Source organism: Phocoena sinus, chromosome 21, assembly GCF_008692025.1.
Source record: "Phocoena sinus isolate mPhoSin1 chromosome 21, mPhoSin1.pri, whole genome shotgun sequence".
NCBI classification, from domain to species: Eukaryota; Metazoa; Chordata; class Mammalia; order Artiodactyla; family Phocoenidae; genus Phocoena; species Phocoena sinus.
The window spans coordinates 6,356,013-6,415,258 of NC_045783.1; the positions used below are offsets into that span (position 1 = coordinate 6,356,013).

The window sequence follows — 59,246 nt, forward strand, 5'->3', positions numbered from 1 at the left end:
AGGGAGAACTGGAAGGCAGTGAGGTTCCAGCGGGCTGCCAGGGGTGTTGGAGGACCACTGTGGGTGCATAAGGGAAGAGAATGATCTGGGGATTTCCAGTGTTTCCTACAGGAGGAAACCAAACTCTACTCCGGCATGAGTCAGGGTTCCCGAGGGTTTGAATCAAGGAGGACATTGAACGCTTCTGGATGCCCTAGGCTGCGGAACACACAAAGTCAATGCTTAGCACATTCTTATTTGCAAGCTCTCTGAACTTTGACTTCCTGTCTTAGCAACCACAGCTCTAGCTTCTTCCATGGGATCTGGGAGAGGAGAGACTGCACCTGTTCTTAGGAGGCACCACTGGTTTCCGTTTGCTGGGCTGGGGTCACAGCCAGGTGGAGGTGGGGGGCTCCATTTCAGGTGGGTCTGGAAGTTGTGCACAGGACTGGAGTCTCATGGCTTCTTCTCCATCCTCAGATTTGCGTGCTCAGTGCTTGGATTGGCTGTGAGTGAAATCCCGAGAAAGACTCCTGGCGACTGAGTTGTTGACAATGGAGCCTCTGGTGAGTAGCGACGCCTCCTTCTCCTGAAGCTACACCCCGAGTGCCATTAGCAATCGTTCCCTCATTCACACCTTCCACCTCTTAGTAATTAAACTTTTATTCATATTCGATAACTGGGAGGAATGTGTAGGGAGGAGTATTTTCTTAACTGTGCTGCACAGAAAGGAGAAACAGTACAGTAGGTAGAATAAAATTAGGTTCTCTCTCCAATTTTTGAAAAATTGGAGAAAACAAAACCAATCACTAGGCTTCTTTCATCCCTCAGCATGGAGATGAGATTAAATTACAAGATAAACAGTGATAACTAAGGTCAAGGTCCCTGAAAATCTTGAGTGGGAGTCCTCACGCCACAGCGATGGTCAGGCTAGGTCTGTCCTTCACTCCAGCCACCCGAGTCCCCGGCTTATTCTGCTGAACCATCTGACCTCAAAGTTTGTTATGAACACCTGAGTCCTGTAGTGTTAAGAGAGAGAACACCTCCTGGTACCAAGTTCTGTATGAACCTTGCTCAGTTCTGAGGAATGTTAGGCATTTCTTCATGATCCTCTGACAATTGCGTGATTAGTAGAATAGTGTTTTGTATTTAGCGTAGGTTTGCTAGAACGTAAACACTTCATACAATTATATATTTGATGATTTCAACACTCATAACAAGTAATGAAAGCAGTTTCTTTTTGGAGAATCGAAGATTCTTCTATGGACATAATTTAAGCCAATAGTCATGTTTTCAAAGTAGCCCATCATGGTTATTGTTTGTCTTGTCACGAATCTGTAGAATTCCTTGAAATTAATAAGGAAGGGAGATTGAGTTATGAATATACAAGTGAATCTTTTATTATCAACTGTCTGGAAGTCCTAATTTCCAGGTTATTGAAAAACTTCTACAATGTATTATAACACACTTCAAGTGATATTTCCGTAAAATAAAGCTTCATGACGTCAGAGTGTGTAGGTGTCCGTGAATGTACCTGAAAGGCAGACACCAGCTCAGTGCTGGCAGAGAACCGAGGGGAACCCCACACAGAGCGTGATCCTTTATCCACCCAGATCCCATCACCTCCTCATCTCAACCCTCCCACCCTGGACAGTGGTAGGGACTGCTCTGTCTAAACCAGAACATCCCTGATGTTTTAGGAATCAGTGACGTTGGAAGATGTAGCGATCAACTTCACCCAGGAAGAGTGGGCCCTGCTGGACACATCCCAGAAAACCCTGTTCAGAAACGTGATGCTGGAAAATATCACCCACCTGGTCTCCGTAGGTGAGTCTGTCAACACGGATGTACGTGCACGTGTGTTCACGGCATTCATTCACTCACCGAACAGGCATTTAGATCAGCTTCCCCGTGTCCCACTCCAAGTCCTTCCTGCTTCTTTGATAGTCCTCATAACTACTTAAAACGAAGACGTTTATTTTCATGGCACTTTTCATTACCACACCAGAAGGTAATCTTCGCCACATTTCATATCTCTGTGGCTACTCAGTGTTTACACTCAGAACAGAACTGGGGATTCAATGGACATTTTAATGCATAAGTAAATGGATCAAATATTTTAAAAATGATTCTTCTGTTCTAGTCACTCCATGAAGGCTTGAGACCAGAGTCGTGTATATGACATAATTTTGATGATTCCTGTAAGGCGTATCCTTACTGGCTCCTGTTTGAAAGTGATATTCAGCCTACTGTAGAGTCTTTTAATCTTTCCCATTTGGAAAACACTGAGGATTCTGTAATCTCTCTTTGAACTTGTGCACAGGCATCAGCCGCTAGAGGGTCTCACTGTGTTTGCTGCTGCTCTGGATTTCCTCCTGGTCTGCTGAAGGACCTTCACTGTTTTGTCTGTTGAAGATGTTGTTGCCGGCACTGACCTTCAATTATCTTTGTATTTTCCTCTTTCCCTTACCCTGGACTTGAGCACAGCAAAGGGTAATTAGCCCAGACTCAAAATCCAACACTTTTTTTCTTTTTCATATCAAACAGGGAATCAGATCAGCAAATCAGATGTGATTTCCCAGCTCGAACAAGGAAAAGAGCTGTGGAGTGAAGCAACAGGATGCCTCCAAGGCCAGAGTCCAGGTAAGAATCAGGGGCCTGTGCTTCACTGCAAGAAAGTTTCAGTGAGTGTGTTAAGTCCTTGGAAACACCAAATGAGTTTTATGAAGTGAGCGATATGTTCTAAACTGGAAGTGAGGACATTGGGCTGAAATTCTTCATGCTGTTATCACTCTTTGCATCTAGCAATGAAAATTCATATTACTTCTTGCCATTTCTATTCTTTAAGGAAAAGGGTGCTTGTGGACTCACTGCAGTTGAACTTTCACATAGTGATTCTTGTCCTGATCGCCCCATTTAATGTGTTTTCCATCATTTGCTGACCCAATGTCTCTCCACCATATTACATTTTAATATTTTAATCCTGTTTTTATCTAATAGACAATGACTTTTTAAAATATTTCTACTACTTTGAGTATTTCTTTATTATACACGCTCTCCATCAGAGTGCCAATTTTTGAAAGATACTCACATGGACCTTGGTGTTTGTTTACATTTTTATTTCCCTAATTTCATTTTAAAATTTATATTTTTTCCATTTCTTTAGGCAGTGAAAGTCCGCTTATACAACAAGAAATGATATTCATGCAACAAGTGTACAGGAAGCACATATCTCACACCATGCCAATGGTAAGTTTCATGGGTGGAACACCAGTCATCCCAATGTGAAAGACCTGGCAGTGAGATAAGTTGGTAATTGAGCAAAATTGCCTGTATGTAATTAAGTGGAGATTGAGCTCTTTCTGGAAATATTTTTGGATAGGCTGAAATCAGTTGAAAAATTAATATGAGCACAAAACCACAACATGAGACCTAAGAAAAAGTCAGTTGCACAAACATTGCTCATCTCCTAGTCTTTAGAACAAACTGAAGTCTTCAAAATTAATCTGATATCTGGGTTGGGAAACTGTAAAAGAGAATGTTTGTGCCTGTAGAGGAGTAACACAACATGTGTATGCAACTGACACAGGAAACATTTTAACAAGAGACTATAACTGGCTGATCCTATAGGGTGTAAATGTAGAGGAATGAGTGTCTGCGTAGACGTGGGCAACCAGAAACAGCCTCCTATCTTTTTCCCAATGCAGGTTTCTCACACACAAGGGGATCCGGTTGGATGGACTGATTTGAGTGATGAATTTACTCCTAGATCTTCACCTCAACATTCACCAATTCCCTTAAGAAGGAAAAGTAATGTCAGCAAACAGCATGGAAAATCACTTAGTCAAGGGTCATTCCTTGACAAACAAGATCACATTCACACTAGAGCTAAATCGTATGAATGTCCTCTATGTGGGAAAGTCTTTAGTAGATGCTCTACACTCATAAGACACAAGATGATTCACACTGGAGAGAAACCATTCAAATGCAATCTGTGTGGGAAAGTCTTCAATCAAAGTTCCTCCTTGAAACAACATGAGAAAACTCACACAGGAGAGAAGTGCTATGAATGTCATCAGTGTGGTAAAGCCTTTCTTCAAAGCTCTGGCCTTAGTTCGCACAAGAAAATCCACACTGGAGAGAAACCACACGTATGTCTTGAGTGTGGGAAGGCCTTCAGTCACAGTTCAGGGCTTAGTTCGCACAAGAGAATCCACACTGGAGAGAAACCACATGTATGCCTCCTGTGTGGGAAGGCCTTCAGTGAACATGCTAAACTGAGAGAACATGAGAGAACCCACACTGGAGAGAGGCCCTATGAATGTCAGTGGTGTGGGAAATGCTTCAGTCGAGGCTGTTCCCTGAGACGACATGAGGGAACTCAGCACTGGAGAGAAAGTCAGGAGGGCCCTCAGTAGACGTTCTGACCTGAGATGACATGGCGTCATACATGTGAGGAATGTGGATGAAACACCAGCATAGCTTTAGCATTTAACCACACCAAGGTTCACACCCAGTAAAGACACTCTGTCTGTAATCAATATGGACACTTGTTCAGGCATCACCCTCCTCAGTCCAGAAAGGCATCACCTGTGGACGTGGATCCATATGTGCCCTGTCTCTGTGGCAAAGCCTTTAGTCATTGGCCTGACCTCAGGTAACTTAGCAGAACTCACTCTGTAAATACAATATGGGTATTTTTAGCAACAGCTCCCAACTCTAAAGACCCTAGAGGACTTGAGCAGAGGATAACCAACCCCTAGTTCTTCTTTGATAATTATTGTTCAACACAGGCCATCTTCAGGTAGAGAACCACTAAGACTGTAATGACTGTTAACAAACATTCAGCTGATCACCAGGCTTGATGTGTACGAGAAACTCAGCGAAAAAAATAAACACTAAAACAAGAACAAAGATGTGAACTCTTGAGAAATACCCAATTATGTTGAGCAACACCAAAGCATACTTATAAATAATTCATCCTGGAGAAGTGAATCAATGTAAAGTCATGAGAAATTCATCATAGAGCAACCTCTCTGGAACACATGTGCTCAGACTGTACAACACACCCTCGGTGTCGTGAAGGTAGGGAAGTCTTCAGTGATCACTTATTTCTTAGTCAACATTAAGTTCTCACACTGAGGATGTAGCAATCCTAAAAATCAAAGTGGAGCTACAGCTAGATTTCATATCAGAAAAAACTGACCCTCTGAGTGGGAGGCAGAGCCTCTAAAAGAATCCTTTAACACGCATTCAGGCAAGTTGTGATTTACGGAAATACCTCTTCATGAAAATGTAGCATAAAATGGAGCGTGAAGTGATCTAGCAATACAGAATGTAGAGTTTGGAAGAAATTAAAATTTGTGCATAGAATAATAGTTGCTAATATCCAAACAATAAAGTCTGTGGCTAAAGGAGCCAAGTATTGGTGTCTGGTTTTCTTTGTGCCCCTGTAAGCACAGGGATTCAGGTCTGCACCCTCGGAAAGTGGGCGGAGACTCAGCCCCACTCTCTGAGTGTCCCCTTTCTCCATAGCTCTTTCCACACAACTCAGCTCCACACATTCCAACGTCCCCCTAACCCCATCTACCCTTTCAGGCCCTGGTGGTGACACAGCTCTGATAATCAGCTCCACTGGTCATGTTTCCCAGAATGTCACGACCCTGGTCAGGCAAGGTTATGGGGAAGTCTCAAAGACACCTAGTCCTACACTTTTTGAGTTCCCTCAACCTATTTCTGCAGATGGAAACCACTGGAGGCTAAAGAGACAGGCAACTCTGCCCTCCCAGACCTCAGAAATCTCTTGTTATTTTGTCCCAAAACCTCTGAATTGAGCTAAGTGGATGAAGAGTTCCTTCCAGGATCGTACTCTCTATCTTATTCAGCTGAATTATGCACCCAGCACTCTCACTAAAGAGGAACACATACCCCTGCATAAGCTCATGGAATAAATCTCCAGGAGTGAAACTATCAACGATAACACATTCCAGTTTTTAAAATAATTAGTGCAATATACTTTTTGCTAAGAAAAAATGAATGTTCTCACAAAGCGGATCTCCCTACTTTGTCTGCAGGGCTTGGAGTGTTATCCTTTGACACACATCAATATTGAACCTAAATCTCGAGGGAAATTCTTCCAGGATATCCCCTGGGATGACTTGTGTTCTCGTAGCACAAAGTAGCACAATTCCCAAACCACAGGCCTGAGTCCCCTTACAGGAACACATACAAGGATGATATTGATCCATCATTACTTTTGAAATTCCCCACAAGGGATGCTGGGGGGCAGTCAGGGTGGAAAAACACATCCTGTGTGAAGAGGATACGCAACCAATTCTATCGTCGGCCTAAGAAAAAACGTGTTTTACCCACAAGCTGTGTTTGAATTTAGCCGTAATTATGGGCAACCGCCTTACCTGAGACCTATGTGGTACCTTAGCCAGGAATGCCCTCTTCTGCCCAATGTGTCTCCAGGAGGGAAGGGCCCAGTGCTGCTGGGGGCAAGGCCTGTGCAGGTGCTGGGACCCCCAGGAATGGTGATGTGCACACTCCCTTCCCAGAGGAGTGCACGTCCCGCTGGGATTTATCTACGCTGACCTATACATGTGCCTGTGCTCGGCATTCCTAGCTAGACAAGGGATTTCAGAGCTGTTCCCCTACAATGGTGACCACAGGGGGGCAGCATCTCACAAGGAGGTGTGTTTGGGGGCACCTTGGCAGCTTGTCTGAGTGGCGGAGGGGCCTGGAGTCGAGAAGAAACCTCTCTGAAGCTTAGTCACTGGGGGGAACTCAGGGCTCTCTTGGTCGGGCTGACCCAGGCTTCTTCACAGGCTCGGGTGCTGAGAGTGACAGGCCCACAGAGACAAAGTGAGAGGCAGAGGCAGAGAAACTCCCAGAGAGAGAGACAGAGACAGAGACAGAGACAGAGAAGCAGTTGCAGGGCCACTGGGCTCGGCTTAGAACTCCTACCACATAACTTCTCCCACATTCTGTTGCTCAGAGCAAATGGCAGGCTGGCCAAATTCTGGGGGTGAAGAGAAAGGTCCAGCCCTTAATGAGAGAAGTGGCAAAGTCACACGGCAGAGCCGTGGGCCTGAGAAGGTGGAAGGAATCTGTGGGGATTTGTTTCAATCGAACTCAAAGGCTTAGATATGGGGTCAGGTGTTTACACTTTAGTGATACATGCTTCTCTAGTTTCCAAGATTTCTGCAGATTCCTCCCCCTCACACCACATCACGATCTCTTTCATCCCATGGCTCTGATGCAGAGTGGGAACCACTATTTTTTGAGCTGAGGCTATTCTCCTGGGACAGTATAAACCCCTTTCTCCATGAAGTTTTCTATTTTCTACCTTTCCTTCCAAAAACCCTCCCATAGGTTCGAGGCAGAAGACATCGACTGTAGCTCCTATTCAAACTGCTGCTGTCCCAGGAGAAAGACCCTCCTCCTAACCTTTAAATCACTGGGTTCTTTTTTAACATATGAAAATGGGATACATGTTTATTCTTCAAAGATACCTAGGGGGCTTCCCTGGTGGCGCAGTGGTTGAGAGTCCGCCTGCCGATGCAGGGGACACGGGTTCGTGCCCCAGTCCGGGAAGATCCCACATGCCGCAGAGCGGCTGGGCCCGTGAGCCATGGCCGCTGAGCCTGCGCGTCCGGAGCCTGTGCTCCGCAACGAGAGAGGCCACAACAGTGAGAGGCCTGCGTACCAAAAAAAAAAAAAAAAAAAACCCCAAAAACCTAGGAATTCAGGAAACATTTTTTTCTAAAACTTGAAACTTTGAGCAAAGTATGGAATACCACAACGATTCCCCCTTTACTCTCAATCGCAATTTCTGTACGTGACATCAATTTTCTATTCCTTTACTAGTGGAGGAGGGTCCTTCTCCCAGTGGGTCCACATTATGACGTACTCCCTTTGCAGGACAACCAGAAGAGGGTCTGGGGACTGGAAGTCAGTAAAAATGGAGGCTGTAGTACACCAGAGGGAGTGGGCCTCTTAACAATGAGGTATGAAACTGAAGGTATGGAAACCCAGACCTTAAACCTGCTTCCTGGTATTGATGTAGAGGGAAGAGACTCAAAAGGTTTACAGGGGGTTTGATCATCTGTATCACAGAACTGAGACTCTGAAATGGGGAGAGATGTAGAAGATCAGAATTCAAAGTTCTGACCAGAAAACCAGAAATGCATTGAAAAGTGAGTGGAAAATTGGTCGTGGGGAAGGGAGGGAAGGAAGCCTCTTAGGATAAATCAACATTACCTTCAATGAAATAAAGCATTTTGTAAGAATCACATCGAAAATGCAGGGAAGAGCCAAAGATGTCTGACTTTGAGGTTTTACTTTGGTAAATGGAAAATAATCATGAGATTTGTAGCTTCACTTGATTTATAGGGTCACCCAACTCTATATATTTTCCTTCAAGATGTAAGTTCTTCAACTGTGGCTCTTTCTCCTGCAGGGCTTTTGTAGGGAAGGAGGGGGTACTCCATCTCATTAAACTAGTGGGATCAGCGCAGCAAGATGGTTTGGACGTGGCAAATCCTTGGTGGAGGTGGAAAACTCCCCCCAAATCAAAAGGAGGAATAGTTTGGATAATTGTCTGCTTTAAAAATTAAAGATCCCAACTTCATCTCAGCATCACCATGACTAAATACCACCTCTCCTTTACACCATAGTTAGATAGATGGATGGATAGATAGATAGATAGATGTATGTTCTGGAAGAAGGTTTTCCAGTGGGCAGGTTTACTTCTTGTGCATGGGAATCTTGATTAACCCTGAAGCCCAGGTGGAAAAAAACCTTTTGTGAGGACAGAGATTGGGATGGAGTTGAGAGTGAGATACAGGAGAAGATATCAGTTTACATGCTCTCCAAGATTTTGAAAAGACTAATGAACGGTTCTAACTCAACTCCTTCCATAGACCTCTCTGCCTAGTGGTTGACCAGACTGCCTTTCAGCGGCTCCGGAGGCGGTGGCCAATTTAACTTCCTGCTGACCACCGACCTGCGGTCCTGAGGTTCACGTAGTACTTTTCCAGGGCCCGTTATAAGGTTGGGGGACGGCAGAGGAACTGCTTTTGCACACATCTAGAGGCCGGGTGTAATCGGTACTTTCCCTGCTTAGGAAGCAGACAACTCTGCCCCCCTCCCTGCCTCCCTCCGACCCGTCTAGCTACTCGGGAAAACCCAGGACGAGACGCTCTGCGCCTAAAGGCTCAGCCGAAATGCATCCTGCAGTCGGGTCTCCGGCCGGAACCCTCCCCGACTCGGGGCGGCCGGAGGGGAAGGGGCGGGGGCCCGGCAGGCAGGCCAGCGGCGCGGCAGGCGCAGAGGATGCACGCGGGGGTCCTGGGCCTCTCCGCCCTGCTGCTGGCGGCCGAGCAGAGCGCGCGTGAGTGCCGGGCAGGCCACGCTCACCCCTCCGACCCATCCTGACGCCCGGGGACCCACACGCCACCCCGGCCACGGCGGCGGCCTCTCCCCGCCTGCGCCCAGCACTGCGCGCCAGTGCACGCACGGTGGCACCCCACCCGCCCAGTCCCTGGTAGATCCCCGCGAATGCACGACCCTCCCGGGGATGCGTGATTGCCCCCGAGGATGAATGCCGCACCCCCTCCGCCCCCTCCCCCTTGCATGCGTGGTCCCCTTGTATCTGAGGCCCCTCCGCGGCGGGTGCACGATCCATCCCCCTCCCCCTCCAGCGGGTGCTTGATCCTCTGCAGGAGTCGCGGCACACGTGGCCCCCCGCTTCCCTCCAGAGAGGCCTCCAGGACTCGGCAAAGTGCCGCAGGTGCCCGAGGCGCTGCACGCGGGCCTGGGGGCGCCCTGCTCTCCCCGCTATCCGGCCGGCCTGGGGGTCTGGGCGGCGGGGGAAGCCGCTTGGGGCCAGGTTGTGGTGGGACTGGGCTCCGCTTCCGCGGAGCTCTGGAGGGAGGGCCGTCTACAGCTGGACCGGAGGCGGCGGGCGCGGGACGCGATGGTCGCGTAAGGAGCGCTGTCCGCCGGCAGAGGCGGGGCCAGAGGGCGGAGCGGTTCAGCGCCTTTCCAGTTTGAACTTGTAACTCCTTCGGTGCCGGAGCGGAGGCCTCCGCCCGCTGCAGCCCGGCTCCCTGCAGCCGCTTCTTCCTCGCGGGGCCCCCGCAGATGGGGGGAGGGGTGGGGGAGTGGAATTAACGGGGCTTCAGCATCCAGACCCCCCAGCGTTCCTCGCCACTCCCCAGCTCGCAGGCACTTGGGGACCCCGGCGGGCTCTGGCCCTGCACTTTTTCCTGGGAGGGAGTTGCCCCCGCGCCGCGTCGGCGGGTCCCTTGTTTGAACCGCGGTCCACGAAGGCCCCCCGGGGTCGTCCCTGCCATGAGGTTTCAGAGGCGCCCAGAGGAGGTCCCACGTTGAGATCGGCTCCAGAGCTCCGGGGTCCAGCGCCGCCACTGAGCAGGGCTAAGATGAGACAGGACTCCGGGTCTCGGCACCCACCCCAGGTGGCCCCGCGGACGTGGGTTCCTCCTTCCCTCCCGTCTAGGAACGCCTGGGCCTCAGCGTTCCTCAGACTGGGCAGGGCGGTGACTGCCCCAGAGGCTTCTGGTGCCTGGGGCTCCCGGTTTGCCTTGTGTGCCGGGTGATTAGAGCAAGAGACAGAGCCTGGGCACCAAGGAATGGCTGCCCAAGCCCTGGCTTCTCGGGGAACCTGCAGGGTTCCCGTCTGTACCTGGGGCAGCGCTCTCTTACCGCTGCAGTTCACAGCTTTACGTGTCCATAAATCCATGTTAAACTCTAACAGTGGGGAACCCAAGCAATAGTCCTGTAAGACAATTACTGTGAGTCCCGAGCACCTGCTAGTACTGGGCAGATGTAAGCACCCACGTCTGTGGCCATTCATCAGGGAGGGCAGACCCTAACCTAGATTTATCAAGCTCTTTCCATTCCCTGACCCTATCCTACAACCCTCAAAAATAAAATAAATGAAGCCGCCCCCAGAGAGGAGGTTTTACATTTTTGAGCCCATACTAAGTGCCAGGTGTTTGTGGGTTTTTTTGCACGCTGTCCTATGAGATCCAACAGTCCCTTTGTACAGCCATGGTGTCTGGGCCTTTGGGATCCTTTGGGAAGCTCTGGCCCTTTCATTCAACCTCATTCTGGTCCAGACTGCACGCGGGCTCTGCCCACTCCAGGCTAGGTGTAGCAGGCAGCACTGCTGGCTGTAGGGACACAGCGTTTGCTGGTCCCTCCCTCCTGCCTTCCACTAACCCTCTGGTCCTTCCTCTGGTCCCCAGGCCTCTGCACCGTGGTTTACTACTTCACCACAGGCCAGCTCCTCTGGGGGTGGCTGGCCCTCTCTGTGCTACTACCTGGCTTCTTGGTCCAGGGCCTGAGCTACCTTTGGTTCCGAGAAGATGGACATCAAAGTCACTGCTCGTTGGTGGTGCTACACCTCCTCCAGCTTGGCGTGTGGAAGCGGTAAGGCAGCCCCTTTCAACCCTGAAGCGTGATTTCACACGTGCGAAAGGAGGGTTCTCCTGTGCATACGTATTCCATCCTTAGGGTCACAAAAGTGCAGTCTTGGGAGAACGTTGGAAGCCACCTCTTTGAACATTTGCTCTGATATTGGTCACCTCACCGAGCCTGAACTTCCTTGAGCATCCTCAAGGAGCATCCAGAAGGAGCCGTGACCCTTCAAAAGCTTTTTCTTGACTTGGGCCAAATCCTATGTGCTCGTGTTTAATTCAGTTGGTCTCGCCTTTAGAGCCATGGAAAGTGACTCAGTTAGGGCCGGTCCATGTAAACACCTACTCCCTCACTCCAGGAGGGTGACACAGATTTAAGCAGAAGCAGCAGTGGGGTCGGCCTGGTAACATTTGCATTAAGCTTTTATTGCAAGAAGAAGCCATTTGGGTGCCAGGGCCACATTTTTCCATAAAAAGGCATCCTGGGCAGGCCTAGTGTTCAGCAGGCTCGGCTTTGGCCCACCAGTGCAGCAGGTAAGGTGTTGTTTTCCCTGGGATACCTGGATTCCTGGAGGGTCAGGGGAGATGCGGCAGTGAGCTTACACTGGGGCAGATTTCAGCTCTCAGCTGCCTCATAATCCCATAGAGTTGCCAGGAATTTTAAAAGGGAGAAAATTGGGAGATCAGATCGGTGATGGCCTCCGGCTCAAGAGCACATGAACTTGTAGACGCTGAGGATAGAAAGGCTCTCAGGAGTCACGGCCAAGTCTCAGATCTCAGGCTGCGCTGCTGGCTGTCCTGGGTGGTTTATGCCTTCAAGCCATGCCCAAGGCTTTCTTTGGAGACGCTGAAGTGAGTTTTCTGATTTCCCAGCTGCGTCCGAGACAGAGGGCTTGGAGACAGAGGGTACTTCTGATAAAGACATCACCCAACCACCCGAATTTCTCCGGGCCCCTCGGAGCTGGAACCCTACATCTCTAAAGGCACCAGAAGCGTTTTCAGCTACAGCAGTTTTGCCTAAAGCTGAGCCTTTGTGTTCAAGCCATGTGGTTCCTCTGAAACGATAGGACTCTGACCAGTGGGAAGAGAGCAGAGCTGGCTTTCCTGTTGGACTCGGAGGATCGGAGCCTGTACTGGGCGCTACCCACATGCGCTGACCCTTCTGTCTGCCCAACTTGGTATGAAAACCATTAAGGGCTCCGATCCTTCCAGGGACCACGTGGTACGTTATAGTCATCAAGTTTGCGACCTCAGGGACAGAGCACCTATTGAAAAAAAATGAATCAACTCTCCCCTAAGCGAACATGTCATAGCTCAAAAGAAGATTAAAGTCAGGGCCAGTCACTTGAGAGAAGCCTCCTGAATAACTGTCAGATAGATCTGTCTTCTGGAGCTCCGGGGGGACCCTTGGTCCCATTTGATCCAGTGCCTTCTTCAGAGATGGGGCAGCGTCAGGCTCACATGTGTCCGCTTTCATGCTGGTGTCCAACACTGACCCCCACTCATCTTCCCCAAGTTTCTCAGATGATGCCATGAATACTAAATATATATTTCTTAAAAACTAAAATGGGTAAATGAAGAGAGACAGGAAAATTAGAAATTAGGAAAAACAACTAGTCATCTATATCTCTTCTTATTTAAAAAAAGAAGTTAGTGGGACTTCCCTGGCAGTCCAGTGTTTAAGACTGCGCTCACACTGCAGGGGACACAGGTTCGAACCCTGGTCGGGGAACTAAGATTCCATATGCTGCTCTGTGCGGCCAAAAAAAAAAAAAAAAGTTAAGGTGACTAAAAATATATATGTATAATTTAAAAGGACAAAAAAAAAAAAAGCATGAAAAAAGAAAAGAAGTGAGAAGAGTCAGGAAACGGAAGGGAATGTCAGAAAAGAAGGTAACGCCAGAATGCACTCTTGCTTACGGTGAACCACAGATTTGTCTCTCAGTTTTGTAACAAGCATAAGAAGCTACATGGTTTTGCAATGCTTCTGCGATAGAAAATAAACCAAACAAATGGAAATCTGCTTCCTTAGAAGAAAACTTTGAAAGTTAAAGTAGAAAACAAGAACTCTATTCCCTATCCTGCAACCAGCTTATTGGGCTTTCACAAGGAAGACACCGGGTAATGGAGTGTCTTGTTAAAGTAGAAAACAAGAACTCTATTCCCTATCCTGCAACCAGCTTATTGGGCTTTCACAAAGAAGACACCGGGTAATGGAGTGTCTTTCAGCACATCCACACAGAGCTTCGCAAGACTGATGCCCAGTCAGGGCCAGCAAAGAAGCCGCTCAGAAAACTGCAGTTCAGCGAAAGCACCTGTAGGAGGAGCCAAAACAGTTCTGTTTGCACAGCCCTAGACAAACAGCATTTAGACAGGGGTCATAACGCAATGCAGAAGAATCTACTGACAACAAAAAACCAATTAAACGCAAACCTCATGAAGTGGCTTGTAAAAAAGGCAAGGACTTAAAACATAAACGTAGGGCTTCCCTGGTGGCACAGTGGTTGAGAATCCGCCTGCCAATGCAGGGGACAGGGGTTTGAGCCCTGGTCTGGGAAGATCCCACATGCTGTGGTGCAACTAAGCCCGTGCGCCACAACTACTGAGCCTGCGCTCTCGAGACCGCGAGCCACAACTACTGAGCCCACGATCCGCGACTACTGAGCCCACACGCCTAGAGCCCGTGCTCCACAACAAGAGAAGCCACTGCAATGAGAAACCCGTGCACCGCAAGGAAGAGCAGCCCCCGCTCGCAGCAACTAGAGAAAGCCCCTGGGCAGCAACGAAGACCCAACACAGCCAAAAATAAATAAATTAAAACAAAAAAAACCCACAGGGCTTCACTGGTGGCGCAGTGGTTGAGAATCTGCCTGCTAATGCAGGAGACACGGGATCGAGCCCTGGTCTGGGAGGATCCCACGTGCCGCGGAGCAACTAGGCCACAACTGCTGAGCCTGCGCGTCTGGAGCCTGTGCTCCGCAACAGGAGAGGCCACGATGGTGAGAGGCCCGCGCACCGCGATGAGGAGTGGCCCCCCGCTTGCCACAACTGGAGAAAGACCTCGCGCAGAAACGAAGACCCAACACAGCAAAAATAAATTAATTAATTAAATAGGTACTGGAATGATTGCATAATCTAAGTTCCAGATAACAACAACAACAAAAGAAGTTCTATTCAACATCAATCTGTTTTAAAAAAAAACCCCAGGAAACAAGTGTTGGCAAGGATGTGGAGAAATTGGAACCCTTGCACACTGACGGTGGAAATGTAAAGTGGTGCAGCCACTGTGGAAAACAGAATGGCAGTTCCTCACAAAATTAAACATAGAAGTACCATATAATCCAGCAATTCCACTTCTGGGTATATATCCAAACAAGTTGAAAGCAGGGTCTGGAAGAGGTCTTTGTACACCCATGTTCCTGGCAGCATTACTTACAGTAGCCAAAACATGAAACAAACCAAGTGTCTAAACAGATGATGGATAAGCAAAATGTGGTCTGTACATACAATGGAAAAAAGGAATGAAATTCTGTAATATGCTACAACGTGGATGACTCTGGAGGACATGATGCAGTAAGCCATGCAATAAGACAAATACATAATTCCACTTACATGCGGCACCTAGAGCAGTCAAGTTCATAGAGTCAGAAAGTAGGATGGGGGGTGCCAGGGGCCGGGGGAGGAGGGAACGGGGACTTATTGTTTAATGGGGACAGAGTTTCAGTTTTACAAGATGAAAAGAGTTACAGAGGACGATGGTGGTGATGGTTGCACACCGTTATGAATTATTGCAAATTGTCAATAATCTATTCAATTATGAAATTTAAATTATTAACGTCACTGAACTGTACTTATAAAACGGTAAAGATGGTACGTTTTATGTTATGTGCATTTTACCGCAATTTTAAAAAGTTGAAAAAAATGTACAGTCCTAGCGGAAACCTCCACCGTTCACTGTCTCAGCTTTCACGTCACCATAAAGTGTTAAGATGGAGAGAAGCATCACTAATTCTTCACCTTGTGGGGCTACGATAGACTATTCCGGGGGAAGCGGATACGTTTGGTTTTTTATTTAAGCTGTTCAGTGGAGCTTGCTGAGAGACATCATTCCAAAGACCGAGTTAGTTTAATTAAACGTGTTAACAAACGTCAATTTTTAGTGCATGTTGTCCTTAGTGCAACGGGAAATCTTAGACCGTCATCAACACAGCTCAATATGCTCGGTATTTATTCGTTCATGTTTACTAACCTTGTGTGACCAAAGGGACTGGAGACACGTGATTAAGGCACAGTCTGAGGCCAAATTGTGAACAAAGCTGGAACAGTGAATTAGAAGAAGAGAGATGTTCACAGGATGCTGGGAGCCCCAGGGCTTGCCACGGTGCATCTCTGGACCAGAGACGTCTTCATCACCCGAAACTCGTTAAAAATGCAAATTCTCGAGCTTCACCGGGACCCACATGGCATCACGGCAAACTCCTCATAATTCTCCAAACGCGTCGGTTTAATCAGAAATTCTAGGCCTGGGGCCGGGCAACCTGTCTTTCAACAGCCCACCTGGTGACTCTGATGGTGCTCACGTCTGGAACCGCCGTCCGGACACAGGAGCCGTCGTGGGAGGGCTGAAGAATGAGGTGGACTTGGAAGCACGTGGGAAGGGGAGGCACTTCGGACCCAGGCAACAGCAAAGCTGCTGCAGAAGGAACTGCTGGAAGTGGTGGTTTTGGAAAACTAGAAGTCTGTTTTGCTGTGAGTGTGGGGTAAGGATTTTCTGGACAAAAGCAATGTGGACGGAGACAGACTGGGCTGGACCATGAAGGAGCTTATCCACCAGGTAAGGGGTTTGAGAGCCACTGGAAAGGTTTAAGTAAAGGAGTAACCTGGTCAGATAAGGCCCTTAGAGACGGCACAGGAAAGGAACTGAGAAGGGAGAGTCCAAGGGCCAGGCAGGCGGCCAGAAATCCGGGCAGGAGCTGGTGAGTACCTGGAAGGAGAGCATCCATTCCCACCTCCGCCCTCCTCCTCCCACTCACCGCCCCGTACCTCCGCTTTCACCTGGGCCCCCCGAAGCCCCCTAACCAGTGATCTCAGCCTGAGACCCTCCCCCTGCAGCAGGTTCCAGAAACGCGATTCGAAAACCAGGTGGATCGCATTCCCACTGGTTCTCCATTTCCCACTGGTCCAAGAGGGACACCCAACTCCTCAGCTGGGCTAGAAGAGGCTTCTGCTGCCCCAGGATGGACCGCCGTTTCAGTGGCCCTTCTCCTGCCCCGCTGGTGCCACCGTGCTCCCGCAGGCTTTGTCCCTGTCCTGAGTATGCCCGTCCCTCCTTTCCCTGAATATGTTTTCCTCTCTCCCCGGGACCCCTTCTGCCGCTCTCGTTTTCACACGTCTTTCTTCCTGCTTAAAACTTTTCACGTGTGTATGGCTTGCTTTCCACAACTGAATCTTGGGCTTCTGGAGAAGGTCTTCAATTTCGTTTGCACCCTCTGCAGTCTCCAGCAGGTGGGAGCAGCCCAATAAGGATGCACATGGAATGAATGGAGGCGGCTGGGAGGGTAGGAAGGGAGATTGGCACGTCCCCAGAATGGAGGATTCAGGACTGAAAGGGAAGCTACCGTATTCAGCTTCATATGCTTTTTTTTTTTTAAATAAATGTATTTATTTTTGGCTGCGTTGGGTCTTCGTTGCTGCACGCAGGCTTTCTCTAGTTGCGGCGAGCGGGGGCTACTCTTCGTTGCGGTGCGCGGTCTTCTCATTGCGGTGGCTTCTCTTGTTGCAGAGCACGGGCTCTAGGCGCGCCGGCTCAGTAGTTGTGGCTCGCGGGCTCTAGAGCTCAGGCTCAGTAGTTGTGGCGCACGGGCTCAGTAGTTGTGGCTCGTGGGCTCTAGAGCTCAGGCTCAGTAGTTGTGACACATGGGCTTAGCTGCTCCTCGGCATATGGCATCCTCTGGGACCAGGGCTTGAACCCGTGTCCCCTGCCTTGGCAGGTGGATTCTTAACCACTGCGCCACCAGGGAAGCCCCATATGCTTTTTCTTAACATTATACTTGGGTCAGAGATCACGGCTTCAAAGACTCAGTAAGAAATCAGTTCACTCCAGGATCCAAATCATGAAAGAGGAAAGCTGTCTTTCTTAAGTGTCTTTCCTGGGCCCTGTGTACCCTGAACAAAGCCATTTCAAAGAGGACCCCCTTCTGCTCTGGCCGTAGAAATGTTGGCCGGAGATCAGAGGTGGGGGCGTTCGGGGTAACTTGAAAGGCGCACTCAGCTCTCTTTCAGGAGTCGGTAAATTAAAACGATTCCTAGTTTCTCTGAACTTGGACAGGACAGAAGTTCGCAATTGCACATGGACTTGGCAGGCATGGCAGCCCCTGCTGCAGGCAGGTGTAGGGATCACTGGGTTCCTGCTTCTGGGCGCGTGAGTGGGAAACTGCTGTGAAAACCCGAAGTCCCCAGAGCCCACACGTGCCTGGGGAACAGTGTCCTTTTTATACGTGCATGACCCTCCTGGGGGCGCAGGACAGCGACCCATGGCACCTCCAGGTGGCTTTCATAAGATGGAAGCATCAGAAAGGTTTCTAGGGTGGGTTTTGGGGGAAGTAGAATGAAACAGGCACATTTCCTCCTTTTTCTTCTCTTGCACTGACTCCCTTTCCTGGATGTGTGTCCCTGCAGCCAGGGCAGCCCGTCCTTGCACACCCCACGATGGTGCCCTGCCCTTCCCGCTGTCTAGCAGATGTGGATTAATTCCCATCCCAAGAGGCCCTGGGGCCAGGGAGGTAGTTCAGGGTTAGCTCTAAACTATGAAGGGCTCAGAGAGAGCCCACAGCAAACCTGTGTGATCCAGGCTCCCGGCCTAGCACCCCTTCCACGTGTGGCCAGAGTGTGTTCCGCTGGCCGGGCCTTGCTGGGCAAGGTCACCTGCTGCAGCACTTGGGTCAGACGTGCCACCTTCACTCTGGAGTCAGAGCTCAGGGCCTTGGGGTGTAGATGCGATCAGTTAACCCCTGGAAAGCTATCGATCTCTATGCGATAAGCCAGAGAAGGGGGTTCCTGTTTAAGCTATCACGGTGTGGTTCTGAGTCCTGGGCTCTCCTGTTCCTTAGGCACTGGGACGCCGTGGCCCCTGTTCTCCGGAAGGAAGGGGAGGCCTCCGCCTGGGGCCAGCTGCGGATGCAGGAGGCCGACCTGTCGGCCCTGCGCCTCCTGGAAGCCCTGCTGCAGGTCGGGCCCCACCTGCTGCTTCAAACATACGTCTTTCTCACCTCGGACTTCACTGGTATCGTGCCGGGTGAGTGTCTCCTACCACTGACCTCAGACCGTCCGACTTCTCAAGGCGGACAGAAGGAAACCCCTTATTTAGCAAAACCCGGCAACCTAAGACTTCCTGTTTGGGAGAATTAGGGCAGCCCAAGGGAATGGTTAATACTGGCTTTTGTTTGGGGCGATGAGTTCCCGGGGGTCTGCTTCCTTCATGGGGCTCAGTCCATGGGACAGAAATAGTCAGATGACCCTGAAAGCACCTTGGGAAGGTACCGTGTGCTGCCTCTTGCGAAATCAGTGTGTCTGTTTCTCCCGGGGCTAACTGTGCAGTCTGAGCCTCGTACCTCGAGAGCCATGGGAACAGAGCAACTTGGGCCCCAGCAAACGTGCGTCTTCTGCTGGCTCTCCCTCCAGGGTGCAGGCTCTCTCCTATGGGCTGGAACCATTGCATGTCCTGGTCTCATTTCTCTGATTAAACCTCCTTTATGTGGATTGAACGGCAAAGCAGGCTCTCTCCTATGGGCTGGAACCATTGCATGTCCTGGTATCATTTCTCTGATTAAACCTCCTTTATGTGGATTGAATGGCAAAGCAGGCTCTCTCCTATGGGCTGGAACCATTGCATGTCCTGGTCTCATTTCTCTGATTAAACCTTCTTTATGTGAATTGAACGGCAAAACAGGCTCTCTCCTATGGGCTGGAACCATTGCATGTCCTGGTCTCATTTCTCTGATTAAACCTCCTTTATGTGGATCGAACGGCAAAGTGCGTTTGGGATGAAATAGCATGTTCAGAGCCGTTAGGAGCTGCTTCGTCATAAACCAGAGGTGCTGGAGGAGCAGTGACTGGGATGCTTTTCTTAAAGGGTGAACACGGAGAGCCCAGCCCACCTGAGGGGACAAGCACCCATGTGTTAAGCAGAGGAAAGCTCTCCTTCACGCCCTCACTTCTTCAGAGCGGAGAAAGACGTGCGTGTTTGCACGGAGGTGACGATGCCCTCTGAGAAGTCAGATTTTGTTAAGGGTTAACGTCCTGTAAATACTAGGTTGTCCTGTGCACTTCGCTTCCAGGGATGAGTGCGCTGTGCTCCTGGTCTGTGCTGTCCTGGGCCCTGGTGTGCTATGCTCGTGCCATGGGCGCCATGAAGCCGGGTCACCTCTCCATGCCGTGGACGGCCCTCGGCTGCCAGCTGCTCTGGAGGATGGGCATGGTGGGAGCCCGCGTTCTGAGTCTGGTTCTGTTCTTCCAAGTTTACCGCGTCTGGGTTCTGGTTGTTGCAGGTGAGCTGAGCGTACGTTCCGACTATCTATTGGGGCCTGACAAACCACCCCGAACTTAATGCCTTACAAGAACCATTAATGGGGCTTCCCTGGTGGTGCAGTGGTTGAGAGTCCGCCTGCCGATGCAGGGGACGCGGGTTCGTGCCCCGGTCTGGGAAGATCCCACGTGCCGCGGAGCAGCTGGGCCCGTGAGCCGTGGCCTCTGAGCCTGCGCGTCCGAAGCCTGTGCTCCGCAATGGAAGAGGCCACAACAGTGAGAGGCCCGCGAACCGCAAAAAAAAAAAAAAAAAAAAAAAAAAAAATATATATATATATATATATAACCATCACGTTTGTTTTAGAAATTGTTGTGCATTTTTTGTTACCAGAGTCTAAAGATGGGTTTTTGGGTTTTCTAACATAAGAATGTGATAGTTCCTTCTATTTATTGAGCGCTTATATTGAGCACAATATAACTCATTTATTATAATTATTAAATGTTTTTAAATTATAAAATATTTGCTAAAATTACAGATGATAATGTAGCAGACCACGATGTAGTTTTCACCTAAAACCGACGTAGACTTAACTTTCTTATTCAATCTTTTACTTAATCGTACTTTGCATGTGTCTATAAAAACGAATCAATAGGGCTTCCCTGGTGGCGCAGTGGGTGAGAGTCCGCCTGCCGATGCAGGGGACACGGGTTCATTCCCCGGTCCGGGAAGATCCCACATGCTGTGGAGCGGCTGGGCCCGTGAGCCATGGCCGCTGCGCCTGCGCGTCTGGAGCCTGTGCTCCACAACGGGAGAAGCCACAACAGTGAGAGGCCCAAGTACCACAAAAAAAAAAAAAAAAAAAAAAGAACCATTCATGATCAACAGCCCCGGTTCTGAGGGCTGACTGGACTCCGCTGGGGGTTTCTTGCCTGGGGCAGGGCGTCCTCGCACCATCGCAGTAGGTTAGCAGGTGTCTGGATTCATAGGGAGGCTCCACTGGGCTGGCTGTACAGACGTCTGGCACCCAGGGCTCCTCCGCCCTTTCTCTTCGGCAAAGTCATCTGGATTCGGACATGTCAGCTGAGCATTCCAAGAGAAAGGGGGTGGAATGGCCCGGAACTGGATCAGCATGGCTTCTGCTGCATTCTGCCTGGCAAAGCGGTCTCGGCCAGCCCAAGTTCAAGAATGTGGAGGAACAGATTCAGCCCACGAGTGTCCAGGGAGAGGAGGAATGCATGCAGGGTCTCTTTGGAGAAACGCGCCCGCAGCTCAGACAGCCCAGCGCTCACAGGACCAGCCAGCCCCAGAGCGCAGCTTTAGCTGCTGTGAGGGCTCCACATTCTGTGTCATGGGCTGAAAATCCTTAGTAAAACTGACACTTAGACAGGAGGGAGGCACAGGGTCCCACGTGCCCTGACGCAAGTCAGAAACGTGCAGTACATACTGTGCTGTTACTCATAGCCTCCCAAAGCCCTCCATGTTATTCAAATGCTGAGTTTTAGCCGTCTTCTCTGTTTCAAACAGGACATCTCCACTGAATCCAAAGCCCCCCTCAGCCCTCAGTCTAGCCGCACCTGGTTTGACCAGTGATGACAGGGAGTCTGCCTGATAATGCAGGATGCCTGCAGGGGGCCTGTGTGGCCCTGCCCAGAGAGGAATCTCTTCCGGTCATCAGGGAACAGCCTCTACAAGAAGGAACAAGAAGCGCTGAGAGATATTTAGACTTGAGCCTAGAACAAGCACGGATACATTTATTGGCAGAAAGCAGAAATCTATGAAAGAAATTGTGTTCCTAAAGAGACATTAGCTTTTTTTAAATTCGTTTTTTAAAAAAATTTCTGTTCAAATGCCAGTATGACATTATTCCTCCTAAACTATAGGAACAAATATCACAGCTGGACTGCATACAGATCTTGCCTTTGGATGTGGAGGGTTTTAGCCCTTCGAGCAGGGATTAAAAAACAGTGAGCAATCAGTTTTGTCACTGCCTCTTTAAACACTTTCTGGAACTAAAAAGGCCTAAGTACGCAATATTTAGTGAGTGTTACTGAAGCTAGTTTTTGTTTGCTTATCCCCAAATTAGGTCAGCTACCCTTTATGAGGATCAAGTGAGATAATACTTGCAAAAATAAAAAGTGTGGGTTTTCTGTGACCCTTGAATCTCTTCTGGGTTTTCGTTTGTTCTCTTGGGTGCCGAGTCAGATGCAGTCAGAACAGAGAGGAGGGCTACAAGCCCTGGTTTCCGAGTTCCTGCCCTACCCCCTCCCCACCCCCTCCCTCAGCCCCCCCCACCCCGAGGACCCTGACTTCCGAGGCCGCTCTCTGCAGGTGCCCACTGGCTGGTGATGACGTTCTGGCTCGTGGCTCAGCAGAGTGACATCGTGGACAGCACCTGCCGCTGGAGGCTGTTCAACCTGCTCATGGGTGCCGTGTACATCCTCTGCTACCTCGACTTCTGGGACAGCCCTTCCCGAAGCCGGATGGCCACGTTCTACACGGCAAGTGGTGATGACGGTTTTGTTTAATCCCAGCTTTTACTGTATACGTAGAATGTGTGCGTGCATGCGTGTGTGTGTGTGTGTGCACTTGTGAACACATATCTATTAAGAAGGAATAGCTTAATTTTAGGAAAAAATCTAAAGGGCATTATAGTCTTGAACAGAGATGATGGGCTCTGAAAATAGCAACCTGACGTCCAGTCGTTTCCACGTAGTTACTGTGGCAAGGATCGTGGCGCCTTTGGCAATGTTTTTCAGCCATTCTCTACGTCAGCCCATCTGATAAATACGATCACAGTTCTATTCTGTGTCATATACGCGATGCCCTTGTTAATCAGCTCAGTCACTGAGTTACAGCTGCGGTCCTAGATAGTGTGAAACACACAAAGATGACGTAATGCCTGTCTGCAGGCCGCTTCTGGTCCCATGGAGGAGATAAGCTTCCACCCAAACAAGTTTTAAAAAGAGGCAGAAGGTGGACAAATGCTGGCAGAGAAAGCAGCGTCTGAATTCCACAGAAGTGTCACTTCCCACTGGGATGAGCGGGGACACTTCTGATGAGAAGGGGGAAGTTGAACTGCATTGCAAACGGCAAAGGAGAGAGGACCAGCCGGGGCTTCGGAGCACAGGCTCTGGAATCAGACGGGCTTACGTGGGACCCTGGCTATGCCATTAACTGCCACCAAATGATGTGGCCAAGAATTTAAACTCTCCGGACCTATTTTTTCATCAGCACATCAGGACATAGCCATCCACCTCTCGGTGTCCCTGTGACAGTGATGTAAGACCTACCTGCTTTTCAGGGTCCCTGGGAAGATTAAATAATAAACAACTTGGGCTGAAATAACCAGCAAATAGTGGCTGTTACTAATACAAAAAGTTGAAGAGACTTTCAGGGGTGCAGGCGCTCCAGGATGGAGGGGGTAACAAAGAGAAGAGCCCGGAGGTGCAGCTCCTGTCTAGCAGCAGGTGGGCGGCGTTGGTCACCTCCTGGTTTTAGGAGAGCGCCGTAGAGCTTGGTGACCCCATAGGCCACGGGGCCCACAGACCAAAGAGGACCTGTGATGCTGAACGAGTCACAGAGCCCCACCAAGCCTCAGTTTCCACATCTGGAAACCGGTAGTAACAAGGCCCATCTCACTGCGGGGGGGGGTGAGGGCTGAGTGTGTGGCGGGGCCCCGCCCGCATGCGCCGTGAATAAACCTGAGGGTCACTTCTCCATCGTCCGTTCGCCGGAGCAATGTGTTCACGTGTCGATGCCCATGGGCGCCCTGAGAAGCAGTACTACGTAAGGAGACGTTTCACAGTTGCTGCTTTTCTTTCTTTGTTTTTGTCACGTTCACACCCCTTGTGCCAGGAGTTCTGGGGGCTGTTACATAAGGAAGGGAAACAAATGCTTAATTCTTTGCAGCTGTCCTAGTCACCGGACCACTGAGTTCAGAGTGATTGAAGAGGAAAAGACAGAACTTCGACGCTACGGAAGTTTCAAGTGTGGAGTGGCAAAGACGCAGAAGCACACTGAAGGCCACGGGGTGCGGGGAGGCCATAGGAGAGCCAGTGTGGACGGTACCGAGTTAAACACACCCGGACGCCAGTCGACGGCGATGAAAACAGACTCTATTAAGTCAGTCGCAACAAGGAAAGGGGTCCAGCGTGGACTGACCCCGACCTCATTTTGTGCAGAGGCGACTGTATATTTTAAAGGGAGAATGGTGTGGGACAGCGTGGGCTCCAGCGGAGTCGGGGAGTGAAGGGGTGTGGTCAGTGCGACCTCACCATCTGGGGTGTTAGTTGGCGCTTTCGGGATGAGAAACACACTTCCCGTCTCTGTCGTGAAGAGTGTTCACACACCTTAGAGCAAGGAGCTCACAGGCTGGGAGAGTCGTCTCCTGGGATGTGTGGGTTTCAGAGAGATGGTCCTCAGGTCCTGGAGAAGACAGCTCTGGGTGGTAAAAGATGTACATTTCAAAGGGACAGAGAAAGGATTTATAATCACAGACTTTCTGAGGTAACGCCCCCTAAGAGGAGGTTCAGGGCCTATCTGCCTGTGACCAGATGTTGGCTGGAATGAACGGTAAGTTCTCCTGGCAGCCCTGAGCTTTCTTAAGCAGGGACTTAACTGCAGCTGGGGTCATCGTGCTAGGGGTGCAGCCTTGAGCTGTTAGAAACTATGGTAGTGTTGCTTCGGGTCTCTTAATGTGCAGAGGTGGGCAAAATTGTTTCCGCTACGAGTCTGCAGTTTTTATAGGCCAAGGCTGAGGCCTCGTCCAGAAGAGGGCTTAGGGGAGCCTGTCTGAGTCGTTTGGTCAAGAAGAGGGTCTTAGTCAGTGGAAAGTCATTGCATTTGTCAGCGTTCTCCAGACAAACAGAACCAATGGGATGTGTATGGATGCATAAGAGCAGATTTGTTATAGGAATTCGCTCATGCAATTATGGAAGCTGAGAAGTCCCACGGTCTGCCAGCCACAAGCTGGAGAACCAGGGAAGCCCGTGGTAATTTAGTCCAAGTCCAGAAGACCAAGAACCAGGAGGTCGGTGTCCAAGGACAGGAGAAGATGGATGTCTCAGCTCAAGAAGAGAAGGAGAATTCCCTCTTCCTCTCTTTTGTTCTATTCGGACCCTCAACAGATTGGACGGAGCCCACCTGCACGGGTGAAGGTGATCTTTACTCAGACTACTGATTCAAATGCTAATCTCTTCCCGACCTCATGGACACACCCAGAAGGAATGTGTTACCAGCATCTGAGCATCCCTTGACCCCGTCAAGTAGACACATAACATCAACAGTCACAGCCCTTTAGGGGGCAGCCTGTAGGAAGGTGACCCTGGACCGGAGAGTCAGGACACACTGTCAAGAGGACCGCTGCGTTGTCAAGGAGTGGACACTCGACGCTGGGTGGAGGTGGGGCTGTTTCCAGGTGTGTTAGGGAAGATGACAAGGCCTGATGTGCAGGTGAAACGGGTCACCCCGACAATGATGGGGAAGAGAGACTGCAGTGGAACCCTGACAGGAAGTAGCAAGTTAAGAACTGTGAAATGGCAGTAAGGACGGGAAAAAGGAGACGGATTTTTTTTTTTCCACAGTCTGCACCACCAGTTTTTTTGTTTTGTTTTGTTTAGACATAAACAAACTTAAGAGTTTGTATATGTCAAGAGGGCCAGACAGCTGATGAGATGTGGTTGATTTAAGGAGAGAGAGTACCTCTAAGTTTTGCAGGCTGGGCTGCTGGGCAGTGCCGTTTAGAACCGAAATAACACCTGCTGGACCCTTGAAACACAGCTACCCAGAGCCTAAGGCACGGGGAGGTGGGTATTCTTAGGATTTTTAAGCAGCCCCTAATATCATTTTTTATTCTCTCCTTATTTGACCTTTCTAGAGTTAAAATGATGCCGGTGAACGGCTGTGGCAAACCTTGGAAGACTTTTAGCATAATAGTATGACAATTCAGGGTTTTAAAAAAATGTCTCCTACACAGTGTTTAAATACATCATCTTTGAATTACATTCCGTTTATTTACTTATTTTAAGAAATATACTTTGTATTATATTGATATGTTTTATATTAAAATATTTTTATATTAATTTATATTTAAAATTATTAGCTTTGGAAACCTTAGCTAATAAGCCCGCCTGGACGGGAGGTACGGAGAGCCTTCTGTAAGAGCTGCCCTTATTTCAGGCCCGGGAGGAAGGCTCCCTGTTCGGCCAGCAAGAGTACCTTCCCTGCTGCCACCTGGTGGCCAGGGGCCAGATTTACCTTTAAAGAGGTAAATATTCGAAAAAAAGATTCTGAAGTTGTTACGAAAGTGTGTTGAGTGTGGCTTACTGGAATTCAGTGTCACTGTGAGCTCTGCAGATACTTTTAATTATTGCACGGTAAAGCCAACAGGTGCATACAGTTAATTTAACATGAGAATGTGAGCATATAAAGTAGGAAATAAAAGTCGCTCTCAGCCCCACCTGACTCACCGAAGGGAATCCCCCAAGCCTCGTGAGCTGTGCCCTTACATGTCCTGTGCGTTTATGATTCTGCAGACATTTTAATGAGCTGCACTGAGAACAGGGAGAACACCCCGTTGCTAGAGAGGCTCACTCGACCCTGACCCTGCTTCCAGGAGGGCCCCGTGGGCCCGAGGACAGAGCCCCCAGCCCTGAAGGGAGCTGCGGCAGATCGCAGGACGGGAGCGTCCCGAGGCCGCCTGCACCCGACCAAGTGTGCTGACTCTCCTTCTGGTGCCCTAGGTCATGCTGCTTGAGAATACCGTCCTCGTGCTGCTGGCCACGGATTTTCTCCAGGGAGTGTCGCGGACCAGCCTGTGGACGGTAGCCGGAGTCTTGTCTGGATTTCTGATCGGTAAGACCCCACATCTCCTTCCTAGCCCCTCCCTCCCTACCCCAACTTGCTTCTTTACAATAAGCGCCCTCCAAGGGTAGGAAACGGTGCTCAGAAGCAGCTGGATGGAGACCAGGGAAGCTCCCTGCCCTGCGGGCGGCAAGGCCGCTCCCATAGGGGCACAAGAAACAGGATCAGCCTCCGTCTGCCTTGCTTGGCTGTGCTCAGAGGAACTGCTGGTGGGGCAGGGGCTGCCTCGGGGGTGGGACCCTCTCTGGTGCGCTGGCAGGGGTCAAGGACGTAAGCTCCCGCTCTTTTCCCAGCATCGAGGCACTGGGTGCGGAGAGGGCAGAGCAGGGGCCTTCCTGGCTCTACACACGTGCGGTGTCTCGACGTGAACCCTAGGAGAGGGGCTGAGCTCCCCCCAGCCTGGGGTGAGGCAAAGGCGAGGTTAAGCGATGCCGCGAGGTCAGGTCGTCTGGGAGTGGCAGAGCCACGGGGCCTGGCGGTTTAAGATGATCGGTTACGTCTCGTGATGAGGGAACGGCTCCAAGGTCCACGCTGTGCCCACCACGCTAACCCGGCTTAGCAGATCGGGTGTGAGCTCCTCTCCTGCACTTGGAAAATAACAGAAGACGCACCCCTGCTGTCGGCCTCCTCCCCGCACTCCTGCCCCTGCACGCGCTGGCCCGGCGATGGCGGCGCCCTCATTCTGCAGCATTTGCCAGAGCTTCCAGGACAACACCTGAATGTTCCACGCGGGTCCTTGCGCTTCTGAAACACGGTCCAGGGCAGAGGCTTCTCCTGCTGTTCGCAACAACTCGGGGCCCGAGCTCCCGTGCACCCCAAGGCCTTGCCTCTGGCCACCCACGTCCCGGGGGGAGCGCGTGGGGGTCGGGGCACCACCGGGCAGCCCTGACCCCTGACGCAGGAGGATGGGTGGCGGGGAGTAGGGTCCTTTTACTGGCCAGCAGCCAGGGCTTGGACTGGCCCGTCGGGGTAGCACTGACCAGGGAGAGGAAACGCCCCGGAGCTTCCAGCGTTTGGAGACGTGACTCTTCCAGGGACGGAGCAGATTCATAAACGTGGCCGTAAAACAAGTATTTGAGGGCCACGAACCAGAGGTGGCTTTTAAGCTCGACCCCCTCCGTTGTCAGGAACCAAGGCTCGTTAGAGATGCCGGTGGCCAAGTCAGCCCTTCTTTTTCAAATTAAACTTTTACCTTTGAGATGATTGAAGTTTTCAGAAATAATACAGAGATCTCCACATCAATAACTGTTTTTTAAAAAACATTTTAAAGAGTGTAAAGTGAGAATTGATGCAAGGACGGCTAATGTGGCTGGAGATGCATGAAAATAATTCACCGAGAAGATAACTTGAGAGTCGGATCTAGGAGGATGGATGGAAGGTATTATAGTAAAGAACAGGGGAAATTTTCAAAACTGTGCATGAAAGAGAGAGTAAAGAATAGAAGGAAGGAAGGAAAGAAGGAAGAAAGGACGGGTAGCAGGGAGGGAGGGAGGGGAAAGAAAGAACGCAGAGAGATCCCTGTATCCCTCCCCAGTCCCCCCAGTGGTGGCTTCCCGCAAAACTACAAGAACATCAGAACCAGGATGTTGACGTGACACATTCAACATGCAGAGAGAACTCTTCCGTGGCCATAAGGACCCTTCTGTTACTCTTTTAAAAGCATATCCACTTCCTCTTATCTCCACCTCCTCTGTAAGCCCCGGTGACGGCTAACCTGTCCTCCATTTCTATGATTTGGTCACTGCAACGATGTCATGCAACTGGAATTGTACAATGTGTGGCTTTGGGCATTGGTTTGGTTCACTGAGCGCCATTCCCCGGCAGTTCTTCTGAGCCCTCGTGTGTATCAATATCCCTTCCTTTGTTGCTGAGGACTGGTCCGTGGTGTGGATGAAGCTCATTGTGCCAACCATTTGCCTATCGTAGGACAGCTGGTTGGTCCTTTTTAAAATAATAATATCTATGCCAGGCGCCAGGGTGCAGGAAAGTGCCCGGGGTGCCCAGGCATGAAGCGGCCGGGCTCTCTCACATGGCAGCTCCCAGCACTGCTCGAGCCATCCTTCCTGGGGGCGTGGGCACTGTGACACCTGGGATGAAGGGACGGTGAAGCTGGGCAACCCAACCACTCATTCGGATTTTCCGGTTCTCACTGAGTCCTGTGAGCACAGCGGGGGTGGACGTAAAAAGGTCCCCCCCCGGCCAATCTGCTTCACGCTCCAGTTGGAAAAGAGATGTCGGACACCATTCCTAAAATGTGTGGGGCTCCTGGGGCAGCCTGAACTGATTCCCCTGTGGTGCTGCAGGGAGTCCTCAGTGGGAACATGGGGCGTGAATTATAGTCAGCAGAGCACAGGCTATACAGCAGCAACTCTGGCTGCCGTCTTGAGCTCCCTTGATAAGCATTTATTGAGTACCTACTGCATGCCAGCCTGGGGCTGCAACCAGGAACCAGGTGAAACACGCTGCCTCAAGGAAAGTCTACCTTCGCTGAACACATGTACCTGGGACTTGCAGGATGGGGGGGAAGGGGGTCAGCTCCCATTTCTTGGCCTCGGGTGGCTCACTGTAGAAGGAGAGTGACAATACCTCCCTCACGCTGGCTGTGAGAACTTGGAACAACGTATAGAAACGGCCGGAGCCGTGCCCCCTGCAGAAACAACACTCGGTCACATCCCATAGGAATTCTGTCTCCATTCCCCCGAAGGTACCCTGAGAGGATGCGAGGGGACGTCTGTTAGGCTCCTTCTAGCTCCATCCTTGCTGCGATTTACTGGCCGCTCTGATGCTCTCCCCCCTCCTTCCCCGCCTATGTCAGGTTTCATGCTGTTTATACCCAGCGCCCTGAAACCAGGCGCTTGGTCCGGTACAACAGGAAGCTGGAAATAACGTGGGAGGATTACTGGAAAGCTCTGTTAAATGAATTATTGCCGTAGCCAACACTTCTGATCAAAATAAATGAACCTGGCAACAATGTGATTGAGATGTTTATGCACGAAGGAAGTATTGTTGCTGCTCATGGAAATTCCTTGATACGAGGTTTTTGATGGTATGTTTAACCTCTGCTTGGGTCTTGTTTTCGAAATGATTCCTTACCTCCCCCTCCCCTCGCTTTGGAATCCATCAACCGGTGAGTAGATGGTTGGATTCTGAGTATCTGACCCAGTCTTCTGAGAGTAAAATGATCATTTCTACCGAACCTCTCTGTCTCTCTCTCTCTCACACACATCTAGAGGACTCAGTTAGAGCATCCCTCAAGGAAGAAGCCATAGAATCCACAGGACTTAGACTTTGTTCTTAGATTTTCAAATGTAGACACAGTTGCAGCTTATGGGAGCTGGAGAAGACTTAAATTCCCCCCAGATATCCGGTTCTGATGCTCCAACGAGTCCTGTTTTGGATCCCAAGTTGTACGACTCCACTCAGAATTCCAGAACCTGGAGTTCTGCAAACCACAGCAAGGACGCAGGACTTCAAGGAAGATAACCTTGTACTCTTGTTCTTCTTTTTCAGGCAGCGTCTCGCTGGTCATTTATTACAGCCTGCTACACCCTAAATCCACAGACATCTGGCAGGGCTTTGTAAGGAAGTCCTGTGGCATTGCAGGGGGTGATAAAGCAGAGGGAGACTCTCCTCCCCGGGCCTCGGGGCCAGCTGGTGAGGGGCCGGAGAGCCTGGGGACCTGCCAAGAGGAAAGTGATGTGCTAACAAGCCTGGGGAAGCCCCCCAGCCCACAGTGGGGTCCCCCACAGGCTGGGATGGAAAGCCAGATGGCTGGGGAGGCCTCTTTCCTCAGCCATCACCACTGGCTGTTGGTGAAACTTGCCCTGAAAACGGGAAATGTGTCAAAGATCAACGCACTCCTTGGAGAAGACAATCCTGGCTTCTTTTGTTCCCTTCCATGGGGGTTGAGCCAACACTGCAACCAGGAGAGGAAGCCCCCGTCCTCCCAGCAAGAGCCCCCATCGTCACCCCGCAAACCCCTAACCTCAGAGGAAGGCTCTGAGCTTCGAGTTGTCCCCAGAGCAGAGGCTGACGAAACTTCAAATTACGTCTCTTTTGCCAGCGATAGTCGTGACAAAACTCCTGCCCAGAAGCCGTCAGCTATGCAGCAGGAGGGCAGCCCGAAGGAGGGAGACGGGGCTGCTTCTGGGGTGCAGGGGAGGGGTGCAGGTTGGTGGCTGGGTGGAGGGGAAGGACAGGAGAGCTCCACACTCTACTTCAGTGCCACCACTGAAGGGGCCATGTCCTCACACCAAGACGGTGGGAGGGCAACTCTGACGACGTCCCTCTCTGGGAGGAGATTGGGGGAGGGCAGCCTTGCCCGGCCTGCCTCACCTCTGCCGGCCACCAAGCCTTTTCCCGCCACCATGGCCAACATCAGCCCGATCTTAGGCACCGGCCCAGGTAGAAGCTTCCATCCTAGTGGCAGAGCCCTGGGTGGCTCAGGGCATGGGGGTCAGCAGGAATCCACGAGGGACCAGAACCATTCTGCCACTGATGGCACACAGATGCCATGGCCGAAGGTGAGCCCGAGGCCCTCTGTGGAGCCCTGCCTCACGTCCACCCCCAAGTCTGAGTCCACCCACAGGGACAGCAGCTGGAGGGAAAGGCTGAAGACCGAGACAAGTTTCTTCATCTGACCACAGTCACTGTGAGATAAAGCAACAGACCAGCTAATCAAGCTGGTCATTGGCGTCGGGATAGGAGGAATCCCGCTTCTGACACCTACACCCTTGCGTACATCACATCCCCTCTGGACTTCTGTCCACACAGCTAGAGAATGAGAGAACCAGATTAGATTAGATAAGATCCCCTGCAAACACCACATGCCACACATATACACAGGAGTCATTCTCTAACACAGTGTAGAAGGTGGTAGGGATAAAGCTTCCAATCAAAATTGACTGCTGGGCTTCCCTGGTGGCACAGTGGTTGAGAGTCCACCTGCCGATGCAGGGGACACAGGTTCGTGCCCCGGTCCGGGAAGATCCCACATGCTGCGGAGCGGCTGAGCCCGTGAGCCATGGCCGCTGGGCCTGCGCATCCGGAGCCTGTGCTCCGCAACGGGAGAGGCCACAGCAGTGAGAGGCCCGCGTACGGCAAAAAAAAAAAACAGAAAACAAAATGTGACTGCTTCCATTTACAAACTCTATGATCCTTTTGTGTCTTCCACTGTGGTTCCTAGGAAACTCAAATGTAAAACCCAGAGTCCTATTTTGTTCTGGGTTTTCATGATACACCAAGCTCCTGACACTGGTTATTAATCCAGTTTTTTTAAATGTATTTTAACTGCATTATTTTATGAAATTCCTTGGTAAACTTCAGGACATCTCAGGCCTCTGCCCAGTGGAAGGAGAGCCAGAGAAAAACCAGAGCTGGACAGAGTTAAAGTGGTGAAAACAGATTTCATTCAGGAGCTATTGCAATAGAGAAAGAGACCTCAGTATAAAACCAGCACAACTCTGAACTCATCGTGGACAAGTAGGGGTTTATAGCCAAGGAGCAGGTGGATCTTAGTGGATGGAAATTACTAAGAAGAAGCATCGGGGTAAAGGGGGATTCTGGCTAAACTGACCTAACAGATTCTCTCTGAAGGCAGGCCAGGAAGGTCAGACATCACCTGTGGGCTGGAAAGGGGTGAGGAACCTGATCAGATATGGAAGGTAATCAGATACGGAGGGTGAGGGTTTCTGGTTAAACTTGACTTAACAGAATTCCTGCTAAAGTTGGACAATGCAGGGAGGAACGTGGAAGTAAACTTGGTTGAAAAGTTCAAGGGAGCCTGAGCAGGGCTTGGTCAAGGAGAGACTCTGTCAGGAGGACGTGGAGAATGGCATCGGTGGCTCTGACCAGGGCAGGAGAAGAGCCTTGTCTGACAAGGACTTCTGGCCTTTCCCTTCCACGCCAAAGGGTCACCAGGAACTGCAGGCTCACTGCAACCTTGAGAAAATGGTTATGGGATGAAGCATCTACATTACTCCTTGTCTGAATCTCCATGGCCGGGACCCTCGGAGCACAAGGGTGACATCTGGAGATGACAGTGCCAGTGACCACTGGGAACCCACTGAACTTGAACCAGTTGGGTTTATGACATCACAGCGAGGGAGAATGCACCCACGGGGCGTCTCAGGACGAGGCTGTGAGGGAGGACGGAGGATGGGGACAGTGGGGGGTGAAATTGGAGAGGACCTCAGGCAGCCGGGGCTCGCTCTGGATTGGGTGCAATCTGTGACTGAGTCTCACAGTCATTCTCACCTGCAGAGAGGGTGGACCAGCGTGAGAAGGAAACCCTATTTGATAACAGCAGCCATTGCCCCTTTGGGTAGAAGGGGGTGTGGGATGCGAGGTGACCTTGCTTTTGTCTCTATCACCATTTCCACGTGGCCTCTTCTGAGGATCTTCTGCGAGAGCCTCTGTGTCCAACAGAACACATGGCCTGGCTGGGAGCATCAGATGAGTTCCCAGATGTCAGGGGCTGCTCTTTCCCCCCTCAATATTAGTAGTAGCTGAATAGCTGTCTGTTAGGCTAAGTATCATTATGTCAGATCTATCCTATTGATGTTACTGCTTCAGTAAGTGGCCTTCACCCAGAACTTCAAAAGTGTCTGCTACCCCCATGGTACTTACTCTAAGGGCGTTTATCTTATATTTGCTGTCACACCTGCTTTTCTTAATTTTTTTTTTTACGGCTACCTCACTCCCTTCTTCTCCCATGAAGCTACATAGGAGGCAACAAAAGGACTCCTAGTATCCTTCAGTGCTACAGACTGTCTGCACATCGCCTCCAGGCCATTGACACAAAAGAGGGAAAGCCGGCTGGCTGGCCAGCACCTGCAGGACATTAGGGTCGGTTTCCATGAACGTTTCTATAATGATTTTTCCCCCCTTGCGGCAGCCCATTTTCTTCAGCTGTTTGCCTGGTGAGGCCTGGCTGACGGACAGCTCACAGCAAACTCTCAGTGAAGACGCGTAAGTGGAATTGCAATTCTAGATTTTTCTGAATGACTAGGGATTTTACGTCTCATAAGCAGAGCATCTTAATAACCATTTGGGGAGTGGGTCTTTGTAAGACAATTGCACATGCCTGCCTTTTTAGCAGAGGTCTCTGAGATCTCAGCCCCTGAGCGCCTCTGTGTCCCGCTCACAGGGTGATTGACAGTGACAAGGAGACTGTTGGCAGCATTGTGGGTGGAGTTCCAGGAACCAAGGAGGGGTTGCAGGGCACCCCAGCTTGCTGTCGCTGCCCCTCAGGGCAAGAGAGGGGGGCTGCCACCAGATCCAGGGGGGACCTGTAGCCGCAGTGGGGTCCTGGGTCTGCTGTGCTGTGGGTGAGGACCGATGCCAACTCGCAGTGACCGGGCAGGAGGAGGCCAAAGGGACAAAGGCCCCGTCCCCACTCTCCACTGGCAATGCCAGAGCCGGACCCACCGGGCAGGCAGCGGACTCGGACTCTCCGTGCAGTCTCTAAAAGTGGGCGCCCCTAGCCCGGCAGCGAGGGAGGCCAGCCTTGGGGGGGACCGACCATAACCGCCCGGTTGCCCACAGCAATGCCCTCAGCTTCTTTCACAAGCTGTAGAGCACCTGCCTCTAAACCCAGCACCCCTGAGCTGTGACGTGGCCATTTTAAATGTGCGTCTGCTTTTCGCTGTTTTCCTCACTCCTCATGCAAAAGAAAATAAAACAATTTATTTTTATATGTCTAGTTTACTTAGACTCTGGATCACTGGTCAATATCTTTCTATGGCCTTTGCAGGCACAGTGACAAAGTTCATTGCAAGTTCTTCTGTTAATAAGTAGGAAAAGCACGAGAAAAATGTGGAACTGTGTGTGGTGATGGGGGGTATCACTGTGGTGGTCAGCTTGCAATATGTACAAATAGCGAATTGTGATCTTGTACCCCTGAAACTAATATAACGTTATTGTCAGTTATACCTCAATAAAAAAAACAGAAGCAGATAAATAAGAATGGAAGCTTTACATCTCCTGCCACCTCTGACATTAGAAGAGACCCTAGAATGAAGACAGCTTTGAAGACCTGACACACACGGACTGGTCCGAGGGGAAGAGAATCAGACGTGACGTAATGAGGCAACACCTTCTTTAAAAGCAGGTGTATTCGTCAGCTTTGGATGCAAAGCAAACAGCATAACATCTCAGTGGCATAAAACAACAAGCACTTATCTGTCACTCAGGTCTGTGGGTCATCTATGGGTCCCCCCTTCAGGCTGCAGGTCAAGGTCACGTGTGCTCCACATCCTGGGGTTGAGGGGCATTGGGCACACCAGCCAGGAACTCCCAGAGGGGCAGGGCCTCAACAGGCCACACGGCCAAACCCAAGTTCTGTGGGGTGAGGGTTGAGTAGCCATCTCCCCAGTAGGTCAAAATCCTCCCTACACTCCTGTCCCGTTTCTCCATCTCACGATCCTGGACCTCATAGCTACAGAATCTGTAACAGCAGAAAGAGTTAACACACACCTACCAAAGGCTCTGAAATTATAAATCCAGAAACAGCTTCTATTCATAGAAGTCTCGGCATTTATAACTCCAAAGATGGATTTAATATTCGTGCCCTGAGACATCTGTTATTACAAGTCCAAAAAGAGCTTTGACGCACATTTCCCCTCACCCCCGTGCAGAAGTGTCTAAAGTTTGGGGGTTTTGTGTTGGCCATTTTGGCCTTAGTTTTGATTCCATACTCATTCCTCTCTTCCTACCGCAGTCAGCCTACCAGTTCCTGAAAGTCGGAGGTTTCCACTCTGATGGCCATCAGAGTGACCAAAGAGAAGACCTAGAAAGCCACCCTCTGGGGCAGGGCACTGTCACCCCAGCTGTGCTCCTCTCCTGCATCCTTTTTGTCTTCCAGCAGAGAGGAGGGTGTTTGCCAAGCAGTCGAGGGCCTGCAGGACAGGCTTGGAGGAGAGGGGCCCCGGCAGCAGCTCCTGGGAAAGCCTGCACACCAAGAACTGCCGTGTTCTGTTCACGCCTCAAGAGACCTGAGGATGGACTAGCGTAAGAAATTGCTAGGCAGGGCAGCAGTGTCTTTGGTTTTTCATATTATATTCTGCTATGCCAAGCGTGAGATTTCTACGTTGCTTCTGAGACCACCCTGAATCAGTTCTCAAGCTAAAGGCTGATGACACTGAAGTTTTTTCTTTTTTTTATGGTTTATACTTTTGTTTTTTAAAACATCTTTATTGGAGTATAATTGCTTTGCAATGGTGTGTTAGTTTCTGCTGTATAACAAAGTGAATCAGCTATACGCATACATATATCCCCATATCCCCTCCCTCTTGCATCTCCCTCCCACCCTCCCAATCCCACCCCTCTAGGTGGTTAAGTTCTTTTAAGCACCAAGAAAGGACTTTACTCCCTGAAACTGAAATTGAATTTTTTTTAACATCTTTATTGGAGTATAATTGCTTTGCAATGGTGTGTTAGTTTCTGCTGTATAACAAAGTGAATCAGCTATACGTATACATATATCCCCATATCCCCTCCCTCTTGCATCTCCCTCCCACCCTCCCAATCCCACCCCTCTAGGTGGTTAAGTTCTTTTAAGCACCAAGAAAGGACTTTACTTTAAAACTCAGTCTGGTTGTTCTCTTTAAAATAGACTATAGGGACTTCCCTGGCTGTCCAGTGGTTAAAACTCCACCCTTTCGCTGCAGGGGGTGCGGGCTTGTTCCTTGGTTGGAGGACGAAGGTCCCACATGTTGCGTGGCGCGGCTAAAGAATAAAAAAGTTAAAAAATAAAATAGACTGTTAACTTTTCTGTCCTCCAGAGTTTGGTTCAATTTTCCATACTTTTTAAGATGACCAACCATCCTTTTTTCCCTAAGACAGGGAGTTTCCTGGGATCTGAGATTTTAGGGCTAAAACCCGATAGTCCCAGGCTGATCAGGATGGCTGGTCACCCTGATACCTGTTCACCCTAGTCACTTTTTCTATTTTATGTAGCCACTCAGAGAGCAGAGAAAACATTCCCTGCTTAAAAATCTGGGCGACAATGCAAGTTTGCCGAAATAAGGTCCTCCAGCACCAAACCCCTAACCCACACCCCCATCAATCTTGCAAAAATCAATTTGACTACTGTCCCCCTTGCTCATCGTGACTACCAAAGCCAACATAATGGTCAACTTTAATCTCTGCCAATGCCAGGAGACGTCCTGCTCTGAAGTCAAAGCTCTAATCCAGATTTTAATTTAACATCTCTCAGGAAGGAAATCTCCAGTGGAAAAATACTATGGAAAAATCCATGACTTTGACCACTTCATTATGGCAAGACTGTGCTTACAACACTGCCCATCGGGGTTTCCATTATAAATGGGGTCTAAATCTTGGTGGAACGCAATGCATTCTGGCTGGAGCAAACCGTGGACAGGCTTCCAGCCCATTGGGGATTTTTCTGATTTGTTTACAAATTGGCTGGGGATGGGGGAAGGGAGAGAGAGGAAGAGAATAAGCAACATGGATTTGTGTTTTTAGTGTGTCCTTTCAGCTGAAACTAGGAGAACAGAGACCAACAAGGAAATAACCACCCAGTGTCAACTGAGGAGGTCATCCAGATCTGAAAATTCTGGATTTCAAGGTGACATTTTGTCTTTAGTTCACCTTAAAAGATGGAGCATTCGATAGGAGAATAGAGATTTGCTTTTTTTTTTCTTATACCTGAAGTTTGGTCAGTCGCTGAAGAGACGAGCTTTGGCCGACTGTGCCTTTGAGGGAAGCATTGAGCTGGGGAGATGGTGGTGGGGGCATGAGACCTGGCTCTCTTTCCAGCTAACGCTCTGACTTTACGGAAATCAATTCATCCTTCTGAGGCTAAGGTTCCTCTTCTGTAAATCGGGGATACTGTCTGTTGGTCTGGCTAACTTACAGAGTTCTTGTGTATGGCCTCAAAGCCAATGCGAGATGAACTCTCTTACCCAAGGGACAGGGTCCTTCTGTTTGCTTGTCCCACTTCCCAAGCCGAGTGTCCCAGCCACCCTCCAGAGAGAGTGGAGCCTGAGTCACCCTGTGTGGGTGGAGGTCCTCTGTCCCTCAGACCGTGGAAGTAGGGAGACACCACCACCCCTGGGATACTGTGTTACCCCAGAACCAATGCATCCTGGATCCTGATGGAGGCTTAAGCTTGTTTTTACGAAAAAGTTTTGCAGTACTTGCTCCAAAGCCACAAACTCATCTCGGGGCATCTTGCCACGGTTTCGTGACCTTGCAAGGCACAAGGGGCAAAAGTTTCCTCCACAGAGTCCTGCTGGGTGGGGGCCGAGACCCTTCTCAGGCCTTGTAGGCTCATAGGGTTATCGTCAGGGCCAAGATAAAATGGCCCTTAGGAAACGACTAACAAACAAAACAGGAATTCCCAAAATGTTAAGTCCCAGCCTTCCCCTCTTATAACCCCAGAACTTCTAGGAATACTGGAGGGAAAGAGATTGACTCTGGCTTCCAATCCTGTGTTTGCTTTAAATCACAGTCATTGCAAAGTGAATGATAAAGTTTTCCTTAGATATTCAGACCCTACCTTCCTTTCTCAAACGTCTGAAGAATTTGGAGGTCAATATTTTTTTCCCCAGCAGTCAGGAAGCAATGTGATTAATCTGAGTAACAGAGTGAGGTGGACAGAGGTCCAAGTTGCATTTTGTAAGGTTATAAACACTTTCAGGATTTGGGTCATTTATTTTAAATAACTATCAGCTAAAAGGCTTAATTTGGCTTAGTTTTGACTTGGGTTTGAAATAAATGGCCAACTGCCTTCTTCTCTCACTTAATTCATGACAAGGCTTAGCCATAATTCTAAGGTGCAAGAAGCCCGTTCTATGCAGAGATTAACATCCCATGACATGTTAATGCATTAAGCGGCCATAGATCTTACTGACTTTTGCAATGAACACGTGCTGTGCCGGGCTGTTTCAATAGGTGTATGTTATGAATTTAAGCACACTGTACATCCATGTTCTGTTTTAAGAGTGAACGCTCTTGTCATCTCACATGATCCTCAACGCCGGGTAGAAGGGGCAGCGGACAGAGGATTTGTTAACTGCAGCTGCAGGCTGGCTCCCCGCACCTGCAGGGCAGCGTGGGCTCAGTAGGTGGCGCCCTTGCCCCTCCATCAGCCCGCATCCTGGCCTGGAGACGCTGTTCTGTTTAATGCTCCATCTTTCATCCCTTAAGTGTAAGTTTAGTTGGTTGATTTTTTAATCCATTGCTTTCAGTCAGGCACACAAACGCCCCGCCTGGATGGTACCAGCAGCTTTGAAAGGCTATGCAGGACCTTTGCATTTCCCAGCCGGCTGAGGCCCTGCCCTTGTAAGTTGTAGGCTTGAGGGTTTATTGAGATAATTAAGTGTTAAGGGCAGAGCCATTTCCCATAGAAGGAGTACAATAAATGTCCATTGTCAATAGCAAGTGGCCTTAACTTAGAAGTCAGCACTTACGAAATGACTTATTCATGGAGTTCATTCATGGGACAGACGTACACAATTCCTCACCCGCATTTCATATAACAGGGCCAAATCATGGGGACCCGTGAGTCAGGCTCCCATTGCTACGGTCATTAAGGAAAAAAAAGTCATTTCTGTGTCTCTTCAGGGACAGTGAGTTCTGTGATGTGCCATCGGTTCTGTGGTGTCCCCAGCTCCCAGGTTCAGGCTAAATCCCATGGACCTAGAAAGGACATTTCATTTCTATGCAGTGAAAAGTATGCTTTTCTCAGGCAATGGAATACTATTCAGTACTAAAAAGAAATGAGCCAGCAGGCCATGAAAAGACATGGAGGAACCTTAAATGCGTATGACTAAGTGAAAAGGGCACATACTGTATGATTCCAACTACGTGACATTCTCGAAAAGGCAAAACTATGGAGACAGTAAAACTATGGAGATCAGTGGTTGCCAAGGGATGGGGGCAGAGGGAGGGATGGATAGGTGGAGCACAGAGGATTTTTAGGGCAGTGAAACTATTCTGCATGATATCGTAATGATGGATACACGTCACTATACATTTGTCCAAACCCATAGAATGTACAAGACCAGGAGTGAACCCTAATGGAAACTATAGACTTTGACTGATTATAATGTACCCGCGTAGGTCCATCAGTTGTAACAAACGTATCTTCTGGTGGGGATGTTGATAACACGGGGGGCTGTACATGGGTGGGGGCCGGAGTTAAATAGGAACTCTCTACACCTTCTTCTCAATTTTGTTGTGAACCTAAAACTGCTCTTTAAAAGAAGTCTACCTTTTTCAGTTTTAATACTTTTATCTACAAAAGTTGATTTACAATGTTGCATTAATTTCTACTGTACAGCAAAGTGATTCAGTTATACATACATAGACATTCTTCCTTTACATTCTTTTCCATGATGGTTTATCACAGGATATTGGATATAGTGCCCTGTGCTCTACAGTAGGACCTTGTCGTTTATCCATTCCATATATAAAAGCTCACATCTACTGACCCCAAACCCCCAGTCCATCTCTCCAAGTCTATATTTTTAAAATTCTTAATTATTCTCTCTTCTCAGCCATGAAGCAGAACCTATTTTTATCTCTCCAAACATTTCCTCAAGTACCTGTATGTGCCAGGCCCTCCACCAAGTGCTCGAGTACTGGAGTCAGGTGAAGAGGGTCACCAAAAAGGCGGAGGGCTTGTCTCCTTTGCAGGCTGTGAGCATCGGACGCAGCCCACCCGTGGACAGGTCAGCAAAATTTTTAACCGATTACAGATGCTTTGCAAATGTTAGATCTGAAAACCTGCCAGTTTGTTTAAAGAGGACCTTGGGGCAAGTAGGATAAAACCTGGAAAGTATCCCGGGAGTCATGCCATCTCCTTGGTGGGCATCCCCTCCAAGTCCAGTCTGGTGGTTAGCAGTCAGTGTTGCAGTCAGCCTAGCTGGGTTCTAGTCTCTGCTCCATCCCAGAGAGCGTGTGATCCCTGCAACTTAACCTTTCTGTGTGACGTTCCCTCACTCTGAAACAAGGGTGATAGTAACAGCGCGTGTTAAAGGATCGTGTGTAGAATCGAGTGGGGTAAGACCCGTCAAGCTTCTGGCCAAGTATTTGGCACAGATGAAAAACACAAGGTTATTAAAGATTACTTTCCCAGGTGGTAGGCATGTGGGGAGAGCTGAGTAAGCCACGAACTCATTATTTTCTTGCCTACATTTAAAACTACATCTTTTCTCTGAGACGTTTGAAATCCCTAGAAATGTGCAATACCCACTTGGCAGACTTTGTCTGCCATGTGCTCCCAGGAGGGGTGCCCTGGAGGGATGCCCCAGGAGGGAAGCCCCAGGAGAGGTGACCCAGGAGGGATGCCCCAAGAGGGGGTGGCCCAAGAGGGATGCCCCATGGTAGGGAAAGGACACCAAGACTCCACCCTGTGCCTTGCGGGCTCGCTGTCAACCATTCAGACTCCCATAATGCCAAGGTGAAACTCCTACAAGGTCTTTTGGGCCAAAGATAAAGGCCAGGAGTAGCTCACATAGAACTTTCTTTAGGGGGAAAAGAAAGATTACAATTTTTTCATGGTTCAGAGTTTTTGACGTGCTTCTTCTTGTTTTTCTTCATACTTGGGGACAGCAGAAATGACACACGGCCACCCCATAACCGTGGTGTGCTCTCCAGTGGACCATGATATATTTACTGAGAAATTTTTAATAAATAAACCACAGGCTTGAACCCATGTGCCCTTATAAACCAGCCGGTTCTCATGGGGAGAGTTCAGGAGTTTTTATGGAGTAATACTATGTTCTCATGAGAATTTTATTAGAAATCAGAGACTTGAAATGCATCAAGTGGGAAATTTATGAGGTTACATGGGAACCATCCTTTCATTTTGTCATTCTGGGTTAATTTACTTCTTTACAGTGTGTTGATTTATTTTGTAAATTTCAGTCATGAATTCTGAACTTTTCAGCAACTTTAAGCCAGCTCGTTGATTTCTTGAACTTTTCAATTCCCATTTTTATCCTTAAAATAAGATAGGTAATTATTGATAGCCTATGTAAGAAAGTCCCAGCATCTATGGGAAACACATATTCCTGGTCAGAAGTATGTCCAAGCAGGTCTTTCCAGATGCCAAGGAATAAACAGAGCTTAGAGAAAAACATTTTTATAACTGCATGCAATTCTTTACGTCTCGAACTGTTCCACTTAATAGTTTCTCCAAATAATTTTTTAAATTGTGTTTTGCAAAGTACCCAGTTAAAGTTTCACTCACCAAAAAAAAAAAAAAAAAAAAAAAAAAAACTTGTTTATTATCATGTAACCTAACTTGGAAAATAGCCCAAACCCAGAATAGATGTTTGTACTGGTGAAGTGGGGAGGAAGTGTTCTAAACAAGTTTTTGTCTGGGCCCGTTCCAGCATTTCATTAATTGTGTGTTGATGGTGTGAGGAAAGACGCCAGGCCAGGACTGGCCTTGGCTGGAGTCGAGAAAGTGAGCGAGGGATGCGGGAACTAGTCTTCTATTAACCAGCTATTAACCCCTTCTATTAGCCCCTTTACTGATATCTGAGCTTGACTCCTGGGTGAAGTCCCCAATAGGTATTTTCTCTTAACCTCTAGATTTCATTCTCAAGTCATAACTGTGTTTTTCCATCCAAATATGTTCTTCAGGAGTTGGAGTTTACTGAGCTGTGGCCATGGCATAATTATGCTTTGTCTTAACCTTTTCTATCTACTCATCACCCCCAAACTCCTAGGCACCCATTTTAGAACAAAATATTCATAATGAAACAACACAAGAAGGAACCCTGGTTGCTGGCTTCAGATTTCCTGGAAAATGATTTCAGCTCCCTTATCGCAGCTCAGCTATTATTTGGACTAATGGAATCCGGTCATTCCTCCAAAATGCAAACTGAATAATCCTCATCACCATCCACTAATCTTTCCTAGGGTCGCCCATGTGCCAGGCTCCGAGCTACGCTATATACATCAGCAGGTTTACCACTGGAATCAACCCTCTAAAGAAGGTCCTAGGGGTTTCCCTGGTGGCACAGTGGTTAAGAATCTGCCTGCCAATGCAGGGGGCACAGGTTTGAGCCCTGGTCTGGGAATATCCCACATGCCGCGGAGCAACTAAGCCCGTGCGCCACAACTACTGAGCTTGCGCTCTAGAGCGCGCGAGCCACAACTACTGAAGCCCGTGTGCCACAACTACTGAAGCCCGTGTGCCCAGAGCCCATGCTCTGCAACAAGAGAAGCCGCCGCAATGAGAAGCCCGCGCACCGCAACAAAGAGTAGCCCCCGCTCACCGCAACTACAGAAAGCCCACGCGCAGCAAAAAAAAGGAAAAAAAAGAAGGTGTTAGGCTTCTCCCAGGTTCAGGTGGGTGAAGTAGCTTCTCCGTGATCACACAAGCAGACATGTTCTTACTTGCCCTGAGGTGCCCAGACTCTTTGGGACCAAGCTCCGACCTAGGAGACGTAGGCTCTGCCCTCAGTAAGCTCTCTTCCTAATTTCAGGAATAAGGAACGTGAGACCAAGGCCAGTGCTCAGATCCCAATGACTGCCCAGTACGATGGTGTCATTGTGTGGGAGAGACGAATCTCTGATTGCAAATAAGCACATGAAAGAAGATGCTCTGCACATCATACGGGAAATGCAAGTTAAAAGCGCAGTGAGATACCCGACACACCTATGAAAATGGCAGATCCAGACACTGACATCACCACATGCTGATGGGGATGCGAAGCGGCAGGAACTCTCATTCGTTGCTGGTGGAAATGCAAAATTTCTTTCTTACAAATGAAACACACTCTTACCTCGTGATCCAGCAATCACACTCCTTGGTATCTACCCAAAGGAGTCGAAAACTTACATCCACCCAAAAATCTGCACGTAGATATTTATATCAGCTTATTCATAGTTGCCAAAACTTGGAAGCAACCAAGATGTCTCTCAGTATGTGAATGGATAAATAAACCGTGGTCCATCCAGACAATGGGATATTATTTAGTGATAAAAAGAAATGGGCCGTCAAGCCAAGAAAAGGCATGGGGAACCTTAAATGCATAGGACAAAGTGAAAGAAGCCAATCTGAAAAGGGTTCATACTGTCTGATTCCACCTCTATGACATTCTGGAAAAGGCCAAACTATAGAGATGGTAAAGATCCTCACAGATTGGGGGTTGGAAAGGATGAAGGGGTGAAACATAGAGGGTTTTTAGGGTGATGAAAATACTCTGTAGGATGCTATAGTGCTGGATACGCAGCGTTATCTATTTGTCCGAACCTATAGAATGTACAACCCCAAGAGTGAAGCCTAATGTAAACTACAGACTCTGGGTCATGGTGATCTATCTGTCAGCGGAGGCTCATTGATTGAAACAAGTGTAGCACGTGGTTCAGGGTGTAGCTGGTGAGAAAGGCCGTGTGTGGATGGGGCGGGGGGGGGGCTGTGTGTGGATGGGGCCGGGGATCTGTGGGGAATCTCTGCGCCTTCCACTCAATTTTGCTGTGAACTTAAAACTGCTCTCAAAAAATAAAGACTATTAAGAAAAAGAAAACAAATGATCAAAGATGCCCTGGACTCAGGGAACGGTGACCCCAGTGGCCTGAGAGCAGGCACCCTGAAGCAGGGTTTCACCATCTTAACAAGCATAAAAGTAAATCAAAATGAGCACTCCGGCTCATTGCTGTGGAGGACGCATCCTGCAGGGCAAAGAGTGTTGGTCACAAGATGGAGACGGGCAGGAAGCCTTCCTGGTGGAGGAGGCCTTGCAGGGCGTGAGGGCCCATGGCTGGATAGGAGGCAAAAGCCGGGCCTGGACCAGGGCCTCTCACTCATCTGGCTGTGGTCTTTGCCCTGGGATTTTGCCTCTAGATTCCTCTGCTATCTGCCCTGGCCTCTTTTTTTTCTGAGAATTGTTAACAAATTGGTTTCTTCCACCTCCAGGCAAGCTGTGTTTTGGAGACGAGCCAAGGAAAATACCCACTGAATACAAACCAGTCTCACAGAACATGCCCAGCAAAGTGCACAGGAAACGCTTTGTTCTCAGCCAGCACTGCAGATGGTCTCTCCTCCCTCCTTCCTCAGAGGCCTGAGGGCCTGGGTGGCAGGTATCGAGGGACCACACTCTCCACGGGTCTGCAAGGAAGGACAAACGGGCCCTGGGGGGGGGGGGGGACTCCTCCTGCCTCAGTTGGGATGTTTCCAGCATCACACACAGAGGAAAGTCTTCCAGCCCTGGGAGAAAGCTCGGTCTCCTGGGAGCTGCTCCAGAGAGCATAGCCTCCAGATTAGAGGCTTCCGGGGGTGGGGACCACAGCGGGGTTAGAGGAAAACATGATAAGTCCAAGTGGCCTCGGCTGGGGCTGCAGCCTACCCCGTGTCCCCGCTCCCAGCTTGGATGGCACTGCTGCTGCCCAGACAAAGGGGTCTCAGGCATCACAGTTGAGATTCCAAACTGGCTTCCACTGGGGCTCTCTCTGCGGCCCGTCCCCAAGGCCCTGCTCCAGTCTGGGCGGGAAGGTGACCCCCTGTCCACTGCCTCCTGCTTTTAACCAATTGCCCTGTCAGGGGTTATGGTGATGAGGGTGCCTGGTGTCTTCCTTTCTTTCCTCCTCCAGAGAGTTCCCCAACATTTGGAGAGGTTCTGTGCCCAAAGCAAAGGCACTGAGGCTGGGCGATGGTCCCCTTTCTTCAAGGGAAGGCGTGGACACCCTCGGTGGCATGTCTGTTCCAACAGCTGTGACCCACCACCTGCCTGTCGTCCTCACCTACAAGGCTGAGCTGAAAGCAGGACGCAGGGCAAAGGCGCCGCACCCGCACGTTCGGGAGCCTCACCCGCCGGGAAACAGCTTCACCTGGGGTGAGAGCAGAGCCTGGCCGGAGCCCAGCTGCTGAGCGAGGGAGGACCCGCTGGCCTCCTGGAATCTGTTCCTCCTGCACACAGAACGGTAACCAGCTCTCAGTGCAGGGCCGGGGGGCGCGGCGGGTGAAGGAGAGCGGCTGGAGGTTCTCCTTCCTGTGAGCTGTTTCCCTGCACAGGTGGTGACCGTGGCCTCTGATCGCTCCCATCAGACGTGGGCCCGGGGTGGCTTCGCCCCGCACTGCACCCCGGGGCTTAGGACCCTGCCTGGTTCTAACACCTTAAGTACTCAATATGCATTTATTGAATAAATGACTTTTCGATGTCTTCGTGCAGTGAAATAGCAAGGAGACCCTAGCGGGTCCTCTTTGGTGTGGTGAGTCTGGAGTGAGGGGCAATCTCCAGAGCCTGAAGAGACAAGGCCCTCACCAGCAGCTGTTGAGGGGTCCCTGTGCTCCCCTCCCCACCTCCCCTTGGTCCCCACAGGCCAGACCGTGGCCCAGAAGTTCGAGAGATTTGATGGCAACTTTAACTCACCCTCCAACACTGATAGCCGTTATCCAGGCTCTGGGAGAAAACCCGCAAAGCAGGAAACCAGCTTCACTGTAAATCCCCCCTCTTCACTCTGAGGGGGGCTCTTTGTGCTTCTTCTTCGGAAATGCGTGACCCACCTCCCCTTCTCCCTGCGATGTCACCCACGGCACTGACCCTGACACCCTCCCCTGTGCCGCAATCTAACCGAGCTGGAAGATGGACCCCATCAGGGGAGCCTCTTAACTTCCCGTATTTTCCCCTGGAAAACTGTTGGGAGTTTCATGCACCCTCTCTTCTATCTCCTGTCCTCTTCCTTATAGGATCCCATCTCCCACCCTGGCACCTCCATCCCTTCCTGCTTCCCCCGAACTCCCTCCATGAGTTATCCTCACCACCTCTCTCTCTAGATGCTTCTGCTAAGACTCAAAACATACCTGAGTGTCCACACAAAGAAATATTGCTTCTAACGCTTCCCCGGCCGTGCCACCTCCTCAGGCCAACTTCTCTCCCTTCCCTGCTGCGTCTCCAAGTCCAGCCCAGCCCCTGAGGCTGCCCCCATCCTCGGGACCTCCCTGAGGCTAACCCTAACCCTAACCCTAACCCTAACTCTAAACCTAACCCAAACCCTAACCGTAACCCTAAACCTAACCCTAGCCCCATCCTCAGGATCTCCCTGAGGCTAACCCTAACCCTAACCTGATGCATGGCCTCCAGCTGACACAGAGAATGTATTTGGTCTCGAAGAAGCCTCAGGGGCCATCGAACCTGACCCTCTCCTTTCAAGGATGAAAGACAACAGAGGTGACGTTACTGGCCCAGAGTCGCAGGAGTTAAGGTGGACTCAGGATCTGGACCCTGACCTCCCCTTTTCCGTTCAGAGCGCTCTCCACTCTCACTCAGCTCCGCATCCCGGGACCACACACATTTTAGCACAGCAGACTTCCTACTCCACAGCTCACCGGCTTCTCTTCCTGCCTCTCCGAAGGCTCCTGCTTGGGCTGGTTCCCTCCCCCGCCCGCCCCTTCCCCACTGGCCCACAGATGCTGCCATCTGGACACTAACTCTTCCCTAACCCCCAAGTTCCCCTTAGCAAGCCCTTCCAACCCTACACTTCATCCTGATGCCAGCACTCCTCTCCTCCTGTGATTTAACACAGGGAACCAGTTCTCTGCATTTACTTCTCCAGGCTCTGCGCTTGAGGTGGGGAGTCTCTCCCATCTCATTGTGTGTCTGCAATAATGATGAAAACAGTGTAAACAGACAGAGCCCGTGTTCCTTGGACAGTGGGGAAAAGGGTTGAGGCAAAAGACATTTTAAAATAATTTACTATCCAATGATCAGTTTATTAAGTGTGAATATTTTCATAATTTCCTTTAAACAGAATATAGTTCCCTTTCCAGAGGGCAGATTTACATCCTCAACAAATTCTTTTCGCATCTGTCTCAAGTCCTGAGTTAAAGCACCACCGTACGTTTGTCCGGTAGAAGATATGCTGGATGCTGTACCACTGTACCTGCTGCATAAGACATCCTCTGCTTAGAGAGCTAATCAGGGAAATGTTTGTTTTTTTTTCTTTCCCTCCCCACATATCCCCAAGACAGTCCTGCTGAAAAAATAGAATTCTAGGACTTGTCCACTGCACCCTAATAATAGAAACAATAACACTTTGTGCAGAAATGTGTGATGAGGTTGTTTAAAATACCTTCTTTGTAACACTTGGCAATTTTCAAGATACTTTCTCATCATGCTTTGGCCATCTCCCAGAAAGATTCTATTTTTATCTGAAAATGTACACAACATCTATAAACTCAGGGTGGAAAATAAATGCATCATTGAGCAGCAAGACCTGGACCTCCAGGAGGGGCAGGCAAATGCAAAGGGCAGTGCTCGGCTCTGTGTCAAGCGGGCCTGCCGTGACCTCAGCCGGGGTCCCTGCCTCCTGCCTCAGTCTGCTCCTCCAGGAAGTGGGCTGAACGCTAGCGCCTGTTTTGCAGGGAGGTTGTAAGCCGTTTTGAGGTCACACAAGGAACGGGCCTACCATGGTGTCTGGCATGTGAGGCTCGCAGTACATACTAATTACCAAAAAAAGGAAGCAAGAGAGAACCTAAATTGAAATACTGTAGCGGTAAACCTCCGCGATGTTAGTTTCTTCCTCTCTCTGGATTGTCAGCCCTTAACTTGGTTCCACGTCCCCCGCCCTCACCGCCACCAGCTCCCGTCACCCCGTCCTACACGGCAGGAAAGTCTGCCCTGTCTGGTTGGGTTTTAGCTTGTCCTTCACCCCAGCCAGACGCTTGCTGCAAAACACAGCTTCCACAGTGATGCTCGCCCCAGCGGCCCTGACTGCTGCAGCCCCACCTGGTCAGCATCAAGACCAGGTGTAAATGGATTTGTATGTTCGGTTCTCTAATCAACTGGTCTCACTCTCTGCCAGTAGGTAATTGCTTTCAGTGCTTCATTTCCCGCCAGGTCCCCAGTTTAAAAGGCCTCCCTGGGGCCTGGGATCTTTGCCAGAGAACCACACAGACAGGCCTTTGAATTCGCCTCACAAAACCTAACCAAAAATTCCTGCTGGTGGGGGTCTGGGTGTCTGCTGGAGCACAGCCCTGCATGAGCTGGGAACATGGCAGCTTCTAGAAAGAATGGCATCAGCTGGAGGGGCCGTTGCGTTGCCTGCATTAAAACCTTGCAGCAGTTTTTATCATAAATGGGTGTTGAATTTTGTCAAAAACTTTTTCTGTATCTACTGAGATTATCATATGGTTTTTTATCCTTCAGTTTGTTAATATGGTGTATCACATTGATTGATCCAGGTATACTGCAGAATCCTAAAGTAGGCATAGAGGGAAACTACCTCAACATAATAAAGGCCATATATAACAAACCCACAGCCAACATCGTCCTCAATGGTGAAAAACCGAAACCACTTCCACTAAGATCAGGAACAAGTCAAGGTTGCCCACTCTCACCACTATTATTCAACATAGTTTTGGAAGTTTTTGCTATGGCAATCAGAGAATAAAAAGAAATAAAAGGAATCCAAATCGGAAAAGAAGTAAAACGGTCACTGTTTGCAGATGACATGATACTATACATAGAGAATCCTAAAGATGCTATCGAAAACTACTAGAGCTAATCAGTGAATTTGGTAGAGTAGCAGGATACAAAATTAATGCACAGAAATCTCTAGCATTCCTATACACTAATGATGAAAAATCTGAAAGGGAAATTAAGGAAACACTCCCATTTACCATTGCAACAAAAAGAATACAATACCTAGGAATAAACCTACCTAAGGAGGCAAAAGACCTGTATGCAGAAAACTACAAGACACTGATGAAAGAAATTAAAGATGATACAGAGAGATATACCACGTTCCTGGATTGGAAGAATCAATATTGTGAAAATGACTATACTACCCAAAGCAATCTACAGATTCAGTGCAATCCCTATGAAACTACCAATGGCATTTTCCACAGAACTAGAACAAAAAATTTCACAATTTGTATGGAAACACAAAAGACCCCAAATAGTCAAAGCCGTCTTGAGAAAGAAAAACAGAGCTGGAGGAATCAGGCTCCCTGACTTCAGAGTACACAACAAAGCTACAGTAATCAAGACAGTATGGTACTGGCACAAAAACAGAAATATAGATCAATGGAACAGGATAAAAATCCCAGAGATAAACCCATGCACATATGGTCACCCTATCTTTGATAAAGGAGGTAACAGTATATAATGGTGAAAAGACAGCCTCTTCAATAAGTGGTGCTGGGAAAACTGGACTGCTATATGTAAAAGAATGAAATTAGAACATTTCCTAACACCATACACAAAAATAAACTCAAAATGTATTAAAGACCTAAATGGAAGTCCAGACACTATAAAACTCTTAGAGGAAAACATAGGCAGATCACTCCATAACATAAATCACAGCAAGATCTTTTTTGACCCACCTCCTAGAGAAAGGGAAATAAAAACAAAAATAAACAAATGGGACCTAATGAAACTTAAAAGTTTTGCATAGCAAAGGAAACCATAAACAAAATGAAAAACAACCCTCAGAATGGGAGAAAATATTTGCAAATGAAGCAACTGACAAAGGATTAATCTCCAAAATATATAAGCAGCTCATGCAGCTCAATATCAAAAAAAAAAAACAGGGCTTCCCTGGTGGCGCAGTGGTTGAGAGTCCGCCTGCCGATGCAGGGGACGCAGGTTCGTGCCCCGGTCCGGGAAGATCCCACATGCCGCGGAGCGGCTGGACCCATGAGCCATGGCCGCTGAGCCTGCGTGTCCGGAGCCTGTGCTCCGCAACGGGAGAGGCCACAACAGTGAGAGGCCCGCGTACCTCAAAAAAACAAACAAACAAACAACTCAATCCAAAGACGGGCAGAAGACCTAAATAGACATTTCTCCAAAGAAGATATACAGATTGCCAACAAACACATGAAAGGATGCTCAACATCACTAATCATTAGAGAAATGCAAATCAAAACTACAATGAGGTATCACCTCACACCAGTCAGAATGGCCATCACCAAAAAATCTACAAACAAGAAATGCTGGAGAGGGTGTGGAGAAAAGGGAACCCTCTTGCACTGCTGGTGGGAATGTAAATTGATACAGCCACTATGGAGAAGTGTATAGAGGTCCCTTAAAAAACTAAAAATAGAACTACCATAGGACCCAGCAATCCCACTACTGGGCATATACACTGAGAAAACCATAATTCAAAAAAAGTCATGTACCACAATGTTCATTGCAGCTCTATTTACAATAGCCAGGACACGGAGGCAACCAAAGTGTCCATCAACAGATGAATGGATAAAGAAGATGTGGCACATATATACAATGGAATATTACTCAGCCATAAAAAGGAATGAAACTGAGTTATTTGTAGTGAGGTGGATGCACCTAGAGTCTGTCATACAGAGTGAAGTAAGTCAGAAAGAGAAAAACAAATACCGTATGCTAACACATATATATGGAATCTAAAAAAAAAATGGCTCTGATGAACCCAGGGGCAGGACAGGAATAAAGACGCAGACGTAGAGAATGGACTTGAGGACACGGGGTGGGGGAAGGGTAAGCTGGGACAAAGTGAGAGAGTGGCATGGACATATATACACTACCAAATGTAAAATAGATAGTGGGAAGCAGCCGCATAGCACAGGGAGATGGGCTCCGTGCTTTGTGTCCACCTAGAGGGGTGGGATAGGGAAGGTTGGAGGGAGACGAAAGAAGGAGGGGATATAAGGATATATGTATACGTATAGCTGATTCACTAACACACCATTGTAAAGCAATTATACTCCAATAAAGATGTTTAAAAAAAAAAAAAACCTTACGGCAGGAGAAGTGAGGAAGCAACCACTCGGAACTCGCTGAGTCCAGGGGCAGGGGGCGTATGGAAACCCTCTGCACCTTCCCCTCAATTTCGCTGTGAATCTAAAGCTGCTCTAAAATATAAAGTCTATTTAAAAGGGGAAGAAAGGTTGGAGATGGATAGTGATAATTGAAGTAGAACAACGTGAATGTATTTAATACCACTGAGCTGTACCCTTAAAATGTTTGAGAGGGAACTCATACAACTCAATAGCAAAAAAACCAGACAATCTGATTTTTAAAATGGGCAGAGGACCTGAATAGACATTTTTCCAATGAAGACATACAGATATCCAACAGGTATAAAAAAGGTGCTCAATATCACTAATCATCAGGGAAATGCAAATCAAATTCACAATGATATCACTTCACACCTGTCAGAATGGGGATCATCAAAGAGACAAGGGATAACAAGCATTGGTGAGGATGTGTAGAAAAGCGAACCTTGTACGCTGTTGCTGGGAATGTAAATTGGTGCATCCACTATGGAGAACGGTATGGAGTTCCCTCAAAAAACTAAATACAGCACCATATGTACCAGCAATCCCACTTCTGGGTATTTATCCCAAGGAAAGGAAAACACGACCTTGAAAAGTTACACGCACCCCCATGTTCATTGCAACATTCAAGACGTGGAAACAACCTAAGGCTCCGTCAGTGGATGAATGGAGGAAGAAACTTATCTATCTATCTATAGATATGTACAGAGATGGTACCCAACTCTACTTAAAAGTGTTTGACTTTACGATGATGCAATAGCCATAGGTATTGAGCACAAACTGCACCTCGTATTTTGAACTGTAGTCTTTTCCCAGGCTAATGATAAGCTGTCCAATAACCTCTTTTGACCGCCGGCATCACCAATTAGTCACTAAGAATAACTGTTTCGTCCTAATGATGACAGCATCCGTGAGAATAAAGGAGTTAAGGCATGAGACTGAATTGTGGTTTTAAAAATCTGTTTGACGAGAAGAGTTCTAGCGGGATTGGCAAATCACAGTTTTCTCGGCTGATGAGGGACCTGTGTTGACTCTGAAACAGGGAGAGAAGAGTGTGGAGAAGTGAGATAATGGATAGTGCATGTCCCATGGGGTGTGAGAGTGACTGGGAGTGTGTCTCTGTGTGTACATGTTAGTGTGTGCATGAGAGTGTGTGTGTGTGTGTGTGTGAGTGTGCGTGGCGGAGATAGTCCAAAGCACAGCCCAACGATGAGTGAACAGGAGGGACTGAGTTTTTTTAAAGCTTTTATTTTATATTGGGATAGAGGTGATTAACAACGTTGTGTTAGTTTCAGGTGTACAGCAAAGTGATTCAGTTATACATATACATGTATCTATTCTTCTTCAGATTCGTTGGCCATTTAAGTTATTACAGAATATTGAGCAGAGTCCCCTGTGCTACATAACCAACAAGGAGGGACTGATTTTTTTTAATTTTAATTTTAAAAAATTTATTGGAATAGAGTTGATTTACAATGTTGTGTTAGTTTCAGGTATAAGGCAAAATGAATCAGTTATACATAAACATATATCCGCTCTTTTTTAGATTCTTTTCCCATATAGGTCATTACAGAGTACTGAGTAGAGTTCCCTGTGCTATGCAGCAGGTCCTTATTAGTTATCTATTTTGTATATAGTACTGTGTATGTGTCAATCCCAATCTAAGGAGGGACTGGTTTTTGAAGGAAGACGGAGTGACTAGATCTGCAGAATTTCACTACACTGGGACTGAGGGGGCAGGGCATGTGCTAACAGCCCACAGATATGGGAAAGGTGTAGCAAGCAGGAGGCATCGCTGTACAAGGAGCTGGAAGCAGGAGTAAGGGGTGTCCTCAAGGAGAAAGCTTCCTGCCAGCATCACACCTGCCCACTGGCCGGCACGTGGGCTGCAGAGGAAGACAGGGCTGGAGACCATGTGCTCATCTCAGCACTACCCAGGGCCGTGGCGGTCCCGCTTCTCTCCTGAGGCCAAGAACACAGGGTGAGAGGGATGGGACTGAGGGATGCCGGGGCCGTGCGGGCGCTCATGAGGTGGGCGCTGGTGACCCCAGAGGCCACCCTCCGGAGCCAACAGAGACTGGAGCTGACCTTCCGGAGGACCCCAGCCTGCGACTGAACCTGAACCTGGCCACACGGGTCCTGGAGGCCCAACGGTCCCCAGGGGAGAGACAACTGGGAGGGAAGAGACCCCACAGACCTCCCTGCTCCACCCACCTGCCACTGAACTCGGGGTGGTCCCTTCCCGAAGCAAAACTAGGTGAACTTCAGCCAAGTCCGCCAGTCATTTGTACCATTTACATCTCACCTCAGAGCCAATGTGGAAAATTACTAGGCTGGAGAAAAATTTCCTATATTACTGCTTTTGTGTTTGATAGAGAAAACAAGGGTGTGTACATAATAGTGATCGTGGTGAGGCCACTGCTTCACCCGAGAACTAGGTCATCGCTACCCACTAACACCCATCCCACTGCCCCCCACCCAGACAGGACTCCACTCACAAATGCTGGGTTTATCATTCTCTTGCTTTGCATCTGTTTCTAGTTTCACGAGCTAAAGTCATTTCTAAGGAAAAAGCATTGTTTATAAATGGCAAGTTGACTAGTAACTATACGTGATGATTTGTGAAAAGGATGACGTACCCTAGAGCACTTGGTCCTGGGGTGAGTGAGGTCTTTAAGGAAGATACACAAGAGCCAAGAGGTGGAAACAACTCAAGTGTCCACCAAACGATGGGCAGATGAACGAATATGGTCTGTCCATACACTGCAATATTAATGAGGCTTAAAAAGGAAGAAGATTCTCACCCACGCTACAACACGGATGAACCTCGAGGGCGTTAAGCTAAATGAAACAAGCCAGACAGAAAAGGACAAATACTGTATGATGCTACTTAGGAGAGGTCCCGAGAGGAATCAGTTGCACAGGGACAGGAAGCAGAGTGGTGGGGGCCAGGGGCTGGGGGAGGGGGAGGGCAGTTCGTGTTTCATGGGGACAGAGATTCTGTTCGGGAAGATGAAAAAGTTCTGGAGAGGGATGGTGGTGGTGATGGTCGTACAACAATGTGAATCTAACTGATGCCACTGAGCTGTACACTTAGAAATGGTTAAAAGAGTGAATCTTACGTTGTGTATGTCTTACCATAATTTCTTTCAAGTAAGTAAGGAAAGAAAGGTACATGGTTACTGGTCTTTGGGGAAGGCCTCCTCCCATTCCCAGAGCAGGTACCACAGGCGGAAGGCTGTGCAAAGTTCAAAGTGGTACCAGCCCCAGCTCACCGCACACCACCCTCTACCTGGCTCTGGGTACCATGCCTCCTCCGGGCGTGTGTATGCCCTGTGGTCCCTCCCCTCCCAACCCCCTTCCTCCCTACTGAGCCATTCCTCCCCGCCCCGGGAAATGGAGCAAAGAGGGGGACACTGGAAGCTTTATTCAGGGTATACACTAGATGCCAGCCGGCTCTGCACACCGCTGCCTGAGGTCTGTGCACCAGTGGTTTCTGAGTCCTTTTTACCACCCTCTCCGGACAAATGCTTTTAGGTATATGGTTGGATGTGAGTTGGGGTAAAAACTGGGAAATTGTTTCACCTGTTACCCTCCCTTTACACTAAAATGCATAGGGCTTTGGCAGCTCCAGGAGTTAGTAACATTGTGATTCTGTGCAAGGTCTTTAATCTCTCACAGCTTCTCTGATGTCATTTACTTAAAACAATGGGGAGGGGGGAAATGAGGTGTTGGCCAAGGGGTACAAAGTTTCAGTTATGCAGGGGGAAGGAGTTCTTGAGATCCTCCAGCATGGTGACAATGGTTAGGATGGATCTTACGTCATCTCACCTCACGCGCACACACACACGGTAACTATGCAGAGGTGATGGATAAATTATTTAGCCAATTTCGAACGTTTTCAAAATTCATACATATGTCAAAACATCAAGTTGTACACCTTAAATATTCACAATTTTTATATGTAAATGACATGTCAATAAAGTTATTTAACAATAAAGTAATAAAATAAAAACGATGGGGGAAAGAGTAACAAATACTAAGATAATCGAATGAGATAACCTATACCACTTGCGGGGAACGCTAAAGAAATGAGTTTTAAAAAAAGTTTTTCTGCTGTTGTGTGAAGTCCAGTCTATCCTCTGTACACTGGCTTACATCATAAGAAAATACGGTCTCCTTTGGGTCAAAACAGCAGCATCAGAAGGCACATCAAGATGCTCCTGGAAGCAACATGGCAGGGTCTCTATAGCACTCAAGACACCAGGAGACCTGCTTCCAAGAGAGCTGGACCCCAGCCTTGTCTCAGCTTCCATCAGCTTCTCTCTGAGAGTTTCCTGCACGGAACAACATTTATCTCTCTGATCTTCCTCTAGACCATCTTTCCATAATAGTTGCGTCTCCTCCTGAGCTGCCTCATAAAAAATGTTGTGGCCTTTGGTGCCTTCCTTGGGAGACAAGTAGTCTGGAAGCAGTTTGACAAGTCTCTTCCGACACTTAGAGAACCTTGCCAGACACCTTTGGGGGACCCCGTAAGGGGTTCCATTTTTCTTCATCCAGACAGAATTATTTAAGGTGGTGAATGGAGAACTTGAGGAAAAAACATCTCTGCTGAAGCTGGCTGGTCCATAGTGGGCAGGCAACTCAGTGGCCAAAAGACAGTTCACTCTTGTCCACGGGTGCCCAGCAAGGACTTCCTCCGTGCTGACGAAGAGAAAGAAATTATCTGAAGGTAAGAAAGTATCAGGCACAATAGAGAAATTGCTTAAGAAATGCCAACTGGATGGATGAATGGATGGATGGATGGATGGATGGATGGATGGATGGATGATTGGATGGCCAGATGGATGGATGGATGGATGGATGGATAAATTGATGGATGGATGGATGGATGATTGGATGGTCAGATGGGTGGATGGATGGATGGATGGATGGATGGATGGATGGATGAGTGAATGGATAGATGGATAGATGAATGATTGGATGAGTGGGTGAATGTCAGGTGAACATATCAATCGACTCACATCATTAGCAACTTCCCAAAGCAGAGACAGTACGGCTTTCCACCACAAATCCTCTCCTAGTGTTTGCTCAGTTATCAGCACATGACGCAGGTGGAAAGAGCAGACATCTGGCTTCATAATCTTCTATTTCAACTTTTCTCTCCACATGGACACAGATGAGAACAGGCAAGGCTGAGTCTCCTCAGTTTGCTTTAGACGACGAACAAGAAATTGATGCATCGTGACCACTTTTGTCTCCAGGTATGGAGCTACTTCACAGCCTGTACAAAGCACGCTTGCGATCTGGGGACAGGGGGGCTATTTCCAAGGGGTTTCCTGCTACACGTTGGCAAATTCTGATCTAGCACAAGGATCCTGTTTTCACAGAAAAAGTCATAACTGAGTGATAAAGCGTTCTGTTCTCTGCGATTTATAGGAAAGGATTCAACATGCCAGCTGGAAGTTCAAGCAGTTCTACTGCCTGTCCTAATGTAATTTCTTCTCAGTCTGTATCAAATGCTTTTAAAAATGAAGTTTTATGATTATTGGTACTCATATTAGCTGGCACAATTACATGTTTCCTGAGATAAACACTTAATAGATATAGAAAAATTTAGAGTTACCATATTGAATGAATTCTGCTTTTTTCTCTAGATGAGAGCAGGTGAAAGAGTCACCAGACACATTTGAGGGCTACAACAGATCCCTGCTGAACTGAATCACTGAGAGTCAGCACTTAATATACTAGACATGTACCACAATGTTCATTGCAGCTCTATTTACAATAGCCAGGACACGGAAGCAACCTAAGTGTCCATCTACAGCTGAATGGATAAAGAAGATGTGGCACATATATACAGTGGAATATTACTCAGCCATAAAAAGAAACAAAATTGAGTTATTTTTAGTGAGGTGGATGGACCTAGAAGACTGTCATACAGAATGAAGTGAAGTTAGAAAGAGAAAAACAAATACCGTATGTTAACACATATATATGGAATCTAAAAAAAAAAAAATGGTTCTGAAGAACCTAGGGGCAGGACAGGAATAAAGACGCAGACGTAGAGAATGGACTTGAGGACATGGGGAGGGGGAAGGGGAAGCTGGGATGAAGTGAGAGAGTGGCATGGACATACGTACACTACCAAACGTAAAACAGATAGCTAGTGGGAAGCAGCCGCATAGCACAGGGAGATCAGCTCGGTGCTTTGTGACCACCTAGACGGGTGGGATAGGGAGGGTGGGAGGGAGATGTAGGATGGAGGGGATATGGGGATATATGTATATGCATAGCTGATTCACTTTGTTATACAGCAGAAACTAACACACCACTGTAAAGCAATTATACTCCAATAAAGATGTTAAAAAAATATACTAGACATGCAACCCAAATATTGTATATAGATAAAATACTATTTGTAACAAGGTAATCTTGATTCTTTAGCAAACTTATGTTTAAAGGCATCCTTTATATCTTTTAAGTGGGCTGGCTAGTATTTTGAAAGCAAACAATAATTTTCTAATTTATCAGTTTTACTTCATCTAGAAAACTATGTATGTTCGAATCCTGTTCCCTTCTTCGGTCCAACAACTTTGCTACGTATAAGAATGGTTGATCAGACCCAAGGGAACCTCAACTTCTCCACCTAATTTTATTCTGAGTTAGAATTCCTCATTAAATCAGTTAAACCTCCCACCCCAAACCTGTATGCATTTCCTAGGGCTCCCATAACCGAGGACCACAGACTGGGGGCTTAAACAGGAGAAATGTAGGGTCTCTCAGCTCTGGAGGCTGGACATCCAAACTCAAGGTGTCAGCAGGGCCACGCCCCCTCTGAGACCCCTCCTGATGGTTTGCTGGTGAGCTCTGGCATCCCTTGGCTTGTGGGCGCCAGTCTCCAACCCTCCGGCTTCACGTGGAGGATTGTGTGTGTCTCCTGTGTGTCTTCACTTCACCCTCCTGCTGCACGCGCGTTTATCATTATGTACGTGAAATACAATCAGGACTTACACATTTTTCATATATAACATGCATCTAATGTTGCAGAGACTTTTCTGGAAGCCTCCAGGAAACAGACTTCCTCCTCCTGGACCCATACGGACCGTGTTGCCTGGTGCTGACCTGTCTTACTGGATAAATGACTATATGCCTTTGACCTCTAGTTACGAACGTTCTACAAGCTTTTGCTCTTACGGTTTCCACAACCCTCTTAACCTGAGCCTCACCGACACGTCAACCCTTCCCCTCCCACATACTCATATTCAACTAATATCTATGCATCGAGCACTGTATAACAAAATGCTACTTCCCTCGGTTTTATTCTGTTAGATGGTTTAATCACCTCCTTTACCGATGAATACACAGGAGCTGAAAAAGAAGAATTTCTCAAGATCGTACAGTTTGTAAGTAACTGTTAGGATTTAAGACTGGATTCGCTGGATCCAGCCCTCTTTCAACGAGTGGCCTGTGCGAAGGCCATTCCTGTTCATACCCTGGGCAGCAGCCCCCGTAGGAATAACGTTAAGGACGCTTCCCAACTTGAGGCAGATGGCTGTGGCTTGGGGAAAACTCTCGTTATATCAGGTGGACTTTCGTGTCTGCAACAGGGTCAATGCCTTCTGGCGGTCGGACTCCAGGGAAATGAGCTAGGAAATGCTTCTGTCCATTGTGAGATGCAAAGGATTCCACGACCGTG

General features: G+C 48.7%; 2 protein-coding genes across 2 annotated transcripts; both read left to right on the top strand.

Moving 5' to 3' along the window:
• The first annotated feature begins 533 nt into the window (after positions 1-533).
• LOC116746890 (zinc finger protein 829-like) lies at positions 534-4,397 on the top strand. The gene is made up of 4 exons (XM_032618657.1): positions 534-545; positions 1,680-1,806; positions 2,527-2,581; positions 3,782-4,397. Exons 1-4 carry the CDS (start codon positions 534-536, stop codon positions 4,395-4,397), a joined length of 810 nt encoding a protein of 269 aa, XP_032474548.1.
• A 4,921-nt stretch (positions 4,398-9,318) lies between these two features.
• On the top strand, positions 9,319-31,451 carry XKR5 (XK related 5). Its single transcript, XM_032618508.1, has 7 exons — positions 9,319-9,376; positions 11,256-11,439; positions 18,536-18,720; positions 19,763-19,972; positions 22,279-22,448; positions 26,691-26,802; positions 30,322-31,451. Exons 1-7 carry the CDS (start codon positions 9,319-9,321, stop codon positions 31,449-31,451), a joined length of 2,049 nt encoding a protein of 682 aa, XP_032474399.1.
• Positions 31,452-59,246: the final 27,795 nt, after the last annotated feature.

Coding starts and splice junctions, on each gene's coding strand:
- XKR5 (XM_032618508.1), top strand. CDS start 9,319: ATGCACGCGGGGGTCCTGGGCCTCTCCGCCCTGCTGCTGGCGGCCGAG. Junction 11,440..18,535: donor CAGCTTGGCGTGTGGAAGCG/GTAAGGCAGCCC, acceptor CCTGTTCCTTAG/GCACTGGGACGCCGTGGCCC. Junction 18,721..19,762: donor CTTCACTGGTATCGTGCCGG/GTGAGTGTCTCC, acceptor CTTCGCTTCCAG/GGATGAGTGCGCTGTGCTCC.
- LOC116746890 (XM_032618657.1), top strand. Junction 1,807..2,526: donor CACCCACCTGGTCTCCGTAG/GTGAGTCTGTCA, acceptor CATATCAAACAG/GGAATCAGATCAGCAAATCA. Junction 2,582..3,781: donor CTCGAACAAGGAAAAGAGCT/GTGGAGTGAAGC, acceptor AATTCCCTTAAG/AAGGAAAAGTAATGTCAGCA.